The sequence below is a fragment of the Dermochelys coriacea genome, chromosome 2 (genome assembly GCF_009764565.3).
Source record: "Dermochelys coriacea isolate rDerCor1 chromosome 2, rDerCor1.pri.v4, whole genome shotgun sequence".
NCBI lineage: Eukaryota > Metazoa > Chordata > Testudines > Dermochelyidae > Dermochelys > Dermochelys coriacea.
In genome coordinates this window covers 179,995,947-180,068,035 of record NC_050069.1, presented here as the reverse complement: position 1 = coordinate 180,068,035, position 72,089 = coordinate 179,995,947, and the positions used below count along the sequence as shown (strand labels likewise).

Here is a 72,089-nt window from a genome sequence, read left to right as displayed (position 1 = left end):
AACAGTGAACCAGGAAAACACTGTTTTACTGGGGAAAAAATACTTGAGAAGGGACCCTTCAAGAGGGGCTAATGTTCACTGCAGATACATACACAAATGCGTAAATTTCTCTGTGCTTAAAGGTATTTGAGCAAGAAAATAAGCAAGTGAGTGCTAACAGGCAACACTCAAGCCCTCATTGAACTCATGGGACTTATTTTTGTGCTGCATGATGAGCAAAGGGTGGGTGGGGCGGTAAGTCCAATGCTTAGAATCACATGGCTAAGACTGTGTATTTAGAACCAACGATGGCCATGAAATGATTGTTTGGTGTCTTAGACCTTGGAGATTTTGAACGTGTATGTGTGTGAAAAATTACAATATGAACGCGAGAACTGAGAGGCAGCTTATATGAGACACTGGTGGCTAAAAGAGACATAGCCGTTTTACAGGTGCTGTAAAAGTGATACTACCTGTCTGACAGCTTTGCTGCGGCTTTTTCTATTTTTATCCATCCTTCTTCAAAGTACTAATATGAATTAGGTGCACAGTGTAAATGAAATAGACTAGAAAAGGGTATCCTGAGTCTGTCCCACAGATTTCTCTCCTTAGAAGGAGACAGTCCACGCTTGGAGTCCAAATCTTTCCTGACCACCCATATACTGAGAAAGTGTAAATCGAAACTTCTGTTCTGTTAGTGTTTAAGCTTTTTTTGGTTAGGGACCAAGTTTGTCTATGCTTTATAAATACCAAGTACCTGCATGATGCTATGTAAATGCATAATAATAATAATAATAATAAAAATAATAATAAATAATTAAAAACAACAAATGGCAGCTAATTCAGAAATGAACTACCTGAAAGTATTTTGGGTACTATTTTTTTACGTAATCATAGAATCATATAAAAGTAGGGCTGGAAGGTGCCTTGAGATGGCATCAAGTCCAGCCCCCTGTGCTGAGGCAAGACCAAATAAACCTAGACCATCCCTGACAGGTATTTGTCCAACCTGCTCTTAAAAACTTCCACTAATGTGGATTCCATAATCTCCTTTGGAAGCCTATTCCAGAGCTTAACTATCCTTATAGTTAGAAAGATTTTCCTAATATCTAACCTAAATCTCCCTTGCTGCAGATTAAGCCTTTTATGTTTTGTCCCACCTCCAGTGGACATAAAGAACAATTGTTCACTGTCTTCTTTATAACAACTCTTTAGTGACTTGAAGACTGTTATCAGGTCCCTCTCAGTCTTCCTTTCTCAAGACTAAAGATGCCCAGTTTTTTTAATCTTTCTTCATGGGTTAGGTTTTCTAAACCTTTTGTCATTATTGTTGCTCTCTTCTGGACTCTCTCAAATTTCTCCACATCTTTCCTAAACTGTGATGCCCAGAAATGGACACAGTACTCCAGCTGGGGTCTCACCGGTGCAAGGTAGAGCAGGACAATTACCTCCTGTGTCTTATATGCAACACTCCTGTTAACACACCCTAAAATATTAGTCTTTTTTCAACTGCATCCCATTGCTGACTCATATTAAATTTGTGATCCACTATAACCCCCAGATCTTTTTCTGCATTATGACTGCCTCCACAGTTATTTCCCATTTTGTACTTGTGCATTTGATTTTCCCTTCCTAAGTGAAGTACTTTGCACTTATCTCTATTGAATTTCACCTTGTTGAATTCAGACCAGTTTTCCAATTTGTCAAGCTTGTTTTGAATTCTAATCCTGTCCTCCAAAGTGCTTGCAACCTCTCTAAGTATGCTATCATCTTCAAATTTTATAAACACACTCTCCACTCCATTATCCCAATCATTAATGAAAATATTGAATAGTACCTTCCCAGGACTAACCCCTGCAGGACCCCACTAGATACACTCTCTTAATTTAACAGCAAACTATTGATAATTACTCTTTGAATGTGGTCTTTTAACCAGTTGTGCACCTACCTTATAGTAATTTCATCTAGACCACATTTCCCTCATTTGCTTATGAGACTGCCATATGTGACTTTGTTAAAAGCATTACTAAAATACAGCTATATCACATCTATTGCTTCCCCCCATTCAAAAGGCCAGTAACCTTGTCAAAGGAGGAAATTAGGTAGGTTTGGCACAATTTGTTCTTGAAAAATCCATGTTGGCTATTCCTTATAATCTTATTGTCCTCCAAGCACTTACACATTGACTGCTTAATAATGGATTGCCAATACTTACAATGCAATTAGTTCAGAATTTTTGAGCTCCTCTTGCAGGTTGTTTATTTGTATCTGAAGATCCTTAAAAGTTAAAAAGACACCAAACACACACAATTGTACCTTTTTCGCATTTGGAAATTCACCAGTCTAGTGCTCAAGACAAGTCAAGTCTCCGTTCATTAGCAAAACACTGACAACAATATGATCCTTGTAAATATTCATGTCTCAATCAGACTATGATAAACAAACTTCTAGGAACTCCCATCCTTGATCCCCTGTGCTCATCACATCACCACGCATTTCCGGGGCTGCACACTTTAAAGGTAAAGTTACTGCTTTCTGCGTGATGGTGATGGATAAAAGTGGTCTCTATTGTATGCTTTTGGGGCCCTACAGAGGTTATTGTGATGCAAATTCCCTTACAATAAAATTTGCATTACGTTTTACCCTGTTGCTTCATCGTTTGTCATTCTTGTTATTCATTTTGGGAAGGGCTGATACGCTAAAGGGATAAGGATCTTATAAGTACCTAGACAGACAGAGAGAGATCTTATATTTTGACTGGTAGTAGGATTTTACACCTCTATAATTTTGCCCTGTTCTGCCACTGTTCCTCTTGTTTCAGATATTTGGTGCTTTTCCTGAAAATAAACAAAAACAAATACATGTTGCTGGAGGAAAAACCTCAGTTGCTTCTTTTGATCTTAAAAGATTTATTATTGTTAATTATACATTTCTTAAAAGGAATGGCTATTAGCACAGCTCAAGTGTAGTAGTTTTCTATCTATAGTTCTTTAATAATTACAATTTACACTGAAATAGTAACTATCACTCAAGGATCTCAAAGTATTTAAAAATTAATTAATCCTCACACTCCCACTGTGAGATGGCTAAGTATTACTAAACCCATCTCTCAGCTGGGTAAATGGAGACAGGTTAAGGTTACTAAGTCCCCCAAGGACTCCGTTGTCCAAAGTCATCCTACTCAGTGCAGACCAGACAATAGAATGTAAGGTCCTGGTTCCTAGGGCCCACACTCACAAACACATGCATTCAGTGGCAGACAATGGAGAAACTGCATAAATCAGTTAGTCTTGTTCCTCCTCACTTTCTTGAAACACACAAGTAGGTTTGGGACTCTGAGGGTATGTCTACACTATACACATTGTGGTGGCTCAGCTGTAGCACTGCAACTACGCCAGTGTAGCACTGCAGTATAGACATTTACTACAGTGCTGGAAGAGGGATTTTCTATCACTGTAGTAAATCCTCCTCCTTAAGAGGCAGTAGTTAGGTAAGTGGAAGAATTCTTCCATTGACCTAGCTGTGTCTAGAGTGGGGGTTAGGCTGACCTAGTTAGGTTGCAGAGGATGTGAAATTTTTCACAGACCTGACAGAAGTAGCTAGATTGACTTAAGTTTTAGGTGGATCCAGGCCCAGTTAGCATTAAATCCTTCCTACAATACTACCCTGCAGACTTGTGAGCTTGGTTCTTGGTGACCAGAAGAATCAGTGTTGCCCTTTCTTAATGTGACTAATTGAAACCACAGCCTGACATAAAACTTCACAACCTTGACAGAGACCTTGCTTTGGCAAGTACATAATTTTACTGTTCTGATAAAAAAAAAAGCACTCTTTCTTACCAAAAACGAACATTAAAACCGACAAACTAGCCAGAGAGAATCTCCATCAGACCAAAATGCTCCATCTTAACATTGTGGTCAGGGGTGCTGGAACAATTTGAATAGTGTGGGTGCTGAGAAACATTGAAGCAAACTGTAAACCCTGTATATGATGGAAACCACTTCAAGCCAGGGGGTGCTGCAGCACCCCAACCACAGCTAGTTCCAGCACCTATGATTGTGTTCTAAGTAAATTATGAGGTAACTAGATGGGTTATAGTATACAGCGATTTTCACATTATGTGACTCATTCAAATCCTGTGTCTAGAAAATCAAGCCCAGATTTTCAGGGAGACCTCATTCTTTGTAAGAGGTACCAATATTTGTGCCTGCGATGAAATATGAGAGCAAAAACTGTGAGCTCAGTGTTTGCAAGTTCAAAGCGTGACTGCAAAATGAGTGGCCAGGCAGAAGCCTGGCTGAAAATATGTTGACACTGTACAGTCCCCAGTGTGAAACTGGTGGTCCTAGTCCATTTCCAAATGGACAAGAGCACAAGTCATAACAGCAACTTAATCTAATGATCCCTTGCTGATAGTATCAGAAAAAAGAATAAGGAATCAGTGGGTCATGGAAACTAAACTCCCCTCTCATCCTAATGTCTTGTCTACACTAGCTTTGTCCTTATGATTTCCCACCATTGCAGCACAGTCAGTGCAGCTCCACTAGCAGCAGCATTGGTGGGGGAGCTAGTTGTAGTCAGGTCAGTAATAACTGTTGGTGTTTCGATCTCTGTGTTGTCTAGATCTGCTTTAAGCAGAGGTAAATAAAATGGTGATTAAAACTGGTGGCTGGTGCACACCAGTGCTCCCACCATGGCTATCACTGGTGGAGCTTTTCAGTGCTAGAGCAACAGTGGGTAATTCTGAGAAACCTGCTTGGTTGGAGGTGGTCCCGCCACTGCAGGGGTAAGGTACATTGGTTGAGCAACAAGGACGTTTATTGTGCCGCTGCTATATGTGTTCTGTGGATAGAGGACTTCAGTTGCTAAAGCAGAGAGGCTGCCACTTTTACAAGCTCTAACTTCACAATATAAGACTATTTTTAATAGTCTTACTGCAAGTTATCACACTCAGAGATTTCTGCCACAAGAATTAATTTCCTCCTTCATAGTAAAGACATGTCTTGTTACCTTTATAATGTCCTCCTTCTTTTCCTCCATCTCCCTCTCGCACTGCTGCAAATACATCTAAGAAAAAGATGTGGGGGGCATGTGAGATTGAGTAGGGTCAAGCACAGAGAGAAATCATTGGTTTATCGTAATGGGAAAACACAATCCTATCTTCAATCTGTTCCTATAAACACATACTGAGGAAAACTCTCTCCACAGGAATTCTTCATTGTAAGTATATCCTGTATTTTATTATTTTTTAAAAAAATATTAATTCCTTTCCATGTTAGTTGCTTGCCAAAGTCTTTTGTTCTGGAAGAAGGGAGATGCTCCATATAGCTCCTTTCACATTACAAGTACATGTAGGAAATATATGTGACAGTCAGTGGGGTAGAAATCAGGGCTCCTCCTTGCTTTTACAGGTAGCAGCAACTAAAGTCTACATGCCTGCCACAAACACGCCACAGATGAAATTCCTTAAAAACATGTGCAACATACTACACTTACAAAGGAAAATTCAAATGCATAACTACAAAATGGGGAATACCTGGCTAGGCAGTCATACTGCAGAAAAGGATTTGGGGTTATAGTGGATCACAAATTGAATATGAGCCAACAACCTGATGCAGTTGCAACAAAGTTAATATCATTTGGGGGAGTATTAAGAGGAGTGTTGTACGTAAGACATGGGAGGTAATTATCCTGCTCTCCTCAGCACTGGTGAGGCCTCAGCTAGAGTACTGTGTCCAGTTTTGGGCACCACACTTTAACACAGATGTGGACAAATTGGGGAGAGTCCAGAAGAGTGATACAAAAATAATAAAAAGTTTACAAAATTTGACCTATGAGCAAAGGTTAAAAAAAATGGGTATGTTTACTCTTGAGGAAGGAAGACGAGGGGGACTTAATAACAGTCTTCATATGTGTAAAAGATTGTTCTATGATCAATTGTTCTCCAAATCCACTGAGGGTAGCACAAGAAGTCATAGTTTGCAGCAAAGGAGATTTAGGCTGGATATTAGGAAAAGCTTGTTAACTCTAAAGATAGTTAAGTACTGCAATAGGTTACCCAGGGAGGGTGAGGAATCCCCATCACTGGAGGTTTTTAAGAACAGGTTGGACAAACACCTGTCAGGGATGGTCTTGTTTTACTTGGTTCTGCCTCAGTGCATGGGGCTGGCCTAGATGACCTCTTGAGATCCCTTCCAGCCCTTCATTTCTTTGATTCTATGCTTATACTGTAAGCTCTTTGAGGAAGAAACCACCTTTTCATTATAGATGTGCAGGGTGCCTACCACAACAAGCCCCAACCCCAATTAGAACTTCTAGCGCTATCATAATACAAATAAATAAAGATGAATAATTAATTAGTAATGCTTTATCAATAGCAAATGCGTCCTTTCAACTTCACGTGTGATTTTGCTCAGTGAAAACCCTTCACTGATGCCTCTGTATAGGTTAACTAATTCTTATATTATGGAAATATCATGTCCTGGAAGTGTCTATGCAGCAAGTCAGAATGTAATAGTTACTAATATATTGTGCATGAAGTGGGACTTTCCATGCCACCTGTAACTGTTTTGTTTTTTCACTGAGTTCTCTGTTCAAGATGGGCCTGCATTAATCCTGACCACACTTCTCTTTTTGTTGCAGTATTTTGCTTCCTAAACATCTAATCAGTTGATACAACCTACTTCACAAGTGGATGAGACTATTCTTCCTATGGGGGGTTCTTCTCTTTTTAATTCATATAAGCTGTCTGATTTCTCCTTCTCTTGAGTGATTCACTTTTGGTACCTTTCCAGATTTAGGAGTATTTTCTTATTTCTACTTTTGTTTTAAAGGATTGTTCTGACCAGCTCCCCAAGCAGCAAATCATTCTCAGAACTGGAGAAAGGTTTAAAAGACACAATTCTAGAATGTCAAAATGCATTTCCAAAAGCAACCTTCGATCTGAGTAATTTTATTCTTTTCTCTTTCTGTGTTTTAATTTGCTGAACCAAGTGTTACAACATTCAGCCATAATACCATTAAAACATCCCACTGTATGGTTAACAACATATTTCAGCAACTCATTTCTTCCCGAAGGATTCCAGAAACTTACAAACTACATATACAAGAATCACTTCACCCACCAGTAAGTGCAGTCTCATCTGTTGTGGAACCTTGCAGCTGCTTAACACCATAAAACTACTTAGGGCAAGAAGTGAGGGACATGTTGTCTCCTCAAAATTCTAGGGAGAATTTAGGTAAGCAGCATATATTTACCCAAATCTGGAATTCTGCCAAGACACAGTGGCTAACCTAACACTTTATTCTTATTTAAATGGAAGACTTTACCCAAAGTAGCCAGAGCCCTGGGTTCGGGGCTGTCCTTAGGCATACGCAGGGCACCTGAAAATTTGGGGCACCCCTGGGTCTTAGTGTCCACCCATCCGCTTCTTCCTATCCCTGTTCTGACCCTTCCTGCAGGTTCCCACAGCTAGCTGCTGCAGCCTGGTGAGACTTCTGAGCTGTAGTCACGAAAGCTTATGCTCTAATAAATTTTTGTTAGTCTCTAAGGTGCCACAAGTACTCCTTTTCTTTCCTCGGGAGGGGATCTAGTAACTTAAAAGTGAAAAAGCCTTCCAGCCTGCCAGACCTATTAGCACAATATTGAAACTGTTAAAGAGTCTTTCAAGTGGTAATGAAGCCATTAACAAATGAAGGCATTTGCCAATCCCTAGGTATATACTGGTTTCAGAGTAGCAGCCGTGTTAGTCTGTATTCGCAAAAAGAAAAGGAGTACTTGTGGCACCTTAGAGACTAACAAATTTATTAGAGCATAAGCTTTCGTGAGCTACAGCTCACTTCATCGGATGCATCCGATGAAGTGAGCTGTAGCTCACGAAAGCTTATGCTCTAATAAATTTGTTAGTCTCTAAGGTGCCACAAGTACTCCTTTTCTTTTTAGGTATATACTGTCAGTTTCTGAATTTACTGACAAAAACAGTTATGCATTACTGTAATATTTATTCAGAACATGTGAGTCCACAGGACCTTAGTTTAAAATTTGCTTTAAAAATATTTCATTAGTGGGTTACTGAAGATGATGAAATCACATCTCTAAAAAATCCTTGCATAGATTTTTAGATGCACAATCTGAGTATTCATCTTTAGCCTTAAATGCTTGGATCTTCAGACAGTTTTTTAAATAAATCCTTCAAAAGACCACCCTTATCTAAAATACACATTTTAATTTTAATTACTACAGTACAAAAAACTTGCTTCCAGAGTCTTCCTGTCCTTTCTGTCCATCTCTTTCTCCCTTCACCCCCGCCCCCCCCCAGTTGAAGAGAGCCCTTAAAGGGACAACACCCCTTTCCGGCCAGATAGCTGGACAAACAAATTTCCCTTTCTTTTCTTCTGACTGTTTGATGAACTAGTTTTAAGAGAACCATCTAGCAAAATCAGTACCTTAGTCAGATATAAAATCCTTTGTTATGCCTAACATCTTTGGAAACATATTTTTTAACGGTGGTGAAATTTCATAAACATGTCTATTGTTATGGAGATCACACAAAGTAAACTAGTGTTCCCTTTTTCTAAAAGCTATGAACATATTAAACCTCAGTGACTGATTAATTTAAAGTAATGTCTTTGTTTCAGTGAGTTAAATATGTAGTAATCTGGAATGATTACTTTATGAAGGCTTAAGAGTACATTTAAAATATAAAATCAGTTTAGAAATACTGATTAAGAAAATGTAAAACTGAGAAGAGCTGCATCATGTATTCCGTAATATTTAATGTTGTATTCAGCAGGGCAGCTGACTTGCCCTTTCTACAAAGTTTTTGGAAATAAATCTCTGACAAACTTCTGTCAAAAAACCTGTGACTGACATTTTTTATTCCCAAATTTAGTGCTTTTAATTAGGTACCTTCTGCATGTCCAGTCTTCACCTTCTGGCATGCAGTGGAAAACATGCTCCATTTTCTTTAGAAAGAAATTGCAGAAGAGTGGTTTTTTTCAAATGTCATTTGCTTCATTTGGGTTCAGGGATTTGGCTGGAAGGGGGTGATTAGGGAGTTGGAGGGAAGAGAAGAGGGAGACAGTGTGGAGAGGGTGGGACCTGGGCAGAGTGGGGGCAGGGCCTGGGGCAGAGCGGGGGTAGAGTATGGGTGGGGCCAGAGGCAGAAGAGGTGGGCTTGGGAGCTAGCCTCCCCAAGCAGCAGCTTCACCCACTGCCCATGACATCAGGTAAGAGTGAGTCGGCTCCCGCACAACCAATGCATGCTGCAGTCTCCTTGGGCAGGGGCCATATTCACAGAGCCAAATGCGTCAGTGCAGCGAATTCTGCATGAGGAAGAGGGTACAGAGGTCTCTGTGGGGAACTGAGACTCTCCACCAGGCCGGGTGGCTCAGTATCCTTTGCTGCCTCGTCCCTAGTCCCCTCTGGGCTGCAAGCCCTGGCTGCTGTTGGGCATAGGGGCACCAGTTTAATAATACTGCATAGGGCTGCATAAATCCTAGGGACGGCCCTGCCTGGATTTATGTTTCATCTCAAAAAAGAGCACCGCTAGAAGCACAGTGTTCCTTGTCACCATGCTGGAGTTCTTATTCAGCACTGACTCAAACCACCTAACGAATATCCAGTACTACTTTCTACTGTATCTTGGTGTTGGTCTGGAAATCCATATGCAACTACTGACCAGGCCTAATGTGTTTTAGGAGGTGAAATGCAATGTGATCATATCCCACAGTGATATTGCTTCAGGCCCATCCATATACTGCACCGATACATTAACAATATATATTATGTATCGTGTATTATTTTCCCACTTGCCTTTAAGTGATTTATCCTCTCTGTACTTAGAAATTCTCCATGCTTATGAACCTTATATTCATGGAATTCAGAAATCTGCAATTTAAAACCAAATATTACCTTAAAGAACAAATAAGAAGAACCCTATTCTGGCCAGCAGAAACTTCCTGACCCTCCAGGTCTGTGGCTCAAAATAAGAGAGGTTCCACGTGAGGCCTGGAGATCTGAATCTGTGTGCCATGGAAATGTAAAAATGCCTTCAAGACCTTTCTCTATGGGGACACCCATTTTAATTATGCTCCTCAGCAAGAACATAATCTGATGGTGGAAAGCAGGACTGAAGGAATCAATTTTGTCATTCTAGAACACTGGAAAGGTGATCATTTCCAGGTTGTTATGAGGGTAAGTCTTAAAACAGCTAAAATTATTTTGGTCAATTTGCTGGTTTAGTTTAATTGCTGTGAAGTTAACAGAAAATGCTATTAAAATATATTAAAAACTGGGATTTTTTTTCCTGTTATCAGAGCACTCCAACTTTGCATCAACAAATTGTCAACATGGCAACTTCCTTTCTGATTATTCTTTATTCTTCATTACATTTTAGTTCTCTGTAATTAGCTGTAGTGATTAGAACTTCTTCTAGATTACATTGGAATTCTCTTTAATTAAACTGTCCAACACCTATAGAAATACTGTTGGTAAATATTAGTAAAAAAATTTTTCACATGCACAAACAATCAGAGAGTGAAATCCTGTCCCCATTAATGGGGAAAACTCCCACTGACTTCAATGCATCCAGGATTTAAAGAAGAGAATTTAAATTACTCTTCCCTAGTTACACAATGAATCAGTGGCAGAGACTGGAAAACAGCTCCTATTCCTTGACACCAGATACAGATATTGATGTCAGTGGAATTACACTAGAGTAAAACAGTGTAAGTGAGGGAAGACTCAGGCTACACCCTCTGGACATAACTTTGCTTTTCCTTATGCTAACTTTTCTCACTGCAGCATTGAGGGAATAGCTACACTTCAGTGTTTCCCTTGCCCAATATAGTAACTCTATTCAGACTTTATTCTCCAACCTCTTCCACCTTCTGCCGCTCTAAATCTTGCAACTTCTTGACCTTGGTAAAGGTTGACTTCACCTCATCAATCTCTCCCACCACTCTTTTCCTAGTCACTGGAGAGCTCTGAAAACTGCAAGACACAATGACACAGCTAAGAGTACGTGACCAACTGCAGTTCGGAGATTGTGTTCTTGTTTCAGGAAAAATGTTAGGGCAAGAGAAAGAGGATTTAAAAAAATGTTTGACTATGTAAGATCATATTTCACACTAGAGTTTCCTCTCCGCACTTCCAAAAGTCATTTATAAAACTGGTTAGATAAAATTAATATAAATTAAAAACTGAAATAAGGACTTAACCTCCAAAAATAAAATTTGAGAAACTGTGGTTAACTTTTGGAAAAAAATTTTTTCATAGTTGCCCATTTCTGCACTTTTCTATATTCTGACTTGGACCAAGAATTAGGCGTAGCATAATACGACATGACTAGCCTTTCCCCACATTATTTATAGCCCAACCACAACCAGGAAGTATTAGTAATCTCAAGGTAGAAACTGCTGCATTATTTCCCAACTCAGAAGTTTGGAATAGTTTGAGAAGCATCTAAACTTTTTAGGTGCAGTTCATTAACACCACTCATTCCCCAGCCCACAAAGTTGTTATACATGATATCTTTGAGAGTGTTTACACTCGTCAGATTAAAACCAAGCCAGTTCTCACAGGTGAATGCATGAAGTGAGAGCTTCATAGGAAATAACAATGAGAAAACCTATCTACCTGCTTTTACCTTGTGATCTTTTCTTGGAAATGCCTGTTTTCACCCAAGAGCTTCTGGTTTTCTTCAACAAGTTTGGTAACCATTTTACTGAGGTACTTCTTCTCAGTTTTTAGCCTCTCAGTGGCTAGAATCAGGTCTGAAATCATTGTGCTCCTACAAAAACATTTGCATGTCACAATCTGCTGATCTAAACTAAACGTTAGGTCATGACCTGTCTCCTAGAGAGTTGGAACGAGACATTTGGATGAAACACATAACTGCTATTTGAAAGCTCTTCATGCCCGACAGTCCTCACAATGGGCACTTTCTTTTGTGCCTAGGAGCAGCTCCTTCTTGACCTTGGGAAAACCACTCCACATATCAAGTTAGCAAAGATGTAGCACATTATATATAATGACAATGACTGTAACGTGTTTGCACAAAATCCTTTTGTTGTTTTCTTTTAAATTATCACAAATAATTTATTTTTACCTTTAGTACCATAATCTCTGAGGGATGTCTCACACATTAATGAATTGATTTAATCTTCCCTAATGAAGTATTATCCCCATTTTCCAGACGGGGCACTAAGGCACAGAAGGGTCTAAGGGACTTGATACAGTCACACAGGAAGTCCATGACAGAGCCAGAAACAAAACCTAGAACTCCTGAGTCCCAGTCCTCTGCCTAACCCAAGAATATCCATCTTTTCAGTGGTTTATGGCTATCTAGAAGGAGCTGTGGTACTTAAGTTATCACCTACTGTTCATAGAGGACCTTGCTCAACTGAGCCTCACTAGTACTTCTTGGGGTCTTTCTTTATTCTTCCCTACTGCTCTGAACTTGGACAAGCTTTCCAGGACAAAAGAATCTTTATTCAGGGACAATTTGGAATGGTTTCCTAGGGGCATTTTTAAAACCTGTATGAGCTACAAAAATGTGTGGTCTCCACCGCCAATATTCATTGCAAGTATTGTCAGATATGAACTGATGAAAAGGATGAGTAAGGTGACAGAAGGTGGCCACTCACCCTTCTGAACTCCACTTCTGCCTGACCAAGCTAATTATACCTAAAGGGTGGATATCTTGGGCTGGGCTGGTGCTTGGTTGACACTAGGTTACACAATTCAAATAAACAAAGGGAAAACATACCCACTCCTCTCTCCATAGAATTAATATTAAACTTACAGTTAATTATCAGGCTTTACTAGTAATGAAATCTATTTTACAAAGACATTAAGATCACTGCTTGGGACACAAATTTGAAATGGACGGTGATTTTCACCTAAAGTTACAAAATCAGATTTAAAAAATGTTACTCATACCTTAAGCTCTTTTTTGTACCACACCTTACCATAGTGGGCTATAAAATTAAAAACATGTGGACTCATGATATACTCAGAGTACACAGAATGGCTGAGGGAAAAATCATATGAAGAAGGGAATTGTAAAGTTGCTCAGAGTCCATGGTTATTGCTTGACATATGTATTATGTGAAATAAGGCTGTGACTGCGTGTAACTTGAGGTCTCTGGTTATTCTGTAGCTCTGAGACAAAAACAGCTGTCAAATACAAGGCTAGCTGCATCTCTAGCCCCCCTCTGCGTGTAGCTTGAGGTCTGCAGTTATTCTATAGCGCTGAGACAAAAACAGCTGTCAAAAAGCTGCATCTCTAGCCTCACTCTGCATGTATCTCTGAGTGCTCCCTCTCCAGGCTTTAGGCCTGTAGCCTTCACCTCCCCTAGGGTGCAACCTCATTATTTTCCCACTCTCAGATCAAGCTACTAGGCTACAGTCCATGCGTACCAACCATGACTGCTCAGTAGCCCCCCCTGGATTCATCTGCCCTGCAAGTCTTCCCTTTGGAAGCAGTGACCAGTCTGAACTGCAACATAAATTAGCTTTTTCCAAACAAAATATCATTTAATCTCAACAGAAGGAACACAGCATAACAAGAGCAAAGAGGTATTAATACAATAAACATGCATAAGGACATGCATAAGTGCCTCACCCAAAACTTAGTAGGCGCAGTTTATGTAGACACCCCACTTCTGGGTCTGTGAGAGACAGTCTGTACCCCTATAGCCTCTGCTTCCCTCTCTCACCCCTGCTCTTCAAGGGTTGCTCTTTTTAACCTCTTTAAAGTTCCTATATCTGCCCTTGTGTCTCCTGACTATAGCCAAACCAGTTTTGGTACCCTACCATGGGGAGCTGGGAAAAGACTTCACAACAGTTATTCTCAGAATTGTCTTTTAAGGATTGTTAAATGGGAGGCTATCAGATGTGTTTGTCTACTTTCCTGTTTATGACCATATATCATTAATTAAATAATATGTGCATCCTCCACACCAACATGCCTCTAAGGATCATTCACAGACATGTGCTCCAACCTCACCCTGGCACCAAGCAAAAGGGAAAACAGTAAGATAATAAGGGAGGAATCATTGTAGTAAGAGAAATTTACCAACAGCAGTGTACTCCCCCCACACAGAAGAGCAAAGGTCACGAGATCCTTTCTACACAAGGCTATAGTTAGGTTACATCTACCACAGATGCCATTTCTTTAGCTGCTGGTACACTGACCTTGTTTGTGAGGTGACATGAGATCATAATTTCTTAACTAAGATCAGTAAGCAGGGGATAGCTCATATTTTGCCTTAGTCTTCATACTTTAAGGCTCAGCCTTGCTCCCACTGAAGACAATATTTTCCTGCTGACGTCAGTGGGAAAAGAGCAGAGAAGACAAGCTTTAGGTTTTTTTGGGCGATGCTCAAACAATGCTCTCAATAGTAATCACAGACAGGTCCACCACCACTGCAGTCAGCAGCCCACTCTACAATCAATATATGGGGACAGAGTAATAACCAGACACTGCTTCTCTGTAGTGAGGGTGTAAGCCTGCTTCTCAGGGGAACAGAGGTTTGGGGTTTCTTTTGGATCCAATGCTGCAGACGTACTCACTGGTAGCACCCTTCACTAACTAGGGTTAGCTAGGAAGGAGGATGCAACTATCCCTCTCTATTGTGACTCTTGTATTGTTCATACATACCTTTGTTGTCTCCAGGCTAGATTCTCTCTCTACTTAAGACATCCTCTCTTTGAGAATCCCACAAGCTAAAGATAATGTAAAATGCAGCTAGCAGTTGCCTGAGAAGGGTGCATAACTGGGAACCCACAATATCTGCGCTGATTTCCTGTTTCCTTTTAGTTGTAGATGTGAATGATTATCTTTAACACTTTTGAAAAATCTGGCAACCAGCTATCTGAGAGGCCAGTTCTCACATTATCCTGCTACAAGGAAGGTTGAAATAAGTGCAGAGGATCAGACTTGGTTCTTTCAGGCTTTGTTTACACTAGCACTTTTGTCAGTAAAACTTCTGTCAGTCCGGGGAGTGAAAAAAACACCCCCCTGACCGACATAAGTTTCACCAACAAAAGTACCAGTGTGGACAGTGCTATGTTGGTGGGAGACACTCTCTTGCCAACATAGCTACTGCTGCTCATTGAGTGTGGTTTAATTAGCCTGCGGGAGAGCTTTCTCTCGTCGGCATAAAGTTGCTATGTGGGAGACCTTACAGCGGCGCAGCTGCAGTGGTACAGCTGTGCTGCTCTAAGGTCCATAGTGTAGACAAAGCCTCAGGTACAGGAACCAGCCTTTAGTGGGTCACCAGAAGCTGAATTTACCATGCTCCAGAGCAAGGTGTAAAGCTCATTTATTTTGTTTGGTTCTCTGTGTTTTATTTTCAATTTCATTTGAATCTTTCAGTCCTAACAGATGTGCTTGAAGGCAATAGTCATGGCTGCAGTAGTTTTAATTCTATTTCTGCTTATCATTGTGAATGACTGTGACAGACTTCCCCGGGGTGCAACCTGGAACTGGGGTACTGCTAAGCCCTCCATCTGACCACCTTACTCACTGTGATGCTGTGACAAGCTGCAGACCTCTGCTGGTCCGGCACTCACACAAATATTTACACAGGCAGGGACACACCAGCTACAGTTACATGAATGCCTTTGCCAGTCACTCAACAATAGAGAGCCTTCAGCCCCCAGCCTACAACTCCAGAACTGTATTGGTCTTGCCCTGGTCAAAACTCTGACCAGCGTAAGTTTATTATCCAATCCACCCCTCCCTCAATGTGGAGAGGACAATGCACCAGTTTTTGTTCTTGAGCAGATTCCCTAAGCACTTCAAGCTAAACACATTGTTTTAGGTAAAAAAATATAAAACAGATTTATTAACTACAAAAAGATAGATTTTAAGTAATTATAAGTGATAAGTGTGCAGATCAAAGTAGATTACCTAAGAAACAAAACAAAATGCCATCTAAATTCTATAAACTTGGATTTAAATCAAGCAGTGTCTCACCCTGTTAGATATTACAAACAGTCCACTAATCTTCCGTACACAGGATAGGAGTCCTTCTTTCTTGCCTGGGACCATCTTCCCCAATTCAGTCTTTGTTCTTAAGGTGTTTCCATGTGTTGTGTTGTAGGGTGAGTGAGCCCAGTGGTGATGTCACTTCCCCCTTTTATAGCTTCTTCCATGTGGAGGGAACTTCTTTGTTCCAAGCAAAGTCCCCAGCACAGTTTGTGGAAAAGTACAGGCACAAGATGGAATCCAGTATCACATAATCTAGTCACATGCCCTTGCATGCTTCGATGAGTCATAGCAGTCATTACTTATATACTGACTGAAGCATCAACAGAAAAGCCCACCAGTTGAGGATAAGCTTTTCCCATGGCCCATTGTGATCGCTGATGGGCCATTACCTTGAATAGTTCCTTCACAATGTGCTGGCTTGATTGGATGTAAATTAACTTGTGGGAGTTACCCAGAAGCAAGCACACATTTGAAATACAGATGCATAGTCAATATTCATAACTCCAGATACAAAAATGATACATGCATACAAATAGGATAATCATATTTAGCAAACAATAACTTTTCCATTGACACCTCACATGACATATTTTGTACAAGATGCATCATAATCATATCACTATGCTGAATATGAGGTGTGGAGTGTCACTTTGGGGCACATAGTGTCACAATGATGTATGGAATTTATCTGTATTTCAATTTTTTTGTAGCAAAGCATCTAAGTTTTGCAAAAGAAATTAATTTCATGAGATGGATAGGGGCTGTTGCACTTCCAGGTCCCACGTCTTCAAAGCACGTAAGCACGTGAATAATCATATTGACCTGTCTGGGATTTTTTGCTTAAATGCTTTCCTGGATTGGGGATTTATTTGAAAGCAAATCAGAAATCTACAAAATTACAAGCTCCAATAACGAATACATGATACTATTTTATTTTATTGTGACTTTATTATTTGTGCTTATCTAACAGATGAAGTTTAGAGCCCTGGAAAATCTATAAAAGTCCAAAGGCCAGTGCAGCAAAGAGCAAAATTGTGTTGGCTCACCATGTACTACTTCCTTATTGCGTGACCATCACTTTAGCTAAATTAAGCCAACACTGAATGAATAAATAATACATTTAGCAAAAACCAAAATTCTACAAAGCAGAGAAGCTTTTACTGATGCAGTGACAGTTAAAAATGTGTAGCTTGGGAAATAAGAACATTTTTTTAATACCAAAGTAGTCTTAAGATGTCTATAATGCATCAAAATAGAACCAACCACCAGAACTACATCTTGGTGGCAAACAGTGGAAGTGGCAGCCAACCCTGTTGCTATCAGCTAGCCTGTCTAAGCCCCCAGCTAGAGAGGGGGTGGGAATAGGAAGGAAATAGCACATACATATGGGTGTTGTCTCACTTCCCAGCCTAGACTGTTACCCAGGGGCATTAAAAAAAATCAGGCTTGCTATTTAGCAGAAGGCATTTTACATTACAGCAATTTTACTGTGTATCTCTAGTTGGCAAAGATAAACACCCCTATCAAGTTGAACAAATAGACCCAAATATCTAATAGCCCAATTCTATAAGAAAGAACTGTGACTTGGGAACTGTAAAATGGTTAAACACAAAAAAGGCCTTTGTAGTGAAGCGTAGATTTACCTATCGCTGTGGCTGAGATGCCTATCTTGGCAAACCTCTCTATCATGACTTTTTTGCCACACTAATGGAGGTGCAGAGCAGTGGAGTTGTCTAGGGGCAGTTTCTGAGGAGATGCAGATAGTGCAGGTAGATGTGGTGTTGCACGTTGAGGTGTGAGGCAGGTTTGGCTGAACCAGGTTGTTGCTGGAGTCTGTGACTGAACAGCTGGAGCTGACATTATTTCCACTGGTCCATGAATACACTTATATATGCCTCGGGTTTATTTTAAATGGAAGAATGTACACTTTTTTGAACTATCATGTAGCCTACCTTTGTGATTCGTTTCCTCTACATTTTTAGGGGTTCTGCTCCTTTCCAGACTCTGGTAATTCTGGCAGTAAGGTGCCATGGTTTCCTCTTGAAGACAAAAACCTGACAGTAACAAGAGAACTAGGCAACTTGTGCCTAAAATAATTAGCACATCTTTTATATATGTAAAGAATAAGCATCTGTTCTTATAAAATCTAGGCTTTAATGACACTCCAAAACATTAGAGAATCTAAATGAAGACTCTATGTATAGAGAGATATATACTGATACTGAGGGGGAAAATAATATCTACACAAGACTAAATGTTTCTGGCTCTGCACTCACTTCCATGGAGCTCCAAAGATAGGGGAGAGGCCATGACAGTCCTGATCCCACACAAAAGGGATATTAGACACAGAAGTCTCCTATCATCTACTCTTCCAGGTGGAACCCATGCCTGGAGTATAAAGAGGCAGGAGAAGCTACAGTGACATATGTGGCAATTTCCTGTAACATCCCTGTGTGACGCTCTGTACCTGGGGGAACACCCCATGTTAATCTTTGTAAAATGATTGTGTGGTATCCAATGCAAAGTTTGTCATGTTTGGTGTCCTCGGAAGGCTCATGATACACTGAGCATTGTTGTTATAGTAATTGTTGTTACAGTAATGTTATAGTAATGTTATAGGTTATAATTTCATGTATATAGCTATGAGGCTGAAAATGTGTCTTCATGACTTAAAATAAGCCCAGACAAAAACTCTCCAAGAGCAGAGAGGCAGTTCACACCTCATCAGAGAGTGTATGGGACAAACCCAGCCCAGCCTCACAGGAACAAAGGACGCTGGCCTAGGCAGCAACAAAAGGATCTGTTGGACTCTCGAGGGAGTCACTCCCCTTCCTTTGGTCAGTTTGGGAATGCGATTAGGTAATGCTCACCTGACACTGAAGCGGGGGGGGGGGCAAAGCCAAGAGGGAAGAAAGAACATGATAAAAGGGAGAGACATTTGCCATGCTCTTCCTCTCTCTTCCACCTACATCTACAGACACCACATCAAGTGACTGAAGCACTGATTAAAGGGGAGAGCCTGGCTGAAAAGCAACCAGTCAGCCTGTGGTGAGACGTGTCTAAATTTGTAAGGACATTGAAAGAGTTAAGATCAGTTTAGAATGCGTTTTGCTTTTATTTCACTTGACCAAATCCAACTTGTTACACTTTGACTTATAATAACTTAAAATCTATCTTTATAGTGAATACATTTGTTTATTTTACCTGAAGCAGTACATTTGGTTTGAAGAGTGTCAGAGACTCCCCTTGGGATAACAAGCCTGGTACATATCAATTTCCTTGTTAAATTGACAAACTCATATAAGCTCGCAGCGTCCAGTGGGCATAACTGGACACTACAACATGGAGGTTCCTAGGGCTGTGTCTGGGACCGGAGATATTGGCTAGTATCATTCAGTTGCACAATCCAAGGAGCAGCTTACATGCCAGAGGCTGTGCATGAACAGCCCAGGAGTGGGGGTTCTCACAGCAGAGTAGGGTAAGGCTGGCTCCCAGAGTCGAGTGACCTAGGAGATCACTGGTCCAGATAACACCAGAGAGGAATGTCACACCTTGAAAAAACCTTGCTGAATTAAATTTCAGTATCTTTGGAGTCAATTGTATTAAATTCAAAGTTCACATATTATTGTGGGCCTGGAAAATCAAAAAACTATACTGAACAATGTGCCAGACAAGAATGTTTTTTGGGACAACATGTGGGAAGTGGATTACCTAGGAAATATCTAGGGGAAAGTTAGTATGAATCCCTCTCTCTCCCACCCAGTACCCTGGTATGCAAAAACCCAGCTGTTGGAAGCTACGCCTTAAGGAAGGGACTATTGTCTAATGATTACCTGTTCCTGACCTCTTAACAACAAAGGCCCAAGCTGTAAAAAGGAAAGATTAGCCTATGCACAAGTGTGCTTGTTCTGAGCTAAAGTTGTTATGAACATGTAACCATGGAAAAACCCCTTGGGGTTTTTAAAGAATTGACTCCTACCAGAATGTCTGCTGGAATTAGGCTGTCTGTGTGATCTCTGGTGAGCTGATTAGCCTGTGTGTAGATTCTTTTATTGGTTTTAATAGGTTTTCCGTGTAATGCTTTCCCTTAAGAATAAATGTACTTGCTTAGAAAGAACTGTGGGCAATTACATTGCTCATAAGCCTTTGGAGAGAAAGCAAATCACAGATGCAAATCTGTTTATGCAGTCTGGTTTGCTAGGGATAACACAGGGACCTGTGCAGCCTGGGAAAAATCCCAGTCAGAAAGGAGAGAGACGTGGGTCTCTGCCCAAGACAGATGACACCTGAAGAGTTGGGAGCCTAGAGTGGATGCCCTTGCTAGACAACGGAGGGGAAATACAGGTTCAGTTGCCCTGAATTGTGACAGCTCTGATTTAAATCTTTTTCATTACACAGGCACCATCATATTCTACCCCCGCCCCCCACCACCATCACCTTTCCTCTCCATCGCTGTCTTCGTAGAGTAGGCAGGGTGGAAGGACAGCATAATGGGACAAAGGACAATGGGGAGGGGACTGGGTTGGTGCAATTTAAAACAAAATGTAACTGACAAGTTGCTTTATTGATCTGTGTTGATCTGACTTGCCTGTTTAGAACGTGAGCTGTTCAGGACAGTGACTGTCTCTGACGAGGTGTAAGTGCAGTGCCTGGTCCCATGGGGCCCAGATCCTGATGGCGGGCCTCTAGGGACCATTGCAATACTAATATTATTAATAAAAATGAAAAAATAGCTTTTATTAAATAAATATAATTATACTGAATGTTAAATATGGTCTTTAACTAAATCTGGATCTAAAAAAATGTGTTACCATGGACTTTCCATCTTTCCCATCACCTGGACAATCACCACCAGATTTTGGCACAGATAATATGGGAAAGCCTCATGGCTCATGCTGCCTTCTCCCAGACAGATACAAGTGGCATGGAACTCCAACTTTGCAAAAGGCTTTTAAGCCTTTCCTTTTTATTTCTTCACTCTCCTACTGCTTAGCAAGTTAGAGAAATTAATTCAGGTGTCCAGGTTTGAAATGAACTTGAGGAGGCAGAATTAATGTTATATATTTAACCTAAACTTTCAATTTCCTGATTTTTTGAGTGCTTAACTCTGCTACCTCAGTGTTGCGCTGCCATACACCGTAAACCTTTAAATTATGCTTAACTTGTCTAATTCTTGTTCAGCTTATCCCCTTCCTCTCCTTGCTACACACATAAACCCTTTTCTACCATATTTCTTTGGGATATCAGATATAGGCTATAGCTCTCCACAATGTACTGGACTCCTTGCAATGAAAGAAAATTGACTGAATGCATACATTTTTTTTTGCACACCTGCAGTATGCTTATAGAACAAAAAGAAAAGGAGTACTTGTGGCACCTTAGTGACTAACACATTTATTTGAGCTAAGCTTTCATGAACTACAGCTCACTTTATTGGATGCATGCAGTGGAAAATACAGTGGGCAGATTTTATATACACAGAGAACATGAAACAATGGGTGTTACCATACACACTGTAACGAGAGTGATCGAGTATGGTGAGCTATTACCAGCAGAAGAGAAAAAAAACCTTTTGTAGTGATAATCAAGATGAGCCATTTTCAGCAGTTAACAAGAGCTTGTGAGGAACAGTGGGGGGGGGGGAAATAAACATAGGGAATAGAACAGTTATTCCTTCTCACTTTGCCCTCAACCTGCTGATAGAGCTGGTGAAGTTGATATACTCCATGGCCTGGGTGGGTCATCTAAACAATGTATGGAGTAGTGTTTGAGTGTTATATGGTACACCTGTCATCTGAACATAGCATTAGAATAGCTAAAATGTATGATCTCTTCAGGTTACCAAAAGAGTTTGTGCTGCTTATGAGAAGCAGCTCACCGATTTCAGCACTGCTCTATGCCTTTCATAAATTTGGAGGAGATTTTGAACTTGCAGTTTGATTGTTTATCAGACTGGTTTATAGTTTATCAGACTATAACATTACTTAAGTTTTCTATTTCTGTTACTTGCTCATACAGCTAGCCAATGCCTAGATCTTGTTTTTAGTAGATATTGCTTATTTTAAAAGTTCTATTCTGTTGTCCAGCTCATTATTTGAATTCATTTATTATTCCTTGTTTTAAGATAAACTCAGCAACCATGACAAGCACTTGCCTGAATCTGAGCAGGATGAATAAGGATATTTTTATGTCAGCCTTGGATAAATCTTTTCTGAGCCCTAACACCTGCGGATATTGACTGTTTGCTTAAGGCTAACAGGTGCTGAGGGAGAAGTCTACTCCCGCTAACTGTCGAGCAACTTACAGGGGAATGAACCAACGAAGTTGGTTCAACTGTGGAAAACTTTTGAATCAAACAAACTTGAATCAGTTATGTTTCCAGCTTACCTTACAAAAGTAAGCCACCCAAAGTTAGAGCTGAAGAGTTACTAAAATAGTCTAATCCTCTGATGCCCACAGTTGACTCTAAGCTGCCCCACCTTCCCACACTGACCAACATTATCAGCATAGTTCACCACTGAACAACGTCAGAAGAACCGCTCAGGCAGAAAATAGAATGTAGGTGGTACAACATCTGCTCAAATCTAGCCTCCAGCATGAAGATTTCTTGTAGGATACTGCCAGTGCGGCTACAAAACTACACCACATAGTCAACTAGTTGCATTATTCAAACATCAGACCCAAGCATCAGCTGCTGCGAGGAACTCTCATTATATTCTGCAGAAAAGATCAGCTGGGTGCCTGTAACTGCTCTCTGCTCCACCACTGCAATGGTGTTTAGCCCACTCATGCACAGTGGAGACCTGAGAAACATTTGTTCCTTCAGGTTTCAGAGTAGCAGCTGTGTTAATCTGTATCCACAAAAAGAAAAGGAGTACTTGTGGCACCTTAGAGACTAACAAATTTATTTGAGCATAAGCTTTCGTGAGCTATAGCTCACTTCATCAGATGGATGCAGTAGAAAATTCAGTGTTCCTTCTGGCTGGTGTAGGCTAACAAAGAGCAACTGTATCATCTGCTAATGGAAATTATCAACAACGTCCTCAGAAAATTAAACCTGCAGCCTTTTCAAAAAACAACACCACCACTTGCCCCCAGTTATCTGGTTTGATGTGTAAACATTTGATGCATAAACATTCTCTAAATTATCAGCCTGTCTCTCATCTGCCATTCCTAGCAGAATTCCTGGAGAAGTGGTCTGAAATCAATACAGTGAAATTCAATAAAGACAACTGCAAGTATTGTCCTTCAGAAGGAAAAATCACAGAAATCACACAAATACACAGTGGGGAATAATTGGCTAGGCAGCAGTACTGGAGAAAGGGATCTGGGGGTTATAGCAGATCACAAACTGAATATGAGTCAACAGTGTGATACTGCTAGGGAAAAGACAAATGTCATTCTGATGTAGCAATGGGAGTGTCATATGTAAGACACAGGAGGTAGTTCTGCTCTACTCAGCAATGAGAGGGCCTCAGCTGGAGACCTGTATCCAGTTTTGGGCCCCGCACTTTAAGAAATATGTGAACAAATCGGAGAGAGTCCAGAGGAGAACAACATAAATGATTCAACGTTTAGAAAACGTGGCCTATGAGGAAAGGCTGAAAGAACTGGGCATATTTAGTCTAGAGAAAAGACTAAAGGGGTACATGATAACAGTTTTAAAATAGGTAAAAGGGTGTTATAAAGAGGAGGGTGATCAATTGTTTGCCATATCCACTGAAAGCAGGATAAGAAGTCATGGGCTTAATCTGCAGCAAGGGAGACCTAGGCTAGATATTAGGAAAAACTTTCTCACTATACGGATAGTTAAGTACAGAAATAGGCTTCCAACAGAGGTTGTGGAATCTACATCATTGGAGATTTTTAAGAACAGGTTAGACAAACACCTGTCAGGGATGGTCTAGGCATACTCAAAGCTGCCTTAGCACAGGGGGCTGGACTAGATAACCTTCCTTCTAGCCATAGATTTATATGATTCTCTTAAAACAACTGGAAAATGTTTTTAGTGACAACTAAGCTCTAACAACATGGGATATGAACCAACTTACTGAATGTCTCAGACCAGGGCACAGCACAGAGACACAGCCCTACTAGCACTAACAAATGACCTCCCCATGGCAACAGAGGCCATATCTTAATGCTTATACTACTCAACATCTCTCTTGCCTTTGAGGAGTTGGACCACAGAGTGCTGTTGACCTACTTGCACAGCATACCTGGAATGGTACAGTACTGCAGAGGCTCCAACTTCTATAACAGAACACAGTGACAGTAGACAATTTCTGCTCACCTCAGGGAGCCCCCAATAATGGAATCTCTTGAAGAATTATGACATTCCTCCTTTCTCTTCAATATACATCAAACTATTTTGAGTTTGCGGGAAGATGCCATGAACTCTGCTGCCAACAACATGCCAAGGACATTCATTTATGTATCATTTTCAACAGATGCAGTCATGGTCACCACAAGGATGTCACAATGCCTACAGGAGAGCAACACCTAGAAGAAAACCAGCTGGCTCAAACTCGACCCATGCAAGACCAAAGTGATGCTGGTTGGAAGGGCTGCTTTGAAAAACTAGCAAGACGCCAATCTCCCTTTCTATTGAAGAACTCTGTCCCATTTTAACAAAGGGTTGAGAAACCTCTATGTCCTGTTCAACTTAAAACTAAGCACAGGTTATCAAGTAATATGGATAGCAAAAAAGCCACCTTCTACCATCAGGTAGATAGGAAACTTCACTCTTTTTTCTTTTGGATGATCTACCCAAAATGATTCATGCATTCACCTCCTCAACTGGATTACTGTAACTAGCTATTACTAAAGATGAAAGCAATGCAGAAGCTCCTACTTGCGCAGAATGAGGGTACCTGTAGCCTCAATAGGACAGACTACTATGAACACAATGCCTCAGTTCTCAGATTCCTCCATTGATTCCTACCGCTGGTTCGAGGCCTCAGTAATGAGCATCAAAGCCACCAACAATTCAGGACCTAGCTACATATGCAATTGAATCTCCATCTGCAATCCACAAAGACTGCTGTGCTCCTACAGGACAGTGCAACTAACAAACACCAAGATGAAACACATGAGAACAAGAGAGAAAGTGTTCTCAGTCAAAGTGGCTGAATTTTATTTTTAATAAGTATCTTTGCCAACTGAATCAATATACCTAAGGAATGACAGGCGTGAGTTAAAAGCTACACTCAAATGTATAAACCTGAAAAACAGGATAGCGTTTAGGATAGAAACATAGGATAGAGTTTATCTCAAATGAGCGAGTTAAAAAATCTCTCTTACCCATATTTACTTAAGAGACTAGTGTGTGTTCCATACAGAGAGATCCACAAGTAAAAATCTGGATGGTGCACTGTATAGGAATAACAATCCCTTTCTAAGCAGTTGGTGTCTGGGAGAGATGCCACTAATGTTTCAGCGTCCTGTGATGGTATATTTTTGGTCCTCCAAAGGTTGCCAGGGTTTTGGAGTCAAAAAAGAAAGCATCAGATTCTATTTCTAATTTAAAAAAAAACAATAGAAGTGTAACCCTTTGCCAGGTAGAGTCAGCAGCAACAAGGGCCGGGTTCAATATCTATTGTAAGGGTTCCTCTTAACAACAGAAAATAGAATCGTCTTGAGCCACCACCCAGTAATCTGAGAAAACTAAACACCACGCCTGGGAGCCTCTATGGGCTTGTCTCTCGCTACCACGTTTTGTTGACAAAACTTATGTCGACACCCAAAAGTCGACAAAACAAACATCGCCAAAGGTTGTTCACACTTGCTCCCTCTGTCGAGAGATCATGCCCATATTGGGGACACCATCATCGACAGGGTGAGCAATGCACCATGGGTATGTATCCCACCGTGCAGTGTTGTGGGAAGGAAGAGCTGATCACTGGGCATCTTGGGATTCTCTCTGAGTTCTCCCACAGAGAGTGGCATTATGAGTAGCTCTGCAAGCTCTACGTGCTGAGGAATGGCAAAGCAGTGCAGCAGTCTGTCCCCCTCCCCCTGCAGCACATATTCTAAAGGGACACGTATTCAAGGCACAACCCATAAACACTCCTATGGTCAAAAAGGGAGGTTAGTGGGTTAAAGATTGTTGTTACCAACTAACCCTCTTTTTGTCTTCAAACTACAGGGGCGTTAACACCTTTCATTCATACAATAAGGATAACAACATTTCATTACCCCTGCATTGACATACTGGAGTGATTTGTAATTCAAACCAGCCAAAATTGATCATTTTGGCAAAGCAGCTCCATCATGCTGATCACTCAGGCAAAGTAGACATATCTAAGCAAACATGATCTGCTCCTGTAGTGTTTTCCCCTCCGTGCATTCCTAGATGTCAGGGGAGAACTCATTCAGACCCTGCTTACAGTAGAAAAAAACTTTTCTTTTTTTAAAAAAATAAGGAAACTAAAACTTTTGCACACACACTTATCAGTTCATCGTCATTGTCCTGCTCTCCTGTAGTTTCAGACAGACAGGGCAGGAAATACAGAACAAGAACACAATAACTGAAGGGTATACTGGTAAACAATTCTGTTTTAAAGATAGCTTTCGATACAAATGTTGCGGTTGGGGCTGTGCTCTTTAAATAGTTTTGTGGCTTTTAACTTTAACTGATGATACACATATTGCTATCATTAAATTTGAAAACTTGAAAAAATGTTTGCAGGCCTTCAGATTTTATTGAAACAAAAAGAAAATGTAATTTGCTGACCTCCACAACCAAGCCATACTGATAAATTACCCCACCTCTCCCTTAAAATCACAACTGAACACAAGTAGCTGGGTTTATTATTAATTTTCTTTACTATCAGAACATGTGACCTTTTAACCAGTGTGCAGATACTTCTGCTTCCAGTGAGAGCAAACATTCAGAATTTGCCATAAGAGTAATGCAGAACATTGCTGACATCACAGTCAAGAATATCACAAACAGTTCCAAGTCAGAGAAGTCTGATTCCAAGCCCCCTCTCTCTCAGCTCTCCTTCCTTTACTTTTCCAAGCAGCCAAACTGTTTAATATTCAATATACATTCAGAGACAGTTTATGTATTTTCAACTTTAAGTAAATATTTAGTGAGCTCATTAGCTTTCACAAGTTCAGATGAGAATTTTAATACTCTGACTGGTTATAGCACAAGAATGGGAATCAGGTGACCAGAGTTCTAATCCTGGCTTTTTTTCCACATTTGCTATGTAACGCTGAACAAATCCTCTAAATGCACTGTGTCTGAGTTTCCTCATCAGTAAAATGGGGATAATAGTACATCACAGAATTATTAAGAGGAATTCATCTGTGCTTTCAAAGAACTTTAGCTCCTCAGATGGATATCAGGGGATGTAAGCAAAATAATAAAGTATTATTGTTATTATTTGGAAAGTATGATTGTGCCATTTAAGGATTAAAGTGATTGTAAGCTTTAAATCCAGGATGATTACAATTTTATAGACAAGGTTTCATAACCAAAACCTACCAGTAATTGGAGGAATAATTTTTTTATTAAATTAAAAAACCCCAACTGTCTAGCCATCATTAGGAGCATTCATAATTTTTGTCATTATTGCTCTTTATCTTGTATGTCTCTTTACACTGGTCTAGAACAGAGAATTAAATGACCTTTCTGGTTTCTCTAGTTTTAAAAAATATATATCCTCATAATTTTGTGGAAAATGAATATTCTTGTTTTGCATATGCCTTTGAAAATATCATCACCTTTTATTATTCATATTACTTACTACTTTTGAGTATAGATAGCATTTATCTGCAGCTCTAAAAGTACTTTACAACAGATAGGTATTTTACCTATTTTACATATGTGTAAAATAAGGGAAAAGCTAAGTGATCATCCCATAGTGATATAGTCTTTTGTGGTATAGTAGGGAACAGAACAAATCAACTAAAACCATTCTATGGCATTCACTCTTAATGCTACTCCTTCTCTCTCTTCCTTGTAAACTGGTTGAAGAAAATGTGAAGGATTCAACTTCTTCAACCTGGTCTAATATTATAAAATAAACTGCCATAAGATATCATAGAAACAGGGATAATTCAAGTGTTGCCCTTTTGCTCTGTTTAGTAACTGGATAATGAGCTGTAATAAGAACATGTCTGTCTGTATTTTAAATTAAACCCTATACTAAAGAATATAATATGGATAATATAGTCTGAAGAGTTAAAATATTTAAGAATAATCACATGGTTGCATCTGCTGTACTGACCTATGGGGCAGTTAACATAAGTGAAATAATGATAGTCATAATGTAAAATTATATATTTCAAATGTTACCATGTGCAGTGCAGCAACATACTTTAAACAAGCAAAGGAAGTGGAGTAATATTTCTATATTTCTTGCCAGATTACAATATCTAACCCTAAACTATACAAAAAGAATGTTAGACTAACGTGCTCACCATAAGAACTGGACAAACTTAACTGTGTTCGTGCCCTTCCTGTGGCTATTCTAGCAAATGGTTTTACTGGCAGGAAGATTCACAGAAAAAGCACATTTTATACAAATATTGGAGAGTTCTTGGAGAAGGAATTATAACAACTCTCTAGCTCACCCCTAGAAGTCCCCATCATGACAGGGGCTCCTTTAGCACTCTGCAATACACAGGGATGTGAAGGCATTCTGTTGCATCTCTATACAACAATAAGAATAAGAGGAAACTGCATGGACATAGATGGGTTCCAAATAACTGTGTTTATTAACTATGTCTAAACATACAAGGCCTAGCCACATTTATATACTGGCACTCAGGGTTCTGGTGGATTCTCCAGTAGAAGAGAGGGAGGCACACATGAGGACTCAAAGAGAGAGAGAGAGAGGCACTCACCAGAGAAGAGGCACTGCAGGGTTTAAATTTTGCAAAAGACCTTGCATAGGTCAGTTAGATCCCCGAGTGACTTGTATACACCATGCTTATTGGTAACCGCACAACCTCTGGGATGTGTGGACTCTAATCCTAATTATAAAAATGTTTTCTTTCTATATAATCTTATGTATATGAGACTATATGTGACAATTGAAAATATTTTACAAAAGGATTCCTTTGATAAGTTTTATTTTTATGAGCCTGAAGCAACAGAATGAGCCAAATCCCCAAATTCTCCTTACCATACTCATAAGAGTAATAACACAGAATTTAAATTCCACTGACTTCAAATCCCCCTTAATTTACTTATGGCAGCAGTTCCATTCAAATCAGACACAGATGGTAAAAAAAAGCAAATTCAACTTTACACCGCTTTATGCATATTGACTCTGACAAAAACCAAAGACCAACAGGAGTCCTGATGAGCTGTTTATCCAGGAGGACCACAGAATGAAGAACAGCTACAAGAGATACACTAAGCTCAGATCTCACTCAAGCACTGAATCAAATTTTAAATGCTGGCTTGCACCCCAAGCTACAGATCAGAACTTGTTCACTCTCTCACATGCACACAAAATTTTTTCCCCTTTCAATTACTTTGAATTCCTTTTTATGCAGGTGCAATTGTTTTCAAACTGTTGTCTTTTATAATAATTGGAAATATTTAATGTATGTTAAAATATAATAAGACACTTAGAAATTTTACATTAGGTCATTGGATCAGGCACAGAGTGAGTTTGTCAGACATCCGTTTGTGGTTTAGTGACTGTGACATTTCAGGAACCATAAACATTTGGTCTCAGTTCTTCATAGTAGCTGTTTGTACAGTACTAAATTCCCAATAAACTCTGTGATTATCCTGATAAATATCTGCATTCTTCTTCATAATGAATGTGAGGTAAGCACTTTTAATTGTATTTAACAGTGATACTGAAGTTAGGATCTCATTCTCAGGAACAAGAACACAGAGCAGCTGAGCTGACCTCTTAGACTCAAAAGAGAACACTTCAGCTTTGAACTGAATTTACCAGATCCTGCCAGGAGATAAAACTTTTTTTTAAAAAAAAGCTATCAGGAAAATCTTTAGGATAAAGCTTAGAAAGAGTCACATTTTTACTTAGGCTGCAGTAACTTAGGTGAATATTGTGCTCTGTGAAGTTTATGTAAGATAAGTACCTATGTTAAAAGTGTTTACTTAGTGGTGAGGGATGCATGTACAGGAACTCTGACCTGTCTTTATCATAGCGTCTACTGTGACCCAAAGGGTGCTGGAACAATATTTATGGTGGGGGTGCTCAGAGCCATTGAACCAAACTGTAAACCCTGTATATGATGGAAATCGCTTAACGCGACAGGCTGCTGCTGCACGCCCAGCACCCCTGGTTCCAGCACTTGTGCTGTGACTACCAAAACCTCTTAATGCCAATTGGCAAGATGGTTACAGGAATATCCTAATTCTGATGTATACATTCTGGTTCACCAAAGAATATCATTCAAGGTCTTAAATTAAAAGCTGGTGTCACACTAGTCATCCATACCATTGTGAAATGTATGTACAGACACTATGTAAGGAGCTATATATATGTATGGAAAACATGTCCTTAGAGTCTGTATCAAGGTATTACCACCAGCAAAGGTAAAAAACAGGTTTTCTCTTAGACAAAAAATGTTTTTCTCTCTGTCAGGATGTAAATTAAGCATTGTAAGCTAACACCATGGATGTTTATTTACATATGAAGTCAAATGTTAATGAAGAGATGTGAAATCAACATGAAAAGAACACACAAGAAAAAGCAAGCCATGGGAGATTATCCTGTTTTTTGAGTAAAGACAATGGGCTTTGGGGTTATTTCTAGAAGGCAAGGAAGACACCCAGGCGCCCTTCGCCAAGGAAGAAAACAAGGGCTTTTTGCATTCATGAAGGTGGGGGTCTCATTCTGTCTTGGCTGAAAATGCTGAAGAGAACTTTAGGTGACAGAAAACTTCTTTAGACATGAAGTTAACATTAGTTTAGGCTCTAGAATGTGTGTTCTTATTTTGTTTTACATGTAGCCATTTGTTTCCAATATTCTTACTCACGTTTCCATGAATCTCTGATCATAAATATGTTCTTGTTTTCACCATAAATATATCTGAGTACTGTAGAGTTAAGAAAAAAGAAAAGGAGTACCGGTGGCACCTTAGAGACTAACAAATTCATTAGAGCATAAGCTTTCGTGAGCTACAGCTCACTTCATCGGATGCGATGAAGTGAGCTGTAGCTCACGAAAGCTTATGCTCTAATAAACTTGTTAGTCTCTAAGGTGCCACCGGTACTCCTTTTCTTTTTGCGAATACAGACTAACACGGCTGCTACTCTGAAACCTGTAGAGTTAAGCAAAGTGCTAGTCCTAAATTGAATCTTGCACTCTGGTGTGTGCTGTTCCCTGGGAATAGCAGACCTGGTAATTCTGGGAGTGTTCAGTAGATAGGGGGCTGTATTTGCATGGAAGGCTCAGAGTATTCAGGGGTTGATGTTTGCTTATCGCTACCTGCATAGAATGTGTGAGGACTGGAGAGGCCTGGGAGACAGTGCTTGTATTGCCAGAGACTGTTGGTTTCAGGGAGCTGACCCACAGCAAGCACAGACAATACTCCTTCATGCTAAGGGCAGATAGAGGTGAGATGACTCACAACCCTAGATACCCCTGGGGAGCATCACATCTACACCTGAGAAATCCTTTCCAGTATTTAATACACATTTCTGGAAAGAGAATGCAAAACAGAAACATTAACATCATGAGTGGCGCTGGTGACTGGTCTCATCCTAACGATGGATGAAGAGCAAATATCCAACTACCCAAAACCTGAGTGCCACTGCCACCCCATATGCCACGTCATACTGTCACTTAGTTTAGGGGAACTATCAAACAGGGGGCCCGGGGCAAACTGCCTATATTACCCCCACTATTCCTCCGCCACTGACTGTAGTCATGTCTTCACTGATAATTACTTATGTTTCTGCAACTAAGGAGTCTAGCTGAATTCTCAAATATCATGGTATGATTGTCTTTCAATGGTAGCCAAGCTGGCTTGTTTTCATTTCATTTCAAGGTAGAAGGTTGCAGCTTTCTTTCTGTTTCATGAACCTCACCAGTATAATTCAGGCCTTTGTCACCTCGATACTAGACTTTTGTATTTAGGACTACCCATTAAAGCTAGTGAAGAATATGTCAGTCTCCTTGCTAAGCGGCGATTCTTGCCACAAGCATATTTAAGCAGTGCTCAATGTTCTGTACTGGCTGCCAATAGTTTGTGGATAGTTTAAAGGTGTTGGTTCTGACATTTAAAGGCCCATATGGCTCAAGACCTTCCCACCTGAGAGACTGTCTCTTTCCCTGGGATATTTTGCCACAATTAAGATCTGCAGAGGCACTTGAGCCAGAGTGCCCTCATTATAAAAAGCCAGGGAACAAAGACGATATTGTTAATCTATCCAACTATACTCTTAACCCAGCAGAAGAATCTGTCCTATCTCGGGGCCTCTCCTTTTGCCCCTCCACCCCCATGAACATGATACAGTTCTGTGGTGACCTAGAATCCTATTTTTGACGTCTCCGACTCAAGGAATATTTCCAACACACCTCTGACCAACATATTAACCCACAGAGACCTTCCTACCAACACTACAAAAAGAAGGATTCTGGGTGGACTCCTCCTGAAGGTCCAAACAGCAGACTGGACTTCTACATAGAGTGCTTCTGCCGACGTGCACGGGCTGAAATTGTGGAAAAGCAGCATCACTTGCCCCATAACCTCAGCCGTGCAGAACACAATGCTATCTACAGCCCCAGAAACAACTCTGACATCATAATCAAAAAGGCTGACAAAGGAGGTGCTATCGTCATCATGAATAGGTCGGAACATGAACAAGAGGCTACTAGGCAGCTCTCCAACACCACTTTCTACAAGCCATTACCCTGTGATCCCACTGAGAGTTACCAAAAGAAACTACAGCATTTGCTCAAGAAACTCCCTGAAAAAGCACAAGAACAAATCCGCACAGAGACACCCTAGAACCCCGACCTGGGGTATTCTATCTGCTACCTAATATCCATAAACCTGGAAATCCTGGACGCCCCATCATCTCAGGCATTGGCACCCTGACAGCAGGATTGTCTGGCTATGTAGACTCCCTCCTCAGGCCCTACGTTACCAGCACTCCCAGCTATCTTCGAGACACCACTGACTTCCTGAGGAAACTACAATACATTGGTGATCTTCCTAAAAACACCATCCTAGCCACTATGGATGTAGAAGCCCTCTACACCAACATTCCACACAAAGATGGACTACAAGCCATCAGGAACAGTATCCCCGATAATGTCACGGCAAACCTGGTGGCTGACTTTGTCCTCACCCATAACTATTTCACATTTGGGGACAATGTATACCTTCAAATCAGCGGCACTGCTATGGGTACCGCATGGTCCCACAGTATGCCAACATTTTTACGGCTGACTTAGAACGACGCTTCCTCAGCTCTCGTCCCCTAATGCCCCTACTCTATTTGTGCTACATTGATGACATCTTCATCATCTAGACCCATGGAAAAGAAGCTGTTGAGGAATTCCACCATGATTTCAACAATTTCCATCCCACCATCAACCTCAGCCTGGACCAGTCCACACAAGAGATCCACTTCCTGGACACTACGGTGCTAATACGCGATGATCACATAAACACCACCCTATATCAGAAACCTACTGACCACTATTCCTACCTACATGCCTCTAGCTTTCATCCAGATCATACCACATGATCCATTGTCTACAGCCAAGCTCTATGATATAACCACATTTGCTCCAACCCCTCAGACAGAGACAAACACCTACAAGATCTCTATCATGCATTCTTACAACTACAATACCCACCTGCTGAATTGAAGAAACAGATTGACAGAGCCAGAAGAGTACCCAGAAGTCACCTACTACAGGACAGGCCCAACAAAGAAAATAACAGAACGCCACTAGCCATCACCTTCAGCCCCCAACTAAAACCTCTCCAACACATCATCAAGGATCTACAACCTATCCTGAAGGACGACCCTTCACTCTCGCAGATCTTGGGCGTCAGGCCAGTCCTTGCTTACAGACAGCCCCCCAACCTGAAGCAAATACTCACCAGCAACCACACAATACACAACAGAACCACTAACCCAGGAACCTATCCTTGCAACAAAGCCCGTTGCCAACTCTGTCCACATATCTATTCAGGGGACACCATCATAGGGCCTAATCACATCAGCCACACTATCAGAGGCTCGTTCACCTGCGCATCTAACAATGGGATATATGCCATCATGTGCCAGCAATGCCCCTCTGCCATGTATATTGGTCAAACTGGACAGTCTCTACGTAAAAGAATAAATGGACACAAATCAGATGTCAAGAATTATAACATTCAAAAACCAGTCGGAGAACACTTCAATCTCTCCGGTCACTCGATTACAGACCTGAGGGTGGCTATCCTTCAACAAAAAAACTTCAAAAACAGACTCCAATGAGTGACTGCTGAATTGGAATTAATTTGCAAACTGGATACAATTAACTTAGGCTTGAATAGAGACTGGGAATGGATGAGTCATTACACAAAGTAAAACTATTTCCCCATGTTATTTCTCCCCTCCACCCCACCCCCCACTGTTCCTCAGATGTTCTTGTTAACTGCTGGAAATAGCCTACCTTGCTTGTCACCATGAAAGGTTTTCCTCCTTTCCCCCCCCCCCGCTGCTGGTGATGGCTCATCTTAAGTGATCACTCTCCTTCTAGTGTGTATGATAAAACCCATTGTTTCATGTTCTCTGTGTGTGTATATAAATCTCCCCACTGTATTTTCCACTAAATGCATCCGATGAAGTGAACTGTAGCTCACAAAAGCTTATGCTCAAATAAATTTGTTAGTCTCTAAGATGCCACAAGTACTCCTTTTCTTTTTGCGAATACAGACTAACACGGCTGCTACTCTGAAACCACTCTCAATGAGGGCTCCTTTCCTTTGAAATATATGGCTGCCCCTTGGTCCAAAATAGCCCGGATCTGCTGATGTTCAGGGCATGCTCCAAGGCACATCTTTTTAAGAGGGCTGCTGAAGATGCACATGTTGTTCACGATTAACGTGTAGGGAAGTGGGAATTGTGTTTGTTTATTTTGCTTTGTCTTGCTGCACGGTTATTTAGTATGTGCTGCAGGGGGGCTGTTTATTTTGCTATACTGACATGATGCATTCTTGGAGTACCTAGGACTGTGAGTCACCTTGTTACCCCCTGCCTACCAGCATGAAGGGGACTTTCTTGTGGTTGCTGTGAGGCAGCGTCCTACCACAATCAGCCTCACTGCGGCTCAAGCATTCTCCGCAGAACTCTGCCAGCCCTTCCTTTGCCTGGCAGGGAGCACAAGATATACCCCATCCCAAAGTCCCTCTAGCAGTGTCTCTTGCAGGGTCCAGCCCCAATCACTGGACACACAGAAATGACCAGGTTCACTGTCCCCAAAAGGAACAGTATACATATCAGCTTATTTGGTTCAACTGAGGATTCATACTTGGCTCAATACCATAGCATTGAGATGCAGTTATAATAAAAACAAGGATAAGTTTATTAATAAAGAACAGAGATTCAAAGATTCAGATAAGTATTGAGTAAACATATTGGAAACAGAATGGTTACACACAAAACAAAACCTAAACCACAATCCTAGGTCCACACTTATTAATGGCTACCTTTCCTATTTAATAAAGCAGATTTTCTCCCAAGGATTCAGTCTTTGCCAGAGCTGCTGGTTTCCAGTCAGACCAGGATCCAAGTTTTCATGAATATCCTATGCCCTTCAAGGGTGTTTCCTCAGTAAATGGATATCAAAATGGACTTTTGTTCCTCTTTATATTGCCCCAAACTCATCCCCAGTGATAGCATGACTTCCTGTGTTTCCCTTCCTGGTGTGCTCTTCCAAGATGTCTTCATATCCACATGTTGACTTGAAATGAAAATGTAGCTCCAGTTGTGTCTGGCTTAAAATATTTAATCTACATATGAACCTAGGCAGATGTATGAATATACAATCCTTTGTCTGTCAAAACCAGATTTTCACCTCTACTGGGGAATAACACCTTGATACAAACTATAAGGACATATTTTCAGCATATAAACATAACTTCTAAAATATAATCAGTACATACATTTCACAACAGTGTAAATGACCATCATGATCCTGGCTTCATTTAAGATCTCACATGAAATTCTTTATACATAAATACTATCACAGCAATGTGTTACGTGTAGTGAGTTTTTCAGGTCTGGTACAAGTTGCTGTTACTGAACACGCCTTTTGCCAGCTGACATTGAGGAATTCTGAGGGTCACAACTGAATTACTGTATTTTAAAATAAAGTGTCAGAGATTCTCATAAAAGTGCCTCCAGTCATTTTGCAAATGTAAAGAAAGAAAAATATAAACAGATGAAATACTTGGAATTCTAAAGTGACATCGGCTACTCAATCTGGGAAACTTCTTGTTCTTTCATTTGCCATCAATAAGGTCATATAAAATAAAAGAAAATATTAATTAAGAATGAGGCTCTTGCTGGAAACAAGTCTTCCTCGGGAAAAACAAACAAACAAAAAAAATCAATCCATTGTTGGATTTTAGCTCAGCAGCTAAGACTATTTTAGGGCTGTTTGAGGGATGTCAGTGTTGCAATCGTCATTCTTGTTAAGGAATATCTGAGACAGGGAATTAATTGGGAGGGAATGAAGAAACTGACAGTGTTAAGAGATGGTTTCTTGAGCATGGATCTGAAAAATCACTTCTTTAAGAAAAGCTGGCATTATGCCCTTCTGTAGGGAAGTATTGTATTCTCTCTGCTAGCCATCAAATGCCATGAACAGCTGGGATTTAACTCATGCAGCAGCATGAACATCTCTTTCTGTCAGTGCTACTAGCTAAAGATTGAAGCAGAGAAGATGTTCCAGTGCTCCACCCCTAGCCTCAGACCAGGGCCGGCTCTACGGCTTTTACTGCCCCAAGCAGACAGAAGCTGCTGCTGAATTGCCACCGCGGCAGCCTGAGGAAAGAAGCTGCCGCCAAATTGCCGCTGCCACGGGAAGACGAGACACCACTCTGGTGGCACACGGACTGCTGTCCCTTTCACGGTGCCGCCCCAAGCACCTGCTTGGAATGCTGGTGCCTGGAGCTGGCCCTGCCTCAGACACAACTTTGCCACAACAGATGCAGACAGCTAAGTCTGAATCAGAGCAATCTTACCGACAAAATAATGTGAAAGTTCCTGAAAGGGTGTAACAGTTGACGCTGTCACCAGATGCAAATAACATGATTTCATCAAGTTGTTTAACACCCAGTAGTTAACCACAGTTCAAACATGAATTCAAGATGGAAATGATTTCCCTTCATGTTAAGTGCTGGATAAGGAACGATGTAGGCAGGGCCAATGCAAGGATGTTTTACGCCCTAGACGAAACTTTTACCTTGCACCCCTCGCACATTGTTTTATTGTGGGGCAAATTTTAATGAGCCTTTATAGAATCCAGGGGTCAGCCCTGCCCAGGGCTGCTTCCCAGACCAGGTTCCCCCTTCCCGCCCTCTGAGTTTAATATAGGCAATGAAATCTCTCCCTCCCCCCCCCGCCACCGAATCAAATTAAGAAAAAAAAAAGCTGGGTTTGAGCTAATCTTGCCGGCTCCCTGAGGGGCTGCGGTCACAGGACCAGGGAGCATATGCTTCTGGGCTGGGCTGGGGCTAGTCCCAGTTTGGGGAGACTCACAACATTAGTAACTCCTCAGAGCTCACAGACACCTCAGAAGGGGAGGTGCAGGCAATGCCCCTACCTCCGGCTGAGCAGAGACCAGGGAACCTGCTCCCAGTGCCTTCCCTAGTGATCCCCCACCCTGTGCCCAGCCTGGGGCTGCCACACTCTCCCAATCCCGCCAGAGTTACCTGCAGGGGAGGGGCTCTGTCCCAGGGCCGGTGCAAGGATATTTTACGTCCTAGACGAAACTTCTACCTTGCGCCCCCCGCACATTGTTTTATTGTGGGGCAAATTTTAACGAGTCTTTATAGACTCCAGGGGTCAGCCATGCCCAAGGCTGCTTCCCAGACCAGGTTTCCCCCTTCCCGCCCCCTGAGTTTTCCTGGAGGGTGCACAGCCCCCCCCCCGCCGTGAGCCCTTTCCACCCCATCCCACCCCACCCAACCCCGGTGGCCCCCCACCCTGAGTTTACTTACTGGCTTTGCCTGGCTTGGGCCGCTGCAGCAGCTTTTGCACCGTGCCGACGTTTTTTGCCTTTACCACCTGCATTAGCTTTTGGTTTTTGCCCATGCCGAGTGGCCAGGTGCGGCGGAAGCAGGCCGCCCTTAGAGACAGAGCATTTCCCAGCCACGGCACGAGGCCCCGAGCCTGCTTCGGGAGGGGCAGTGGCGGCAGCTTACACGCCCGGGAGCCGCAGAGCCCGAGTGAGGTGAGGAAAGAGCCGGGAGGCGCACAGGGGCAGGGGCCCACGATGCATTTGCTGCAGGAGCCCCTCGGGGCGGGGGGCACCGGGCCACAGCCCAGGCAGGAGGGGCGGGGGGTGCGGCTGCTTTTTGCTAGCCGCCCCGCCACCTTTGCAGGGCTGCTGCCCCCCTGCACCGCACCGGCTTTTTTATGGCTGGGGCTTGCCGCCGCCGCAAGCGTGAGGCTTCGGTTTTTTGGTGCCTTTCGAAGCCAGATTTTTTTTGCTGAGCCGGGCAGCGGTGCTGGCTGCCTGGGAAGCCCCAGTGCAGCAGGGGCTGCTTGGCGCCCCGGACTGGGGCAGGGAGGCCGGGACCAGGTCCCTGGGCAGGGCACCGCTTTTTGGTGCCCCCAAATTTTGGTGCCCTAGGCACCCGCCTAGTTTGCCTAGTGGTTGCACCGGCCTTGCTTTGTCCTTCTCCCGCTGCGCCACTCCACTGGCATATTCGGTCCCTCTCCCTGGCAGCTGGGCCCAGGAGAGGAGTGGGAGTGAGATGCATCCCAGCGCAGCTGAAGGTGGCTGCTCTGGGTCACTGTCCCAGTGCAGCGCGGCAGCTCCTTGAGAGAGAGCCCAGCTGGGGTGGCAGCAGCAGCCCACCCCTTCTGCTCTCCGCCCAGGCCTGGCTGCCAGGGACAGGGGCCAAGCAAGCTGGAAACGTCCTGGGGGCAACAGAGAGCTCTGGCTTGCTCGCCCTCTGTCCCAGGCAGCCAGGCCTGAGTGGAAGGGGTAGGCTGCCACCTCCTTCCCAGCCAGGTTCTCACAGGCAGCTGCAGCGCTGCACAAAGCAGCAACCTGGAGCAGCTGGCATGAGATGTGGCTGGTCCCACCTCCTCCACTCCCTGCCAGGGACAGGGGCCGAGCACGTTGGCGGGCAGACACAGCAGGCGAAGGACAGAGTCCCTCTCCCTCTCCCAGCAGGCTAAGTAGAAATCTGGAGGTGTACTTGAGCCTGCATGGCCTCCTTAGCTGTCACCTATAAGCAACAACCCCTAGCAACTAGATGCTCAGACAGGAACATGAAGCTTTATGCCCCATGATATCAAATCAGCAGTCTGCTGCTGGTCACCTGACCTTGCTGAGTTGCAGCCATCGCCTCTGGTGGTGGGATGTTAGCTGCAGTACCCAGAATTGAGGTAGCACAGTGGTGCAGAGGGTGAGGCTCTCATTTAGCAACTCCCTAGGCTGGGTTTCATGATGGTAGTGCCTGCTACTAAGGTCTTAAATGTAGTGCTTCTCATATCAGACACAGAATGCTGCCAATCCAGCTTCAGTGTGAGGAGGCTGGGGAATTAACACCCTCCTGGACTGGTCCACTTGTAAGCTCCCCAGGGTGAAGGCTGAAAAAGCAGGAAGGACATGTAGAGAATCCAGGCTTCAGATCCTAAAATGTTCCTGCTGCCGCAAAAATGCACACAGATTTCTAAGAAAGACTGGTATTGAGATTATTGTTAATGCAATTAGTTTCACAGTTTTGCAAATGCTCACATTAAGGTGCTTAATGTAACATGCACACACAGATACTTACCATTAGCCTGGAATAGAAATCTCAGAGTTTATCATTTTCCTGCAACACACACCGTGTCAGGCCAAACAATTTGTCTGTAATTGAGCAGTCAGATACTTACAGTGCCTTGTTTAATTCTGCATTTTTTAGCTTCTCTAATTAGGAAATGCTATTGCACACCACTGTACTTTTAAAATACAACACAGAGCTATTCCTGAAACTCCTGCTGTAACTCCCCTTAAAGAGGTACAAGGAGGAAACCTTTCATCCATGCCCCTGTTTATCCCAAATGCTTTCCCTACTGTAGTGATATAATAATGTATTTAATATTTATTAGTGTTGAAGTAGGAAAGAATCTTCTGTAACTATTCTGTTTACTAATGGTATTTCCACAAGGCTATTCCCATGGTATTTTTAATACTGATACTCGAGTGTAATGGAGATAGATCAGGGGGATTCATACAGCAGACTTTATTATATTATGCTTCATATATATTATGTTTTTGCAGCATGAAAGAGATCTTTACTACTAAAATTAAAATTTGCTGCTCATCTTATAGCCATTGTATTCACCTCTCTAAACAGACATCAAAGGAAAAAAATGTGGGTATAAGAGCATGAGAGCAGTGGTTTCAATAACAGTTTTGATAGACAGTAGTGTGAGACTTGCTATTTTGACAGAACTTTTTCTTCTTTTGAAAGAAACTTTTTCAAAATATGATACCTGCTGTGGCAGGCAGGTAATGATGAACCCACATGTATTTGAAACAAATGTTAGGATGGGTACCATCTTTCTGAAAACACAAGTGCTTTATTTTCTTGAAATGGCTTGTAAAGTAGAAGTGAGTCTATTCCCTGCAATCTAATCTCACCTTTAAGATGGGAGCAAGTGTCCTTCCCTGTCAATCACTCTTCCCTCAAGGATTTTTATCATGCTGCTGTGAACAAGTTCTGTTAACAAGTGAATGGCTGTACTGGATTTTTGATGAAAAGCACGTCTATTGAAAATCTAGTGGTATGTGACAGATGTAAACCAGCAAAAACCTGCAGGAAGAGATAAAATTAAGCAGGTGATATATTGCTGGAAGTGCGCCGTTATTAAAAATAAATAACAGCCTTTCTGAAAATATCAGAGTCTAGATTGGTGTTTGAGTTGGCATTTTGTGCAAATTTTTCTGGATGCTTCAAATGCTCTCAGTAATAAGTGACTAAGGGCAGAGCAGAATGTCAGTAGAGAATGTCAATAGAGACAGGAAACGTTAGGGTGGTTGTTAGAGTCAGAGCTGTTATTTCTATAGATTTGTGAATTAAAAAAATTTCATTGTTCATTGGAAAGGAGAAGCACAATCGATTGTGATGTGTTTTAGTGGGTAACCATCTACAGTATTGTCTTTATGAAAGTTCTGGTATAGGGAACAGCTACCATGAAACTTTATGTGGGTGTTTTTGGTACTTTATTCTTTAACAAAAAATTGTGAGTGACTTTCGTGCTTGTGTAAGTGAGGCATTACCAACCCTGGTTTGGCCCAGACATAGAGCTGCTGGCTAGCATATAAATTTTCTCCAAATAATCCTGCCTAGTTTCCTCACTCTTGATCTGCAACACCCTAGGCATTTCTGTTGTGGGCCTCCTGAACAGAGACAGCTAATCATGATGAATTGTCAGGTGGTTTTGCGAAGCAGGAAAAGGGAACTAGCATGAGACCACCAAATTTAGTTCATATGTGACATCAGCCAGAATTTGAACACTTGCTATGATAAGATGTATGCTGGTGTAAAGCCATGGTAGAGGAGAGCAGAATCATGATCATGGGTTATTATTGTGGGTTTGTCTACATGGTGAATTACACTGCAGTAAACCTGCGTGCTATAAGACGCAATGAAAGTGCCATAAAAGCACTGTACCACTGCGAATGGTCGTGCAGTAGTTCACTGTGTAGACAAGCCCAGTGTCTATCATGAAATGAGAGGCCGGTCAGAAGCGGATTAGCCACCGGGCCGACAGGGCCTGTACCCTGGGCCCCAGCCAACTAGGGAGCTCTGGAAAAAATCCACAGCCGGAGCCCTGGCTGCTGGGTGGGGTGGGTCACGGGAAGCCTCCGCACCTCGACTCCACTCTGCAGCAGCAGCAGCGCAGGACGGGCAGGGTGGGGGAACCCTTCCCTGGCACCCTCTGACCCTGTCCCTGGCAGAAGCCGCAGGACGGAGGAAGCCCCCTCCAGCGGCCCCCGACCCCTTCCCCATCACAAGCTCTTAGGCAGGGGTAGTCTCAGCACCCCCTACCTGTCCCTGGCAGAAGCCGCAGGCAGCCGGGGAAGCCCACGCGCCTGACCCCACTCTCTGGCAGAAGTGCTTGGCAGACAGAGCAGGAGATGCCCCAGTGCCCTGACCCTGGTCTCCCACAAAAGCACAAGGGGTGGCGGCCATTGGACCGCTGCAGCTGTTGGACTGGAGGAGCTCTCCCTCCCCCGGGCGCCATAGCACGGGGACAGAGATTCTCCTGTCTTGGGGCCACAGTGAGGAGTGGGGGAGCAGAAAGGAGCAAAAGGGGTTGTGGGGTTGAAGTAGGGGGATCTGATGGGTGGGACCTATTTGGTTTGGGTTCTGTAGTTTCTGCATCGGAGTGTTGCTCTTTTAAGACTTCTGAAAGCATGTTCCACACCTCATCCCTCTTCGATTTTGGAACACACTTCAGATTCTTAAACCCTGGGTCAAATACTATATCTATCTTTAAAAATCTCACATTTTTGTTTTGTCAAATCTACAGAGAAAGTGTTCTTAAATGAATAACATGTCTGAGTCATCATCTGAGACTGCTATAACATGAAATATATGGCAGAATGTGGGTAAAACAGAGCAGGAGACATATAATTCTCCCCCAGGGAGTTCAGTCACAAACGTAATTAATGTATTATTTTTTTAATGGGTGCCATCAGCATAGAAGCATGTTCTCTGGAATGGTGGCTGAAGCATGAAGGGGCATACAAATGTTTAGCATATCTGGCACGTAAATCCCTTTCAGTGCCAGCTACAAAAGTGCCATGCCAATACCTGTTCTCACTTTCAGGTGACAATGTAAATAAGAAGCGGGCAACATTATGTAAACAAACTTGTTTGAGCAATTGGCTGAACAAGAAGTAGGACTGAGTGGACTTGTAGGGTCTAAAGTTTTACATTGTTTTGTTTTTAAGTGCAGTTATGTAATAAAAAAATGTACATAGCTAACCTGCACTTTCATGATAAAGATCACACTTGTTGTGAATTATACCTGATAGGTCACGCACAAAAAACTGTTACGAATTATACCCAATAGGTCACACACACAGTTCGAGTCTAGGCTGAGGCACATAAATGAGTTACAACTGATCAGTCTTTGCAAAGTTTCTGTTTATTACGCTCGAGCGTGGTGCCCCCCTGCTAGTCAGAGGGGGACCTTGTGCATTGTCTACACATCATATATATATGAGTAGGTGATACATGCAGCCCTCGTGCCCGAACCCCTCCACGAATCAGTAGGTTCCATTGCCCTCGTGCACAGAGTTCTTCAGCCAATGAGTAAAAGCCCATTATTGTTGCATTTAGACCTAACCTTCACTTGCGATAAAATGCTTACACAAAATTTTGCTAACTCCAGGCCTTTTTCATAACAGTTGCTTATCTCACCAAACAGCGAGTCAAGGCCAGGCCAGAGCAGCCTACTACAAAGCCACAGAAATGAGAGTTCTCTTAATTCTTTCACAACACACTACAGTATTTGTATGAGGTAAATTGAAAAATACAATTTCTTTTGTTTATCATTTTTACAGTGCAAATATTTTTAATAAAAATAATATAAAGTGAGCACTGTGCATTTTGTATTCTGTGTTGTTATTGAGATCGATATATTTGAAAACATAGAAAAACATCCAAAAATTTCAATTGGTATTCTATTGTTTAACAGTAACAATTAACGTGCAATTAAAACGGCGATGAATCGCGATTAATTTTTGTGAGTTAATTGCGATTAATTGATAGCCCTAATTAGAAGTAATCACTAACAATACAGCATGTATTATGCCTGAACATAAAGGGCCTGATTCTCATTTTACACCATTCAAACAGTGGAAAGGGGCCTTTCTGCAACAGGGAAGTCAGGCCATGAAGATTTAGTAATCTGGGCCAGATCCTCAACTGGTGTAAATTAGTGTAGTCTATTGGAGTCAATGAAGTAATACTGATTTATACCAACTGAGTATCTGACCCAGATGCCCAACGGACAGGAAATAGTGATTCTGTAACCTACTACCTATTTGCATTTGTTTTATTTGGCATGTTATTAAGGCACTTCCCTGTTAGTTACAAGTTTAAAATAATATAGCTTTCTAACACCTGCATTATAACACAGCTGGAGTTGTGTAGTATAGCTTTGCTAAAATAATCACATTCTGTTTGCTGCTCAGTATGTTGCTGATGGAAATGTAAACTTTCCCTCCCATAAACTATTCTCTGCAAGATGGTATGTAACACTTTTGGGTTTTTTTAATGTCCAAAGAAAAATATAGATATATACTGTAGCAAAATCTTGGCCATTAGCTGAGTGAACATGACTGAATTTCAGCGAGGTGTACCCAAATCTTCCATACCTATCTAGGGCTTGAAACTAGACACCAGTTAGGGCTGGTAAAAATCAGATTTTCTGTCCCAAAGGAAATTCCAGGGTATCCACATATGTTTTAATCCAAAAGCCGAATGAAAAGTTAAATATCAAAATTTTTAGCAGAACGGACATTTCTGAAGAATTTCAATGTAGAAATGTTGAAACACGGTAAGGTAATCCAGCCAGGGAGTGCAGCCCATAAGGAATGATGGGGGCATGATGCAACCAGTTCCCATGAGGCACCTTAGCCAGATGCTGTTCAGTGTCTAACTGGTTTGAAACAAAATGTTTCATTTCAGTTCAACAAACCAAAATGTTTTAATTCACATTGCTTGAGTCCAACAGCAAACATTTTGTTTTTATTTTTGTACATGGAAAATCAATGTTTTTAGCAAAATTGCAACGTTCCCATGGAAAATTTTGATTGTGCAGAAATTGCATTTTCTATTGAAAATCAGAGAAAATTTCCACCAGCTCTAATACCAACCAAAGCAATATTATAGAGGCTTGTTAAGGGCTGGGTTGAGTGTGGCTCTGCATCTCTGTTCTCACAGAATCTAGAGATAAGTGACCAGTAGCTCATCTAGTCTGTCCTCCTGTATATCACAGGCCATCAACTGTAACCTCCAAAATTAAATGATTTCTCCTATGCCCTCACCATTTTCTATAGAATTTATGCACTCGCTTAAAACAAAGTTTACTCCCCATAACCTTGTGGATATAGCATTATCTGAGTCTGCAGATATTCAAAGGTATGGACTGCTCCCATTAAGCATAGTGGCACATTAACCATGAAGCCTAATGAAAACAACTGAAAATGTCAACGTTGTTGTATGATTTTCATAAAAAACAGTCAGCTATGTGGGTTTATGTGCTGATCTTGAGAATACCATGACTATTTCCCCTATCCGTAATCTGATTCCTGGATACACAAACATTCTAGAACCACCCAATGCAGAAGACAAGGCAGAGTGGCCTCGCCGCATAGAGCACTCGACCAGGACTGAAGAGACTTGGGTTCTATTTGCATCTCTACGATTGGCCTGCTGGGTGACCTTGGGCAAATTACTTCTCATCCCTGTGCCTCAGTTTCTCCATCTCTAAAATGGAGATAATGATACTAACCTCCTATGTAAAATGCTTTGAGATCTACTGCTGAAAAAGGGCTAGGGATTTTTTTTATTGTTATTATCTGATACCTGAACATCGCTATAGTCATTACCCATTACCGAAATTACTAGGACTATATAATCCAAAAAACCTTTAATGCCACTGTTTAGTGTCCCATTGTGTAATACCACAGAACTACATTGCATCATGTGTGCTAACTTACTGTGAAACAACAGGATGTAATAATGTAAGATGGTATCTAAATGATGAAAGCTTTGCACGCTTGCTTTCAAATCCAGTATTCTATATTCTAACAAACAACAACTGCATTAGAAACCTGCAAAAGGCTCCTTATGGGCAAAACCCACTCATTACAAACCCATACAAGTAAGGAAATCCAAAGCTGAGCCACACCTCTTAACACACATGCACCTTATTACACTTTCCATTGTCACTGACAGGCTCTGAACCTCCACCCTCCAGCGAGAAAGAAACACACTGCAGATAAAACACGGACATAGCCCAGGCTCTATTGCAAAACCTCATATTTCTGTACACACACTAGATGTGACACATTTACTATGCTCCACGTAATAGTGGCATGGGGCAGGGAAGGAGGCCCCGCTTCTCTGTTGGCCTCCCTTGCTTTTTGATAGTATTGTTGCAGTTCCTTCCCTGTGGCCTGACATTGCTGCCTGTTCCTATTGCACCCCAGCTTCGGCAGCTCCTTTGAAACGTCTGCAAAAATGTTTTTATTTCTGTGGGATTCCACACTGGGCTGCTCCTTCTCACCAAGCCAAGGAAAGCCAGGACTAGGCAGCAGCACAAGGCTTCCTTGCAGCTTTACAGCACGCCATATCCTGTGTCCTCACAAAGGGGTGTAACAGGAAGAGAGGCATTGCCAGAACATCCTGGGCATTTTAAAGGAGGTGGGGGGTAGGTTTACGGTCAATGTGACCTCTATGAGCAGAGTTCAACATTGTGACCAGAGCCGTCACTATCATGGGGCATTGGGGAACTGTTGCTGGTGCACAGTTTTACTGGTACAGGTGATACACAGGTACTGTACCTGTGGAATGGTGCTGCTAGAGGAATTAAATCATTCAGGAGGTGGTTTAACTTGACTGACAGAAAGTCAGGGTTTTACTGACAGGACTCAAAACTGAGTATGGACTCACGCAAGGATGTGCAGAAATAAGGCAAGTTTTACTGGTAAAACTTTTTAGCATAGGCCAGGCCTGAGTCACTGCACATATAACAGCACACAACATGGGCTAATCACAGTGAAGTCATGTTACAGGTCTTTGTGTTGTAGTGTGAGCTACCTTCACTCTTTCCAACTGATCAAGCAGCAGAGACAGAACAGGGAGAAGGGAAGTGTCAACTCCCACAGAGCAGAACTGAGAGCTTCATCCCTGAGGAGGCCTCTGTTTGACAAAAACCTTCATTGTTACCAGAGAGGCAGAGGGGGTGGAGAAGCTACATACACGGGACATACATGTGGGAGGGAGACACCCAACGCAAGAGAAATTGGAGGGATAGCTTTAATAATGATGCATGTGGAGGTAGAGGAGAAGGATGTGTGGGGGATAAACGAGGGTCAATGCAGATAGGCAGCACAAAAGATGGAGCTCATCAAAGCCTTCTCAAAGCCCTTCCTACAAATGTCCTCCCAGATCCCAAGAAGTAAGCTCTCAGGCAGTCTCAGTTTGGAAAGCCATGTGTGGCTCTTCAGAGTGTCAGCCCATGATCCATCGAGAGGGCACCAACTATAACTGTTTGGGCAGCAGTAGAACTTAGAGCTCTGATCTTTACTGCTCATCTCCTCTCTCTAACACCAGCAAAGTCCTTTGTCTGGAGGAGGATGAAGAGTGGGGAACTGCTAATTAAGAAGCTAAGAAGACTGTAGCTCCAAGGTCCAAGCAGCCTCAACCAGCCACATATCTGTGGATTGCTGGTTGAGATTCTCACTTCTCACTGTAGCTTCCCCAGCCAGTGAATCATGGTTAAGGCTAAGATTTTGTCACAGGTATTTTTAGTAAAAGTCATGGACAAGTTATGGGCAATAAACAAAAATTCATGGCCCGTGACCGGTCCATGAATTTTACTATATAAATATCCCTGACTAAAACTTAGCAGCACCTGGGGCCGCTGGCACTGCTGCTAGGACACCAGGCAGTGGGGGCCAGAGGGCCAACAGCTAGCCCCCGCACTGGCCACAGGGGCTGACTGCCCCCAGCCATCCCTGCTCCGAGGCACCGGGGACTGCTGCTCAAGTGCTCCCTGGGGTTCCTCCGGGACTGCTGCACAGGTGCTCAGGCAGCTGGCCCCAAGGCAGCCCCTGGGACTGCTGCTCCGCACTCCTCAGGGCTGCCCCTGGGACCGCTATCCCAGGGCCAGCTGCTCTGGGACTGCTGCTTGGGTGTTTCCCCTGGGCCAGCTGCTCGAGCAACAACTCCCTGGGGCCAGTCGCCCTGGGACTACCTGAGCAGCGGCCAGTGCGGCTGGCCCCAGGGCCACCCCAGCAGCGCTTGGTGCGGCTGGCTGCAGAGTGCCCGAGAAGCTGGCCCTAGGGATCAGACACACTGGCCATTGCAGCTGCGAAAATCACGGAGGTCGCGGAAAGTCATGGAATCTGTGACATCCGCAACTTCTGTGACAGAATCACAGCCTTAATCATGGTTTGCTGGCTTCTCTCACTGCTCTATCTCTCTCTCACACACACACCTCAATCGCTTCAGCACTGGGGAATGTATAATTTACGGAATTTTCTGTAATAATGTATAAATGATACTTTTATATTTTTGATGATTGTAACTATATCAAAATTATATGGATTCAGGGCTCCAACATGCAAACCTCTACTCACATGGGTAGACCTCATTCACATGAGAAACCCTGTTGACTTCAGAGTAAATATGTCCTTTTGGCATAATGTGCATAATGGATTTAAAGCAAAACATTATTTTGTACAGCGTTTTTTCCCCTGAAACAGCACAAAGGATTCTGAGATATAGAACACAAAGGATTCTGGCACACAACGATCACAGGATAAAAACCAGGTGTTTTGGGAGCCACAGAAGGAAAAAGAGCATTGTTCAGATTTTAAATCTGAGAATCCATTGTGGCATACAAAGGGCATATGACAGAAAACATTACGCTGACTGAATACCAGTTGCTATGGAAACCCACAGCATGATGATTTTAAAAGTTTTCCAGAGAAAAAAGAAAAGCCAGTTAGGTAGTAAGGTTGGATCCTTTGCTTAGAGTGGAAATGAAATCCAAGGGTCATCTGAGGAACGGACAGAAGGGGTTAGTACTGTGGTTAGCTTAGAGGCTCCCTGGGAGTGAAGACTAAGCTTCAGAAATCTGACTGATGAATGGGAGAAGGGGAAGCATCTCTAAAATTTCCAGACTGAGACTGAGTGACAAAGAATCTTATTATAAGATTTTATTATGGTTCTTCTTGCAATTTTTTCTCGCTGTTTTGAAGCCTAGTTTGGTTTCTCCTTCAGTTTCCTAGCATAATTTAAAGGAACTTGTGGTTTACTGTAAATTGTGCTGAATGCCGTTACACCAAAGGGAAGGGTCGGATTAACTTTTTGTGGGCCCGGCACCAAACATATTTGTGGGCCCCCCTAGGGGAATGAAGGAGCCAGGGGAAAGAGCACAGCGGGCAGGGTGGATTTGATTTAAATTATGAGTTAAATCACGAGTCAGGAAGACTCGATTTAATCATGGTTTTCTACATAAAAGTGCATTCTTGTTGGTTGTTATAACCTTAATACATTTTCTTCAAAACTCAGAGATAGATGTAGATTTCATTTTTAGAAGGTACACACTATACTTTTTTAAATTTTTAAATTTAAACTTTTTTAAACAGTGATTTATTCTGAAAACTTTTCAGATGAGTTTTACAACTATATCAGAAAATTAATGATTGTTTGGTTATTTCATTTACCAAAGATAATTGAAGCAGATATTTATGAAGTCATTGGGAGCTGAACAATTCAACAGGTTAATCATTAATATTTGGAGGATTTTCTTGCCATCCTGTATTAGGAGAACATCACCAGACAGACATTTAAATTGTTTTATTTAACTAAAACAACATCGTTAAGTATTCTGGATTTTTTTTCTTCAACAGCAAATATAATATTTTAACAAAAAAGCATTTGTCCCGCGCTTCTCACATTTATCTCCAGACTTCTTCTCCTTGTCCAGATCTGCCCCCAACAATCTTCTATTCATTGAACTTTTTGAAACTTTTCACTTTTAGAGAGAGGTAAAGGATTGACTCTGTGAACACAAATTTGCAGAGGGACAATAGAGTTGAGGTCTGTTATTTCTCACCTCTATATAGTATTTATTTATTTATTTAAAACATTTTTGCTGTTAGCAAGCATGTTACCCCTGGAGACACAAACCCACAGTTTGAGAACTGCAAAATTAAGCATCTCTGATGGTATCTTCTAGACTCAGCACTGTGTCCCATTGGGTAGATAGAAAGATTAACCTAAATAATCTATTCAGAAGCCTGTGGAACCCCATAAGATTGGATCCCTAATCCATGAACTATTAGAACTCATTTACAAAACTTTTCTTAAACATTACATGAATATATTGTCTCATACTATAGAATTAGAATTTATAATCCCTATTCCATGATGAGATATAATGTATCTTAATTAAAACTGTCTTTAGATAGGTTTTTCCCCTCAAAAATCCATTTTAAATTAAAAAAATCCGATTTTTTGATTTTTTTTAAACAAATCATTGATTTTTATCCACCCTGACAGCAGGGTATGGGGGGAGGGGGCGAAGGATTGGTCCCCAGCTGGAGCGAGCCAGGGGCCAGGGGCAAGATGAGCACAATAGGGAATGGGGGGAGGATTAGTCCCTGTTGAGTGGAGCAAGGCAGGGGCCTGGGGCAAAATCACAATGGGGTGAGAGCTAGGGTAGGTCCCTGGAGCAAGGGAGGGGCTGGGGGTAAACTGCAAGTGCAGCAGGGCTGGGGAGGGGGTAAACAGAATCTCCCTCTGCCCACATAGAGCAGGTACCTACCTTCTCCCTGGTTTTGTCCCATTCTCTTCATCTCTCTCTGCACTGAGCTGAGGGTGGGGGTGCACTGAGCACAGGGCTGGGGGTGCAGGGTCTGGGAGGGAGTTAGGGTGCAGGAGCAGGTTGGGGTGCAGGGTCTGGCCAGGAGTTAGGGTGAGGGAGGGGGCTCAGGGTTGGGGCAGGAGGTTGGGGTGTAGAGTGCTTACCTGGGGCAGCTCCCATTTGATGCGAGGGGTGCAGGTGGGAATTGTGGGGGGGCATGCAGGAGCTCCCGTTTGGTGGTGGAGATGTGGGGGGTGCAGGAGTCAGGGCATTGGGTGTGGGGGACTGGGTATGTGTGGGGGATGTAGGAGTCAGGGCTGGGTTCATGGGAGGGCTGGGTGTGTGTGGCGGGTGCAGGAGTAAGGGCTGGGGTTGTGGAGGTGTGGGCTGGGGCCGTGGGGGTGCTCCCAGCCTCATGCCCTGAGCAGCTCATGGCAGGGGGCTGGAGGGGATATGCCCTGATTCCACCCCCTTCCCCAAGGCCCCGCCCCCGCCTCATTTCCGCCTTCTCCCCTGAGCGGCGAGCACACTGCGGCTCCACTCCTCCACCTCCCTTGTGCTGGCAAACAGCTATTCGCTGGCAGGGAGAGGGAGGGGAGGGAATGCGGCACGTTGGGGGAAGAGGCGTGAGAAGAGCTTGGCTGCCGGTGGAGCCTGCCCTGTTGCAGTAGGAGCCCCAGGATCTGGGAGCACCAAGCTTCTGCCCCCGCAGGAGATAGCAGGGGACGGAGAAGAGTAGGCCAGGCTGGGGCCCATTTGGACCGTGGGCCAGCCCCAGTGGCGCCATGGTAAATCCAGTACTGCCAAAGGGTCATTGGGGCAGGTAGAGATTACTAAGGTATCAGGGCTTGCCAGTGTCCTTTCCCCTGCCCATATCCTCTGGACTGACTCCAGGGAGGCAGAAAAGATACAAATGCTGTTACTGAGACTCTAAACCACTTGAGCATCCCCTTATGCAAGGGAAACCCAGGGACTATGTAAAAAAGCTTTAGGCACAAAGCTGCCCTAATGCAGCTGAGGATCAGGGTCACTGCTTTCAACAGGGTCCAAAGGAGAAAGTAACATAATGACATTTATTTTTAATTGAAAACCATTTATTTAGGCTCAGATCGTCAAAGGTATTCAGGTACTTAACTTTCATTGATTTCAATGAGAGCTAAGCACTTAAATACCTTTGAGAATCTGGATCTATTATTTTAGATTGCACAAATGAAGATACAAATCAATGAGCTTCAAAGTGTGGAGGACAAACCCTGATTAGGAACAAAGTGTCTGTGTTTGGAAAAGCAGAATCTGTTCTGTGATTCAATTTGTAACTGGTTTGAAAGCAAAGTTTGTAACTAAAAAAATATATCCAACTGGCTTTTTCTTTCTTATTTTAAATAAATCTAAGCGCTTTTCTGTACAATCATTTTTCATAACTGTTACTTATTTATGCTGTGCTGGTATGGGAAGAAACATTTATTAGTTGCTTTTTTGTGGTATTATTTTCCTAACACATACTCTTTTGGGTTTCTGGTATATGGAGGTCATTTTTCCTCCCCTTCCTCCTTCCTCTTTTGTGCATAAATTTTGGGTTTGTTCTCTCTTTTTTTCTCTGATGCTGCTGGTGGTAAGTCAGATGACAGCTAGGAGGGTAAAGAAGATTGTAAGGAAAGTTCTATTGTGTAACTCCCCCCATTTTTATTTATTTATTTTCAAAAAAACAGAACTAAGAATACAGCATTTTTGGAAGTCTCCTTTGTTTTCCATCATTCCAGTGACAAATTATATGTCCTTTGTCTACATCTACTTCGATAGACTGGATTTCTACTGAAAAGTTTCAGTCAGATGGCGGGACACACAGAGGGACCTCCGTCTCACATCCAGTAAATGAACTACAGAAAAAGTGACAGAGATCTCTAAAAATTGTTTGGAAAAATTATAGGTATGTACAGTAAATGTGTACTCTCCTATCTGATATATTTAATCACTTCAGTTTTCTCTAAGCAGAAATTTATTTTACAAGTTTCATAGGGATCTGTTTGTTTGTTGGAGTGTGGATATTGCAGTCACTGTCAATCAGGTGAAGTACTTTGCACTTGTCTTTATTTAATTTCATCTTGTTGATTTCAGACCAATTCTCCAATTTGTCAAGGTCGTTTTGAACTCTAATCCTGTCTCCCATGTTTTTGCAACCCCTCCCAGCTTGGTGTCATCTGCAAATTTTATAAGCATACTCAATTAGAATTAGTCAAAAATAATTAGAATGAGTCAAAAACTGTCATACTTTTTTAACATTAAATAGCTTTTTGACTAAATGAAAGTTTTTATGGAAAAAATGTATTTTTAAAATTTTCCAGGTTTTTGTAAAAAAAATGAAAATTTTTGGTTTTTGGTTGTCGATAATTTGTAAAATTTTGGTTTAGGGTTTTCAGCTGTTATGAAAACCAAAACAATTTCTACTAAAAACTTCAACACAAAAGAAAAATTTTCGTTCTAATTGAAATTTTGAGAGGGAAAACAGGTCCCAGTCAGCTGTACAAAGAATATAAATGCCTTTTCCACGGAGTCCAACCTTTGGATTACATGAAAATCTACATGATTATGGAGGGCAATTCTGACAGTCCTGATACAGATCTTTATCACAGAGTAAATTTTGCAAAGACACTTGCGAGAGAGAGACAGCTTAATTTATTTGTCGACACAGATTATAATACATTTTAGAGATTTTGTCAAACTTGATTTTTTAAAAATGAGATTACAAGTTTGCTTGATTAAGGTAATAGTGTTGATGTAATAAACTTAGACTTCTGTAAGACATTTGGCTTGGTACCACATGATATTTTTATTAAGAAACTAGAACAATACATAATCAACATGGCATATATTACATGGATTAAAAACTGGCTGATACATATCAAAATGTAATTGTACACGGGGATTCATCATTAATCATCATGTGTTTCTGGGGGGGGGGGGTCCCACTGGGATGCGTTCTTGGTCCTAAGCTATTTAATATTTTTATCAATGAGCTGGGAGAACATATAAAATTATTAATAATAAAGGTTACAAATGACACAAAGATATGGAAAAGGACTAGTCACTGATACAGTGTGTTCTGGATATGGGCACAAGCACACAATATGTGTATTACTATGTGTGTGGTAAGATATAAAGCCATACATCTAGCGAAAAAGAAACCAAAAAATACATACGGGATGGGGGACTCTATCCTGGGAAGCACTGACTCTGAAATGGATTTAGGAGTCATGGTGAATAATAGCTGAACATAAACTCCCATTGCAGTCATATGACCAAAAGGTGCTCCTTGGATGTATAAACAAAGGAATGCTGAAGGAATTGGCGGCTGTGATTGCAGTGATTGCAGAGCCCTTGGCCCTTGGCCATTATCTTTGAAAACTCGTGGCGAACGGGGGAAGTCCCGGATGACTGGAAAAAGGCTAATGTAGTGCCCATCTTTAAAAAAGGGAAGAAGGAGGATCCTGGGAACTACAGGCCAGTCAGCCTCACCTCAGTCCCTGGAAAAATCATGGAGCAGGTCCTCAAAGAATCAATCCTGAAGCACTTAGAGGAGAGGAAAGTGATCAGGAACAGTCAGCATGGATTCACCAAGGGAAGGTCATGCCTGACTAATCTAATCGCCTTTTATGATGAGATTACTGGTTCTGTGGATGAAGGGAAAGCAGTGGATGTATTGTTTCTTGACTTTAGCAAAGCTTTTGACACGGTCTCCCACAGCATTCTTGTCAGCAAGTTAAGGAAGTATGGGCTGGATGAATGCACTATAAGGTGGGTAGAAAGCTGGCTAGATTGTCGGGCTCAACGGGTAGTGATCAATGGCTCCATGTCTAGTTGGCAGCCGGTGTCAAGTGGAGTGCCCCAGGGGTCGGTCCTGGGGCCCGTTTTGTTCAATATCTTCATAAATGATCTGGAGGATGGTGTGGATTGCACTCTCAGCAAATTTGCGGATGATACTAAACTGGGAGGAGTGGTAGATACGCTGGAGGGGAGGGATAGGATACAGAAGGACCTAGACAAATTGGAGGATTGGGCCAAAAGAAATCTAATGAGGTTCAATAAGGATAAGTGCAGGGTCCTGCACTTAGGATGGAAGAATCCAATGCACCGCTACAGACTAGGGACCGAATGGCTCGGCAGCAGTTCTGCGGAAAAGGACCTAGGGGTGACAGTGGACGAGAAGCTGGATATGAGTCAGCAGTGTGCCCTTGTTGCCAAGAAGGCCAATGGCATTTTGGGATGTATAAGTAGGGGCATAGCGAGCAGATCGAGGGACGTGATCGTTCCCCTCTATTCGACACTGGTGAGGCCTCATCTGGAGTACTGTGTCCAGTTTTGGGCCCCACACTACAGGAAGGATGTGGATAAATTGGAAAGAGTACAGCGAAGGGCAACGAAAATGATTAGGGGTCTAGAGCACATGACTTATGAGGAGAGGCTGAGGGAGCTGGGATTGTTTAGTCTGCAGAAGAGAAGAATGAGGGGGGATTTGATAGCTGCTTTCAACTACCTGAAAGGGGGTTTCAAAGAGGATGGCTCTAGACTGTTCTCAATGGTAGCAGATGACAGAACGAGGAGTAATGGTCTCAAGTTGCAATGGGGGAGGTTTAGATTGGATATTAGGAAAAACTTTTTCACTAAGAGGGTGGTGAAACACTGGAATGCGTTACCTAGGGAGGTGGTAGAATCTCCTTCCTTAGAGGTTTTTAAGGTCAGGCTTGACAAAGCCCTGGCTAGGATGATTTAACTGGGACTTGGTCCTGCTTTGAGCAGGGGGTTGGACTAGATGACCTTCTGGGGTCCCTTCCAACCCTGATATTCTATGATTCTATGATTCTATGAATAGCAGGTTGGAATAGGGAAGTTATATTTAGGGCCGTCAAGCAATTAAAAAAATTAATCGCGATTAATCACGCTGTTAAACAATAATACAATACCATTTATTTAAATATTTGGGATATTTTCTACATTGTCAAATATGCTGATTTCAATTATAACACAGAATACAAAGTATACAGTGCTCTGAACAAAAGAAATAGTATTTTTCAGTTCACCTAATACAAGTACTGTAGTGCAATCTCTTTATCACAAAAGTTGAACTTACAAATGTAGAATTATATATGAAAAAACTTGCATTCAAAAATAAAACAATGTAAAACTTTAGAGCCTACAAGTCCCCTCAGTCCTACTTCTTGTTCAGCCAGTCGCTCAGACAAACAAGTTTGTTTACATTGCAGGAGATAATGCTGCCCGCTTCTTTTTTACAGTGTCACCTGAAAGTGAGAGCAGGTGTTCTCATGGCACTGTTGTAGCTGGCGTTGCAAGATATTTACATGCCAGATGCACTAAAGATTCATATGTCCCTTCAGGCTTCAACCACCATTCCAGAGGACATGCTTCCATGCTTATGACAGGTTCTGCTTCATAACAATCTAAAGCAGAGTGGACTGACACGTTCATTTTCATCATCTGAGTCAGATGTTCCAGCAGAAGGTTCATTTTCTTTTTTGGGGTTCGGGTTCTGTAGTTTCCGCATCCGAGTGTTGCTCTTTTAAGACTTCTGAAAGCATGTTTCACACCTCATCCCTCTCAGAGATTCACAGCAGCCCTCAGTTTGGCCATTTTCGTGAACCCACAGTCCAGGTCAACTCCTCTGGTATCAAGTAGGGAGTTGGGGGGGATGTTGGGGGAACCCAGCTCCTCACACGCACACCACAAACTGAAGTGAGCTCCTTTTTAAACCCAGGTGCCCTGATTAGCCTGCCTTAATTTTATTCTAGCAGCTTCTTGATTGGCTGCAGGTGTTCTAATCAGCCTATCTGCCTTAATTGTTTCCAGAAAGTTCCTGATTGTTCTGGAATCTTCCCTGTTACCTTACCCAGGGAAAAGGGACCTACTTAACCAGGGGCTAATATATCTGCCTTCTATCATTCTCCTTGAGCCATCTGGCCCAATCCTGTCACATATCTGCCCCCCTCTGCTCAACACTATGGAGTTGGGCAACTTGGGACGTCAGGCCGTGTACCCGTGACAAACCATCTACATTGCCATGGTGGCTTCCAGCCCAGTTTTGTATGGTGAATTGGAAAGGTTGTAGGGACAGAAACCATCTGGTCACCCTTGCGTTCTTCTCTTTATTTCGCTGCATCCACTGGAGGAGTGCATGATCGGTCACAAGGGTAAACCGTTGTCCCAGCAGGTAATAACGTAATGTTTCCATGGCCCATTTCACAGCAATGCACTCTCTCTCTACCACAGCATACTTCTGCTCTCTTGGGAGGAGTTTCCTGCTGAGGTAGAGGATTGCATGTTCTTCGTCTCCAACCATCTGCAATAGGACAGCTCCCATTCCTACTTCAGATGCATCTGTCTGTAAAATGAATTCTTTGTTGAAGTCTGGGGCTATAAGCACGGGATTACCGCAGAGGGCTGTCCATAGATCCATGAATGCTTTCTCTGCAGCATCTGTCCACTTCACCATGTCCGGACCCCGGGCTTTTATCAGGTCTGTCAGGGGACTTGCTCAGGTAGCAAAATGGGGAATAAACCATTGGTAGTACCTCAGCACACCCAGGAATGCCCGGACTTGCTGTTTCCGATTCTGGCAGGGCCAATTTTGGATAGCCTCTAGTTTGTTTAGTTGGGGCTTGACCATGTCCCTTCCTACAATTTAGCCAAGGTATTTAGCCTCGGCTAGCCCTATAGCACACTTGGCTGGGTTGGCTGTGAGGCCAGTCCATCTTAGCGTGTCCAGAACTGCTTCCACTTTTTCCAATTGGATTTCCCAGTCGGCGGTGTGAATAATCACATCATCCAGGTATGCCGCTGCATAACTGGTATGGGGCCGTAGGACCTTGTCCATAAGACGCTGGTAGGTCGCAGGTGCCCCATGCAGTCCAAAAGGAAGAACAGTATATTGAAACAGATCCTCTGGGGTAGAGAATGCCATCTTTTCTTTCACATCTTTGGCAAGGGGAATCTGCCAGTATCCCTTTGTTTAATCAAGGGTGGTCAAACATCAGGCATTGCCCAGGCAGTCAACTAACTCATCGATACAGGGTCTGAGGTATGCATCGAATTTGGATATCTCATTCAGCCAGCAAAAGTCATTACAAAACTTAGTGCTGCCATCAGGTTTGGGCACCAACACAATCGGGCTTGATCACTGACTGTGGGACTCTTCGATGACTCCCAGCTCCAACATCCTTTTTACCTCTGCCTTGATCTCCTCCCTTTTTGCCGCTGGGACCCGATAGGGCCTTAAAGTTACCTTTGCCCCAGGGTCTGTGGATGATAGACTGAAGTTCTCAGGGTATGGAGTAGCATACAGAGGTCCTTCATTAGCTTCAACATAAATGGGGTACCTTGCTCTGTTAATATCTCCTTTGGTAGCCCCACTCTGGCAAAGATCCCCACCAACTCTTTAGCTATCGTTTTAGAGGCCGTGGTCCACAGGGGGACGGCTTCTGGGTAGCGAGTAGCATAATCCAGAATAACAACTATATATTGGTGGCCCCGGGCTGTCTTCTCCAGGAGTCCCACTAAGTCCATGACTATTCACTTGAAGGGGACCTCTATGATTGGAAGGGGTACTAAAGATGCCCTCAAGTGGGGACGGGGACTGTGCAGCTGACACTCTGGGCAAGACGCACAGTACCTCCGCACTTCTTCATGTACTTCGGGCCAGAAGAATCATCGCAGGACCCATGCCAGGGTCTTCTCTACCCCCAAATGCCCCCCAAAAAAGATGACTATTGGCAAAACTTCATACAGCATTCTGGTATTTTTGAGGTACTGGGATCTGCTGTATCTTCTGCCCCTGTACTGGGGCAACCCGGTATAAGAGATTCTTCTTCACTATGAAGTAGGGTCCTGGTCCCTGGGTTTTCCCTTCCACGGGGACCCCATCTATTTTGGTCACCTCCTTCCTAATGTTGTTGTATCTTGGGTCTTCAGCCTGGTCCCATCCAAAATTTCCTTTCCCGGGGCTAATCTGCCCGAGATCTAGGGGGCAAGTCTCTGTTGCCTCTACTGGTTCAGAGGTGTTAGGGTGTGGGTCAGACTCAGGTGCTTCTCCTTCCTGGGTGGCCTCCTTTTCAGCTGCTCGGGTCCGCCTACATACGAGAGCAACCCTCTGACTTTGGGTCAGTATTTGGGTTCCCAAGGCCTTAGCTGCCTTCCTTTCCCTTTTTGACTTTCTACCCTGTCTGGGAGTGGAGAACAAATCTGGAGATAGTTCAGAGAAGATTGGGGTTTGACAGTCTACTGTGGATGCCTCACTAACTTCAGGGTTTCCCCCTTTCTCCAATTCCCCTACCGGGAGTAAGTCTCCAAACCCCGGGAAGTCCCTCCCTATGAGCACTGGGTATGGGAGTTTAGGGACTACATCTGCTGTTACCTCAGTAGTGTTCCCCTGAATCTCAATTTTTACTGGGATGGTGGTGTAATAACCAACTGTGCCATGAATGCATGTTATCCCCATACGTTTAGCCCACAGCAGCTGACTGCGCTTCACGAGCTTCCCCAAGACAAGCATGATAGCACTCCCCGAATCAACCAGTGCCATGGTCTTTACCCCATTTATCTTCACTGGTCTGGTGTACATATATGGGGTTAGTGAGACCCCCACAAAGTGGATTAGGGAGCATGGGTCTGCCCAGTTGTCCAGATTACATTGCATAGGCTCCTCAGCATTGGGACACTGTGCAGCTATGTGTCCCCACTCCCTGCAGGCATAACATCTGCATGGAGCCCTAGGCGTTCCCCGGTCTCTTAGTTTGGGCAGTCTAACATCATGATCCTCTTCTCCCTCAGTGCTCCGACTCTTTGTGGCTTCTGGTGGGCATTCAGCCCCTCTCTTTTTCCACCTGGGCTCTCCTGGTGGCCCAGTCACCCAAGCTCTAGGGCTTGGTATTGCTAGTTTAACCCGAGGTGCTTCTTCCTTAACTGGTTGGGTCAGCTCCCTTGCCGTCCTTCGCCTCTCTACCAGTGCGACAATCTCGTCGTAGGTGGAGGGTTCGTTCTGGCCTACCCAGACGCGAAAGTCTGGCAGCAGTCCTCTCATGTACTGGTCGATGACCAGAACCTCTAGTATCTCCTCCGGACTCTGGGACTCAGTTCGTATCCACTTGCGTGCAAGATGGATGAGGTCATATAATTGGGACTGTATGGTTTTGTTTTCCTGGTACCTCCACTCATGATACCGCTGATCCCGCACTGCTTTCGTTACCCCAGATCTGGCCAGGATCTCTGCTTTCAGCTGGGGGCAGTCTGCTGCAGCCTCTTCAGACAGATCATAGTAGGCCTTCTGGCCTCCCCACACAGGAATGGGATGAGGATGCCAGACCACTGATCTCGAGGTCAGGCCTCCCATAGGGCTGTCCTCTCAAAGGCCAGGAGATATGCGTCTGTGTCATCCTCCCCCATCATTTTCTGCAGGCAACTGCTGGCCCGTATGATCGGCATCCCATCCTGGCCACAGTTCATCTCTGTAAGGGTCTTCATTTGATTTACCAGTTCCCACAACATAGTATGGTCTTGAGTGGCTGGTCCATCAACAAGCGATTGGTCTCTTTCTGCAGCCACACTGCCTGCTGTTGGGCAGATGCCTGGACACAGGTAGCCTCCTGCTGGGCAGCTGTGGCTTGTATTAGTGCCTGCACTACGTCCTCCATTGTGGTGAAAAAAAAAATAAACCTGCTCCCTTTATTTTTTTTTTAAATAACACTCTCCTTCTTCCGTGGCGCTGTGCACACCAAATCTCACTGCTAACACCAGTTGTGACAAAATTCCTCCTGTACTTTGGTGGGTGTTGTGCTTATTGGTGGATTTGTTCACCTCGGAGATTTACGGCAGCCCTCAGTTTGGCCGTTTTCATGAACCCACAGTCCAGGTCAACTCCTCCGGTATCAAGCAGGGAGTTGGGGGGGATGGAGGGATTGGGGGAACCTGGGACCGCACTCTACTCCGGGTTCCAGCCCTGTGGATTGCAGCTGTCTACAGCGGTTCCTGTAACTGCTGCGTGACAGCTACCGCTCCCTGGGCTACTTCCCATGGCCTCCTCCCAACCCCTTCTTTATTCTCACCACAAGAACTTCCTCCTGATGACTGATAATGCTTGTACTTCTCAGTCTTCCAGTAGTACGCCTTTTCACTCTCAGGTTTTGTGCCTGAGTTGGGGGGGATGTTGGGGGAACCCAGCTCCTCGCACGCACACTGCAAACTGAAGTGAGCTCCTTTTTAAACCCAAGTGCCCTGATTAGCCTGCCTGTCTTAATTGATTCTGGCAGCTTCTTGATTGGCTGCAGGTGTTCTAATCAGCCTATCTGCCTTAACTGTTTCCAGAAAGTTCCTGATTGTTCTGGAACCTTTCCTGTTACCTTACCCAGGGAAAAGGGACCTACTTAACGTAGGGCTAATATATCTGCCTTCTATCACTCTCCTGTTGCCATCTGGTCTGACCCTTACACACTATATTTCGAAATCTCACATTGGTACTTTCTTTGCGTTTTGTCAGATTTGCAGTGAAAGCGTTCTTAAATCGAACGACATGTGCTAGGTCATCATCCGAGACTGCTATAACATGAAATATATATATTGCAGAATGCTGGTAAAACACAGAGCAGGAGACATACAATTCTCCTACAGGGAGTTCAATCTCAAATTTAATTAACGCATTTCTTTTTAAACAAGCGTCATCAGCATGGAAGTATGTCCTGTGGAATGGTGGCCGAAGCATGAAAGGGCATACGAATGTTTACCATATCTGGCACGTAAATACCTTGCAATGCCGGCTAGAACAGTGCCATGTTAATGCCTATTCTCACTTTCAGGTGACATTGTCCACAAGAAGTGGGCAGCATTATCTCCTGTAAATGTAAACAATGTGAGCAATTGCCTGAACAAGAAGTAGGACTGAGTGGCCTTGTAGGCTCTAAAGTTTTACACTGTTTTGTTTTTGAGTGCAGTTATGTAATAAAAAAAATCTACATTTGTAAATTGCAATTTCACGATAAAGAGATTGCACTACAGTACTTGTATGAGGTGAATTGAAAAATACTGTTTCTTTTGTTTATCATTTTTACAGTGCAAATATTTGTAATAAAAATAATTTAAAGTGAACACTGTACACTTTGTATTCTGTGTTGTAACTGAAATCAATATATTTGAAAATGTAGAAAAACATCCAAAAATAATTAACAAATTTCAATTGATACTCTGTTGTTTAATTGTGCAATGAAAACTGTGATCAATCATGATTTTTTTTTTAGTTAATCGCGTGAGTTAACTGCGTTTAATCGACAGCCCTAATTATATTGCTTCTGTACTTGGCGCTGGTGCAACCGCTACTAAAATATTATGTCCAGTTCTAGTGGTCGTATTTCAAGAAGGATGTTGATAAATTGGAGAATGTTCAGAGAGCCACGAGAATGATTAAAGGGTTGGAAAACATGCCATATAGTGATATGCTAAATAGATTGAGCTCCTTGAGTCTAACAAGGAGAAGGTTAAGGGGCAACTTGATCGCAGTCTATAAGAACCTACATGAGGAACAGAAATTTGATAATAGTGGGCTCTTCAGTCTAGTAGACAAAGGTATAATAAGATCCTGTGGCTGGAAATTGAAGTTAGACAAACTCAGACTTGAAATAAGGTGCTAATTTTTTAACAGTGAGAGTAATTAACCATTGGAACCATTTACTAAGGGTTGTACAGTAACTCCTCACTTAACGTTGTAGTTATGTTCCTTAAAAATGCGATTTTAAGCAAAATTATGTTAAATGAATCCAGTTTCCCCATAAGAATTAATGTAAATAGGAGGGGTTAGGTTCCAGGAAAATTTTTTCCAGCATATATAGTATAGTCTTTTGTCTGGTGGGAAAAATAATATATATACATATACACAAACACACACAGTATAAATTTTAAACAAACAATTTAATGCTGTACGCCGCAATGATGCTTGTGAAGCTTGGTTGAGGTGGTGGAATGAGAGGGTGGGATATTTCCCAGGGAATGACTTACTGCTAAATGATGAACTAGCTATCAGCTGAGCCGTCAAAGATTAACCCATTGTTGTTAATGTAGCCTCACACTCTACAAGGCAGCACGGAGGGAGGGCGGACAGCATGGCAGACAGAGACAGAGACATACACTCTGTGTGTGTGTGTGAGAGAGAGATGCTCATTGCCCCTTTAAGTATGCTGACCCCACTCTAAGTACACTGCCTTTTTAAGTAGATCAGCAAGTTCAGACAGAAGCTGCTGCCAGGAAGCTCTCACTGTCCTGAGCTCTGTCATGTCCCCACCCTGCTCTAAGGAGAAGGGTAAGTGGGATGCAGGAGCAGGGGGACACCCTGACATTAGCCCTCCCCTCCTCCTCCCTCCCCCCGCACAGCAAACAGGAGCAGCTCCAAGGCAGAGGGCAGGAGCAGCACACGGCAGTAGAGGATGGGAAAGCTGAATTGCTGGCAACTGATAGCCTGCTGGGCGGCTGCCACACAGGGAACTTAGGGGAATGGGGAGCTGGTGGGGGCTGCCAGTCCACCCTGGTTCCAACCCCCCACCAGCTAGCTCCACCGGGCTGCTCTTCCTGCAAGCAGTGGACAGAGCAGGCAGCTGCCAAAAAAATGTTATAAGGGAGCACTGCGCAACTTTAAACGAGCATGTTCCCTAACTGATCAGCAATGTAACAATGAAACAACGTTAACCGGGACGACTTTAAGTGAGGAGTTACTGTATTGGATTCTCCGTCATTGGAAATTCTAAATCAAGATTGGATGTTTTTCTAAAACATGTGTTGTAGTTCAAACAGGAATGACTTCAGGGAAGTCCTATGGCCTGTGTCATATTAATAATACATAATAATAATAATGTAATCTATGAATTTATGGAACATCAGTACTCAAATTTAATCACAAAAATCTTTTTGTCAATCACTATTATGAAAGACTCTAGTTTCTGGACTCCTGCCCAGTACAATCTGCTACCTCCTCTGCTGAAACAAAATACTGATGTTTTGATGGTTTCCTGAAGGTCCCCAACATCAATAGATGCTTCTTTGGCTTCTATATGATCCAAATGAGGTGGTTGTGTGCCCTTGTGCTACTGTTCTTCAAAACCCTCTCCCAAAAGTTTAGCCAAATAACAAGATATTTAATGTAGAGAAGGATTCGAGATTTGCTTCTGATCTCACATAATACCACTGACCATGATGTAGCCTGGGTGGGAGGGAATCAGGAAAGGAAGGAAACACAAGCCCCTCCCTGAAGAGCCCTGAACATATATATTACAGAATCAATCCAATCCCCCTCCATCTTCATGGGCATAGCAAGCTAATGTAATTCTGCAACACAGAGGTGAAGGCCAGAATGAGGGAACCCTGTGCAGCAACAAAACACAATCCTGCAGCGAATTCATAGTGTGGAGGAGTCTTTTGGAGGTGGGACTGAGCCAGCAGATCTGCAACTACATAATCTGAATGGGGAAACCACATGGGAGTCATCTCTCTCAGAAGCTAATGCAACCCTGAGGCTGCAGTAGTGGCCACAGAGTGGTTTCCTCTGCTGTTTCTCAGCCTGTGGCAGTTATTGGTCTGCCCTTTGACCCTCATATAGAGTCTATTTCTTGGGCTGCACATAGGTTCCAAGATCATGGTCTACTGTAATAAAGCATTTACCTTTCAATACGCAAGACTTCATGTTCTCATTCCATGTGTCTCCTGCTAAAAGTTATGTCTGTAAGACCTGGCACTTGCCATTCTGGTCAATGTTTTCTGGCTCTTCAGGTGTCTGCAAAGTAGAAAACTGCATCTTATGAGAAGGTAGCAATTTTCTCTGTGAAGCATATTACGCTGTGTCATACGCAACATAAATAGGTTTCAACTGGATGGCTGTAACAGTGGTGGGAAGATAAGCTGATTTTGTGTGTTTTAACATCACTGTTGGTGAATGCTTTGTACACACAATGAAGATGAGCCTTCTTGCAGAATCATTGCAAGGATGTTGTGTAGACTCTCCATAATGCTGTAGAAACTTGCATTACAATGCATTGGCATGCCCTGAGGGACATAGGTAAGTTTTTCACTGTCTCAATAGCAGAGGTGTGTGAAAAATTCAAAATGTGGTGTTTCTACTTAGTTTCTTCTATGTGAATTCTGAAAAGGTTTCATTGTTTGAACTTGAGAAGCAAACACCAGGGATCATCCAACTCCAACCACAGAACTACTGTTAATGATGCAGATAATCATATGTCTGTCATAGAAATCCAGATTTGCAGCAGTTGCCTTTAGTATAGTAGTACTTTAAAACTGTAAATACACATTCTAATTTGAGACTGTATGATAATGCAACATTATAGTGACATGTTTTCTAATTACAGTTTGACAACTTAAAAAATTGACATACAAACAGCTATTGCTAATCCCTTTTGGTATGAACATTTTAAAGCTAAAATGCAATGTTATAGAAGAGGCAACAGTTAGAATAGGAAGGAACTTGTACTCTTTCCTTTCCAGTACAATAGTCGAAATATGCTGTAAATTGTAGTTCCTTACAGAAAAAAATCTCTTTTGCAAAACATTTTACTTGCTCATAATTTACTGGAAAAATGATGAGAGAACTTCATTTTGAGCTACAAATATAATTTTAACCTCTGAAATACAGAGTCAACCATTAGGGAGTCAATATTTACCAGTAATTCCTCTACAATATCTAAGGTCCCCTGGTTATTGCTGATACTAGATATAGTGAAATAATTGGTGCTTTGGATATGTTGAGGTAACAGTTAAAGTAAGTATTGACTTTTCAAATAGTGGCCAGCCTATAAAGAGAGCTCAGATACTATGATAGGCATGCTAAAAACATGTTAATAGCTAAAATCTTTTATCAAAAAATGAAGTCACTGAGAAATATCACATTGTTAATGTCCCATTGCAACTGAAACCTGCTGTTAGAAATATCAAAGGCATTTCCTCTTTTCCGCAAATGAGGAAACTGTTAAATAGTCTTTTGACTGTCAAAATGTGTATTATTTAAAATGGAAATCACCTAAAAGATCAGTGATACAATAGATAGAGGAACTACTTATCATACTGCAAAGCTAACACTGCTTTGGTGTAAAAAGAAAACCAGGTCAGGCTTTACATTGTAAGTTCCATGAGTCAAATTCAAATAAAAGTGCTTCGCCCACAAGGACCCAGGAGGAAGCTGGCGGGTTGAAGCCGGACCGACACACAATTCAGGGCACACATACCATATCCAGCTACTGTCGGGTATATGAAGGAACACTGGATCCAATCTACCTGCTTGCTCCAACAGTATGTGGTCATGCAGTCCTGTGGTCTGCCTATCCCACATCACCTTCCAACATGTCAAGATCTCGTCTTTCCAGTGAGCTGTAGAGACCTGCCATGGCTCTCTCTTCTGCTGCATGTCTTAATAGTCCTCCAGGACTGCAAAGATGTCCCCATCTACACAGCAGAACTACAATTTTCACTTTGCTTTTGGTCCTTTCAAGGGCACATAAATACTTCTGAATTTGGCCCTATGTGAAAATACAACATATCATATGTGGTAAATGTGAGCCTTTTAGAGCATCAGAATGATACCCTCTCTTTTAGCACCTGGGAAGAAATATTATTTATATTAAATATTTAATATCTATAACACACATTTTGTATAATTCATTATGTACAGATCCCTGAGCAAAACTCTGCTCTCAGTCACATTTAATATTTGTGACTTTGATGGAGCAGCATGTGATTAACTGTATAATCTGGTTCTTAAATAGCAGGATTCTAACGACTTGTATCTTCTTTTTGGTCACCAAGTAGACCCTCTATAATAAAGATCTGAGCTGTTAACACAAAGGGCTGATAAGAATCATAGAATCATAGGACTGGAAGGGACCTCGAGAGGTCATCTAGTCCAGTCCCCTGCACTCATGGCAGGACTAAGTATTATCTAGACCATCCCTGACAGATATTTGTCTAATCTGCTCTTAAAAATCTCCAATGATGGAACTTCCACAACATCCCTAGGCAATTTATTCCAGTGCTTAACCACCCTGACAGGAAGTTTTTCTGATGTCCAATTTAAACCTCCCTTGCTGCAATTTAAGCCCATTGCTTCTTGTCCTATCCTCAGAGGTTAAGAAGAACAATTTTTCTCCCTCCTCCTTATAAGCACCTTTTATATATTTGAAAACTGTTATGTCCCCTCAGTCTTCTCTTTTCCAGACTACACAAACCCAGTTTTTTCAATTTTCCCTCACAGATCATGTTTTCTAGACCTTTCATCATTTTTATTGCTCTTCTTTGGACTTTCTCCAATTTGTCCACATTCTTCCTGAAATGTGGCACCCAGAACTGGACACAATACTCCAGTTGAGGCCTAATCAGCGCACAGTAGAGCGGAAGAATTACTTTTCGTGTCTTGCTTACAACACTTCGGCTAATACATCCCAGAATGATGCTCGCTTTTTTTGCAACAGTGTGACACTGTTGACTCATATTTAGCTTGTGGTCCACTATGACCCCCCGATCTCTTTCTGTAGTACTCCTTCCTCGGCAGTCATTCCCCATAAGGATCATACTCAATTTGGCTAAGCAGCAGATCTTTTTTGCCTACCTTTGTTTTGAAATATTAATTAATAACTGTTTAAGTACATGGCTGGTAACATTTTCACAACTTGATCAGCTTCTCCCTCTAACCTATGCTTGGGTTTTTTCCATCTTTAAATTCAAACTTTTGCAGCCATTCGTTCCTAACTAGTAGGAACTCTGAACTGCCTTTCCTAACAGAGGACATTTCAGTAGTGGGGAAAATCATTTACAGTAACTGATATCAGAAATGAAGTAATTCAAGCATTTCTAGGATTATGATTTTATATATATATATGCACCCTGGAGCCAGAACTGGGCTGAAGACTCAGTTTGCGTTTCAGATGGTAGCTCTCAGTTTTAAATCTCACTTTAATCTTTAATGACATTAATGTCTTCTTTTATAGAGTCCAAAAGTGAGATTTACAGGACCATGCCTGGAGAGACTACAACCTTGCTGAATGCATCTGTGGGTACACCTCAGGCCGGTACCATTCATTCTGACATTGCACGTTACATATTGATTACTATATATACAGTAGCATTTATTGGAGGTACAATTGGAGCCATTGCAATGTCATTTTTGCTGGTTAAAATGAACACTCTGTCAGTGACCACGGCGGCAATCGTCAACCTCGTGGTGTTGCACTGCCTGGTTCTCCTGACTGTGCCGTTTCGGCTTTATTATTATATCAGTCAGAAGTGGATTTTGGGGCTGGCCTTTTGTAAAGCAGTGAGTGCTATGATGCACATCCACATGTACCTCACTCTTCTATTTTACATAATCACGGTCGTTATCCGGTGGCTCATTTTCTTTCAATGGAAGGACAAGGTGGAGTTCTACAGGAAGCTGCACGCTGTGGCTGCTAGTGCTACAGTGTGGATAGTGGCCCTTGTGATTGTGCTGCCCTTGTTCAGTGCTCGGTATGGGATGTCTGGGGAGTATGGAAATACCACATGTTTTACATTCCAACAAGAACTCAAGGAGGAGAGTGTGAAAGCACTGAACTATGTCATAATTGCCACTGTAACTGCCACCACATGTGTCCTCTTGGGCTTGCAAGTCTTCATCATTCTAAAGGTGGTGAAAAAGCTTCCAGGTTCTGTCTGGTCACATCAAGAATTCTGGGCCCAGATTAAAAGCCTGATGTTCATATCTGTGATAATCGTTTGTTTCCTTCCATATCACCTCTTTAGGCTCTATTACATACAGCACATGAAAGAAAAACAACTAGAAATTTACAATGATATCTGTCTGAGTATAACTGCCATCAGCACTCTTGATTTGCTGTCATTTGTTATAAGCGGAAGCCGTTTCTTTAAGCAAAAGATTATTATGCTTCGAGACAAACTTGCATGCTGTTAGGTTTGTTCATTTTTAGAGACCATCATCCACACTAAAGTGTTTAGGTGGGAGGAAAACATCGCTTTCTCTGTATTTTTTTAAAATAATAATTTATGGAGACAAGTCAAAAAGCATTATAAATTATGTGTATCTATTTATTTTATATGCCTTAAACACAGTACCAGCAAAATAACATAGATTCTTTGAGTGGATGAAATACTTACCAGTGTTCACAGGGCCAGCTTAGCAGACTAGTGGAAACTGTGCTGTGTCACAATGGAGACAAAGGTTCCAATCCCATGCCACAGAGGGGAAAAGAAGCAATAGCCCAAGATGATTTGTAAAGAATGTGCAGAGAAAAAAATGAAACACAAAGTCAATGAATAGTGGCTTATGTAATAAAATATATAGACTTTTGAAGTTCCTAGATCTGTATATGTTATGTATACTGTTTATACATTATTTATTAACAACAATCTGTGATAGAATGTGATGGTTCTGCAGGTCTTCATGGAGGAATTTTGGGACTACACTGCAATGTGGCTTTCTAGTTCAATGCTCAACTGACACAACTCCTACAAAGCAAGCAGTAAATGTATTTCTTAATTTTTTTCCCCTGAACTCACTCTTTTGAAAATAGCTTTATTGTGGGAGGGAAAGGTCTGATTTATCTCTTTCCTGTGCTGTAAAAGTGTCTCCATAAATAATTACATACCACTGGGCACTATATTCAGCATTGACAGTTCAAATCAAAAGCCAGTGTTTATTCTCTTTCTTCACAGAATTGTCCAATTTTTTCAAGAGCTCATTTAGTTAACACTACAGATAATTTAACTTAGAATATTATTCAGACAGCAGTTGTGTTGTTTCTCCAGGTAACAATAATTTCCTTTTCTATGATACTTTGCCCAGTTTTGAAGGCCATAGTCTGGCCTCTCAGAATGTCCCTGGGATAAAATTAGTCCTACAGAACTGTGTGATCTGGGCAAGTAAAAAAGATAGAAATACTGGCTGGGATGGGATGAGGTTAGCATGTGTGGTGTGATTGAGCAGCCAGTTATATTTCACAGTTATAGATGCATGGTGAGCAGTGGGGATTTTTTAAAACCTAGAATTACCCATTATCAAGCACATAAAAAAATCACTTTTTGGAAGATACTTAAGCCTACACAGATCTACTGTCTTGTGTATGTCCCAATATATAACGTATTTCATTGATATCTGTAGCTCGAAATAGTGGAGCTATTTCCATTTCTTTTTGCCTTCTGCATCAAGTTCAAACTTTCCATCTAGAGTCAGTTGAATAATAAGTGAATCATTTGGCAAATTGGTGGTATTAGCTATATAAATTATCTGATTAATTCTTTTTCATTGCTCTGCCCACATTCTCACCTCAAGACTGCACAACCTCACCCTTTCATATATCTCACCTTTCATTTCCTTTTGCTTCACTGTCTATTGCCTATACACAAAGTGTACTGCTGCTCTCCTTAATATCCCTTGTGTTAATGTCTACCATTCGCCTCTCTGAGCCTTCTTCCCTCATGCTTAGAACTCCCTCCTTATTGCTCAGTAGGTCTGACCAGGTTATAGTATCCTGAACTGAGAGAAACTGAGTAATTCTCATGCGCAACAACAAGAGTTTGGAACCATCAACAAAGGCTATAACATCAGGGAGAGAAGGTGAAAATGAATTTGTGTTTGTATTTTTTTTCCTATGTCATCTTTGGTATGCATAATATACCTTGTATAGGGTTTATAGAGCAACTTATACCTTTACAACAATATATAAATGTTTTATAACAACAATAATAAATTTGTTGGTTTGGCTCACAAGCACATATTTTCATTCAAGTCTTTCCTACAAATACGCATAAATTAAAATAAAAATTGCCTTTATATTAAAATTTTGTAAAATTTTATTCTCAGAACAGATAGTTATATACAATAAACACATACAATAAAATGTTGACACGAAGTAAATATACTGTTCATATACTGTGAAAAATCATATGTAGTTTAAGTAATTCTTCTAAGAATACACCCACACCATATACCATGTCGTTACTGGTTTCTTTCCTTCTGTTGCAGTTCCTTAGCTTCATCCAAAGGGGTGCAGCTGAGTCAAAATCTCTTCATTTCCAGGGTATGTTATTTGTTGGCATTTAGTATCACAAAATAAAAAACAGTTATGACAATTATTGGAAATAACTTGAAAAGGAATTCTGTCTTGTTAGAATAAATGTGCCTGTGTTGTAAGCAAGCCTGGTTACCAGGCCAAATTTGAACAGTATGTTTTGTATTTTTTTAGATCATTTGGCCTGACAGCCAAGCCTAAATTTCAAAATTGGTGTGTTTTTAAAGAGTTTATGTATAAAAAACCTAAGTAATTAATCAAGAAGATAATTATGAAAATTTAGTCTATGGAGAACAATTGACCCTAATTTAGTGAAAAATAACAATATTTCACTTATTTAGCAGAGGGGAGGTATTCCTGCTTTAAATGGAAATTGGAACACAACCTCAGCTAAAGTCACGACCAGAGCTGCCATCATAATAATTATATTCTAAAGTATAATATATAATGATATTGTTCATATCCTGTTATGTATACTGTTTATATGTTATTTATTAACAACAATCTGTGATAGGATGTGGTGGTTCTGCAGGTCTTCATTGAGGAATTTTGGGACTACACTGCAATGTGGCTTTCTAGTTCAATGCTCAACTGACACAACTCCTAAAAAGCAAGCAGTAAATGTATTTGAGGAGATCCGAACAAGGAATAATTTGCTTTTGTATATCTGATTTTTTACTCCAATTAATAAATTTCAATAAAGTGTGGGATTAATTAATGTAACCCAAATGTTTGTAACAGTCTGTATAATTCCACGATGTATGTTCACAATATGCAATCTTTTACAAAATAAAAATTGCATAAATGCTGTAGCACCATTCTGACATCCAGCAATAGTTCTGTTCAGGGTGGCTGACCAGATATTACACCACGTCATGCATTTTAATTTGACTGAATAATAAGTGATGTGGAAACTCACACAGTCACAAAAAGAGGTAAGGAAAAATGATGGTACATTGCTACCTGAGAATGGAATTCTCAGCCTGTTCACTGCTGTCACAGGATTGCTAATCATTATACTCCCCCAACATGACACCTCTTTTGGTGAAGGGAACTAATGTTCAGTCAGTTAAGCCATCTGAATGGCTGATGATTTGTATGTGCTTTCTGGGAGGGCACTGTTTGTAACACAATAGCAGTGGTGGGAAGGAGAATTACACACGATGAGGCTAGACGGTTACATGAGAAAAATTTTAATTCTATGGAATTGATATA

The 72,089-nt window shown here is 42.1% G+C and overlaps 1 protein-coding gene across 8 annotated transcripts; it reads left to right on the top strand.

Annotated features, from left to right (window-relative positions):
- The first annotated feature begins 29,579 nt into the window (after positions 1-29,579).
- Positions 29,580-71,692, top strand: GPR141 (G protein-coupled receptor 141). Of its 8 annotated transcripts, none has more exons than XR_006279212.1 (4): positions 29,580-29,775; positions 52,533-52,699; positions 67,800-71,340; positions 71,493-71,692. XR_006279212.1 is itself a non-coding variant. In XM_043508734.1 (3 exons), exon 3 carries the CDS (start codon positions 67,826-67,828, stop codon positions 68,756-68,758), a length of 933 nt encoding a protein of 310 aa, XP_043364669.1. In that variant the 5' UTR covers positions 29,581-29,775; positions 52,573-52,699; positions 67,800-67,825; the 3' UTR covers positions 68,759-71,692. The 8 variants fall into 8 exon arrangements, 5 of the variants coding, with proteins under 5 accessions (XP_043364671.1, XP_043364669.1, XP_043364668.1 ...); XR_006279213.1 differs by having other exon boundaries at positions 29,581-29,775; positions 52,573-52,699; XR_006279211.1 differs by having other exon boundaries at positions 29,581-29,775; positions 52,482-52,699.
- The last annotated feature ends 397 nt before the right edge of the window (positions 71,693-72,089 follow it).

Coding starts and splice junctions, on each gene's coding strand:
- GPR141 (XM_043508736.1), top strand. CDS start 67,826: ATGCCTGGAGAGACTACAACCTTGCTGAATGCATCTGTGGGTACACCT.